Source organism: Lycium ferocissimum, chromosome 8 (genome assembly GCF_029784015.1).
Source record: "Lycium ferocissimum isolate CSIRO_LF1 chromosome 8, AGI_CSIRO_Lferr_CH_V1, whole genome shotgun sequence".
Classification (NCBI taxonomy): Eukaryota; Viridiplantae; Streptophyta; class Magnoliopsida; order Solanales; family Solanaceae; genus Lycium; species Lycium ferocissimum.
In genome coordinates this window covers 44,811,166-44,883,254 of record NC_081349.1, presented here as the reverse complement: position 1 = coordinate 44,883,254, position 72,089 = coordinate 44,811,166, and the positions used below count along the sequence as shown (strand labels likewise).

General features: G+C 36.9%; 2 protein-coding genes and 1 long non-coding RNA gene across 3 annotated transcripts in view; 1 reads left to right on the top strand and 2 right to left on the bottom strand.

Moving 5' to 3' along the window:
- Positions 1-17,767: 17,767 nt before the first annotated feature.
- Positions 17,768-25,948, bottom strand: LOC132068595 (jasmonoyl--L-amino acid synthetase JAR4). Its single transcript, XM_059462227.1, has 6 exons — positions 25,789-25,948; positions 23,073-23,385; positions 20,855-20,956; positions 19,563-20,054; positions 19,029-19,324; positions 17,768-18,412 (listed from the first exon to the last, which is right to left on the bottom strand). Exons 2-6 carry the CDS (start codon positions 23,372-23,374, stop codon positions 17,871-17,873), a joined length of 1,734 nt encoding a protein of 577 aa, XP_059318210.1. The 5' UTR covers positions 23,375-23,385; positions 25,789-25,948; the 3' UTR covers positions 17,768-17,870.
- A 16,068-nt stretch (positions 25,949-42,016) lies between these two features.
- LOC132066408 (uncharacterized) lies at positions 42,017-42,502 on the top strand. Its single transcript, XM_059459726.1, has one exon. The coding sequence runs from the start codon at positions 42,017-42,019 to the stop codon at positions 42,500-42,502; it is 486 nt and encodes a 161-aa protein (XP_059315709.1).
- Positions 42,503-71,404: 28,902 nt separating this feature from the next.
- Positions 71,405-72,089, bottom strand: part of LOC132066999 (uncharacterized) — a 1,301-nt gene continuing 616 nt past the window's right edge. The window contains exons 1-2 of the long non-coding RNA XR_009416982.1: positions 71,783-72,089; positions 71,405-71,707 (exon numbers count right to left, since the gene is read on the bottom strand). The exon at positions 71,783-72,089 is cut by the window's right edge and continues 616 nt beyond it. This is a non-coding gene — a long non-coding RNA (uncharacterized LOC132066999). The remainder of the gene's footprint in view (positions 71,708-71,782) is intronic.

The window sequence follows — 72,089 nt, the reverse complement described above, 5'->3', positions numbered from 1 at the left end:
ACTTCGAAAACACGGACATGAAAACAGCATGAATATATATATATATATATATATATATATATATATATATATATATATATATATATATATATATATGTATATATATATTAAGTAGGAAAGCATTTCATAAACCGACATCATGATATCACTACATAGATACGTGAGTCCGGTACCCGCCGGACAATGAGGCCCCATAACTTGCCGTGGTATAAGGTGTAACGTGCTGATGGATTGAAAAATTAAGGAATCGTCCTAGCGGGCGGAGAGATCATTATCCTATGGTGGCTACGTAGTTTCAGGTTATCTGAGCCTTCTCGGTAGTTTGTGCAACTCTCAAAAATATGAATATGATATAGTTGTCTAAGAAGCCCATGATTTTCGTGAATTAACTTGTAAATGACTTGTAATCATGATTTCACATGGTTTCATATCGAATAGCTTGTAAACTTATATAGTTACATGGTTTGCACGTGAAATAAGTTGTAAGAATGTTCTGAAGTGATATGGGTTTTCATGGACTACGGACAGATTCTCAATAATCATAAAGATGTATCAAGAACACAAATGAAGAATGTATAACAATTTAATACATAATATAACATGGGGCATGGACCTAGGGTTATCATGACATGGTTAAAAACCCTAGTTTACGTAAAGCTTCATACTTTGTAGAAGAAGAAGCGTGGGGAAGAACAATGATGTTTCCACACGTAGATAGCAACCCTACATCCCAGTAATGCTCCAAACTTGAAATAAAAATCTAAACTTGGAAGAAAAATTCAAGGTTTGAGTGTGAGTCCTTTAAATGGGTTTTTTAAAACCTTATGTTAAGAACAATGATTTCATGGTTAGATTATGAGAAAACATGTTAGAATTGCTTTGGAAGGGCTTGGTTTGACTTACCTTGATGTTCTTGGTGTTGGAGGAGAGGAACAGGTTGTTCTAGGGTTTAGAGACTTATAAAAATAAGAATTAGAACTGAAACCAGGTATTTATAGTTTCTGGTACGGACCCAAATACGGCCTGTATTCTGAATTACAGTCCGTATTCCTAGACCGTAATTAAGTATATTTCAAAACAGAAACACTGTAACTCCTCTTTCCTAAATACGACCACCAAATACGGGCCGTATTTCAAAATACAGTCCGTTTTTAACAATATAACTTCCCAAGCCAAATTCCGTAATTGCAGTGATTTAGATGCCAAATTAGGATTTGAAATATCGGCCGTATACTAAAATACGATCCGTATTCTGGGGCATAAATCCCCATGTGACAACTAAAGAGAAATTTTCAATTCTCACATTCTCTATCTGCTTTTCTAAGTCTAGAATCATGGTCAAAGCTTAAGTTAAAGGTACGGGGTGTTACAATATCTCCCCCTTGGGATCATTCGTCCTCGAATGATGGGTCATAGTTAAGAATATGGCTGGACATGGCTTGAATACATGAACGTGAAGGAAACATGACATGAAACATGGAGACTGAATTAAGATGACATGGTTACATGGATACTAACAGATGGAACATGGGCACTGGATACAAGACATGAGTGCGAAACATGAGACATGACATGACATGGGCTATGGAAAGTTACTTTGAGAGTTCTTTGCTTGATCTTCAAACAAAAATAGGTACTTGGATTTCATATCCTCCTCGGCTTCCCATGTTGTTTCCTTAACTTTCTGACTTCTCCATAACACTTTTACTGAGGCCACTTCCTTAGTTCTCAACTTGCGAACCTAACGATTAAGAATGGCTAAGGGAATCTCCTCATAAGTCAAACCATCCTTAACTGTTATAGTATCAGCAGGAGCAACCAACGACGGGTCTTCTACACACTTCCTCAACATGGACATATGAAACACTGGATGTACAGCAGCCAACTCTTATGGCAACTCAAGTTCATAAGCTACTAGACCGACCTTTCACAGAATTCTGTAAGGTCTAATACATCTAGGACTAAGCTTCTCTTTCTTCCCAAATCTCATAATGCCCTTCATGGGTGAGACTTCAAGGAACACCCAATCATCAACTGAAAATTCTAAGTCCCTTCGCCTCACATCTGTGTAAGTCTTCTGGTGAGTCTGAGCCATTTTCAAACGCTCTTGAATTAACGTGACTTTCTCCATAGATTGATAGACCAAATTTGGTCCTAACAATTCTGCTTCACTAACGTCGAACCAACCAATTAGTGATCTACACCTTCGCCTGTACAGGGCTTCAAACGGTGTCATCCCAATGCTAGCATGATAATTGTTATTATAAGAAAACTCAATGAGGGGTAAGTGATTATCTCAATTACCTTTGAAATCTAGGACACATGCTGTTAATATGTCCTCAAGAGTCTAAATAGTACTCTTTGCCTAGCCATTTGTTTGCAGTTGAAAAGCTGTGTCGAGGTTCACCTTGGTACCAATCCTTTCTGAAAGGATTTCCAGAAGTTCGCTGTGAATTGAGCACCACGATCTGACGACACTGGGGTCCCATGCAATCTGACAATTTCCTTAACATATAATTTAGCGTAATCTACCGAATGCGTGATCTCGGTAGCAAAAGTGCGTCGACTTAGTAAGCCGGTCAACGATCACCCAAATAGAGTCATGCCTCCTAGTTGAACGAGGTAAACCTGATACAAAGTCCATATTGATCATTTCCCATTTCCAAATAGGAATATCAATATTCTGAGCCAAGTCACCAGGCCTCTGGTGTTCGGCTTTCACTTGCTGACAATTCGGACACTTGGCTACAAAATCTGCTACATTCTTCTTCATATCATTCCACTAATAAATTTCCTTAAGATCATGGTACATCTTAGTAGAACCTGGGTGAATGGAATTCCTGGAGTTGTGAGCTTCTGACATGATTCGCTCTCTGAGCCCATCTATATCTGGAACACATAACCTGCCTCGGTACCTCAAGGTACCATCATCTCCCCTTTGTTCAAAAGCCATCGTCTTATACCTGTGAATCCCCTCTTTTAGCTGCAACAAGTAGGGATTCTTATATTTCTTCTCCTTAACTTCAACGACTAAGGAGGAAAGAGCTCTATTCTAAACAACCACACCACCATCCTCGGAATCCAAAAGTCGAACTCTAAGACTGGCCAAACGGTGAACTTTCTTGGTCATAACTCTCTTATCTGCATCAATGTAGGCTAAACTTCCCATGGAACGCAGACTAAGAGCATCGGCTACAACATTCGTTTTCCCCGGATGATAGAGAATATCCACATCATAATCCTTAAGCAATTCGAGCCATCTCCTCTGCCTAAGATTCAGCCCTCTTTGTTTGAAGATATCTTTTGCAGGATTTTATGATCTGTGAAAATATCAACATGGAATCCATACAAATAATGACGTCATATCTTAAGTGCAAAAACCACGGTTGCCAACTCTAGATCATGAGTCGGATAGTTCTTTTCGTGAACCTTGAGGCCGACGATGCATAAGCTATAACCTTACTGTCATTAAGACACATCCAAGACCAACTCCCGAAGTATCATAATAAACCACGAACCCTTCAGTTCCTTCTGGTAGCGTCAAAACTGGAGCAGAAATTAGCCTCTTCTTCAACTCTTCAAAGCTTCGCTCACAAGCATCTGACCATTGAAACTTAACTTTTTTGTGAGTCAGCTTAGTCAACGGAGCAGAAATAGAAGAGAATCCTTTTACGAAATGTCTTTAATAGCCTGCCAGACCCAAGAAACTTCTTATATCAGAAACTAATGTGGGTCTGGGCCAACTCTTTACGGCATCAATCTTCTAAGAATCAACTTTAACACACTCACCTGAGATCACATGGGCCTAAGAACGCCACCGACTTAAGCCAAAACTCACACTTTGAGGATTTTGTAAAACATTCGCGATCTTTAAGAGTCTGCAGCACTATTTTGAGATGTTCTGCATGATCAGCCTCACTACGGGAATACATCAAAATATCATCAATGAAGACAATGATAAATATTGGGATAAGGCTTGAAGACCCTGCTCATAAGATCAATGAAAGCAGTTGGCGTATTAGTCAACCCAAATGACATAACAAGAAATTCAAAATGGCTATAACGGGTTACGAAAGCTGATGTCTTGAATATCAACTTCCTTAACCTTTAATTGATGGCGGCCGATCTAAGGTCAATATTGGAATAATATTGGGCACCACGAGGTTGGTCAAATAAGTCATCTATGCAGGAAGAAAGTGCACTGTTCTTAATGGTGACTTTGTTCAACTGGCGATAGTCAATGCATATGCGTAAGGAAACATCCTTCTTTCGGACAAACAAAACTAGCACACCCCAAGGTGAAACACTAGGCCTAGTAAACCCCTTATCAAAAAGATCTTTCAACTGTGCTTTTAACTCTCTTAACTCAGCTGGAGCCATTCTGTACGGCAGAATAGATATTGGCTTAGTGACGGGAAGTAGATCAATTCTAAAGTCAATCTCTCTGTCAGGAGAGACTCCTAGAAGATCTTCAGGAAAGACCTCTGGAAACTCATTTATAACTGGGACGGCCTGGAGAGTTGGAGTCTGGGCATCTAAATCTTTGACTCGAACTAGGTGGTAGATATAACTCTTGGAAATCATTTTCCTAGCTCTTAGGCAAGAAATAAATCTACCCCTGGGTACTATTGAATTATCCTCCCATTCTATAACTGGTTCATTAGGGAACTCGAATCTTACAAATTTGGTTCTACAACATACCGTGGCATAACATAAAGCTAACCAGTCCATACCCATGATCACATAAAAGTCTACCATTTCTAATTCTGCTAAGTCAGCTATGGTCCTGCGGTGGTAAACTAGAACTGGACAACCCTTATAAATATGCCTAGTTATGACTGACTCTCTCACTGGGGTGGACACCTCAAAGGTTCATGCAATTTTTCTGGTTCTATACCAAACTTCTTAGCAACAAATAGGGTTACATAAGATAAAGTGGATCCTGGGTCAATAAGGCCATAAACATAGAATGTGAAGAATATTAATGTACTTGTGACAACATTTGCACAAGCTTCTGTATCCTGACGACCTGTCAACGCATACAAACGGTTTTATCCTCTGCCTGTGTTTCCAGACTTAGCTACATTATGCCTCTGCTGGGCCTGATTATTACGATGAACTGCTGAATTCGTGGACCGCGTCATGTAATCTCGGGTACCCTGTCTAGCTAACGGGCAGTCCTTCTGGAAATTGCCTTTCTGACCACATTTGAAGCATGCATCAATACCCACACGACACTCACCTAAGTGTCTCTTATTACACTTGCCACATATCGGACTGGTATAAGTTGACTGACCCACACTAGCCTGAGAGCAAGAACTTGATGGCCTGAAATTCTACTTCTTATCATTTCGGTACTTCGGGACTGGGGCACTTGTTGTGGATGGAGCAGGTCCTGCTGACCTGTTCTTAAAGAACTTCCTATTGCCATTACCGTTGAACTGCCCAGTAGACTTGTCCCTCTTGTTGAACTCCTTTTCTATCTCTTTCTGCAAGGTTTCCTCCTCTTTCAACCTTGTCTCATTCCCCTGTACAAAATCAACCATCTTAGAGATAGTCATTCCCCCGTTCTGTGCAGCAATATTGGCCCCATCGTACAAATGGGGATCCAGACCACCAACAAACCTCCTCACTCTTGATCTCATGTTCGGCATCATAAGTGGAGCATGCTTAGCGAGTAACAAATTTCAAATAGTAGTCCCGAATCGACTCCGGCCATTCCCGCTTAAGGTTGGGAATTGCTCGGCCTTAGCTTCTCGACTTCTATTGGCATGAAGTGGTCCAGGAATACGCTTGCAAATTCATCCCATGTAGCATCAAGTGCATCCTCACCTCGGAATAATTCTCAAGATTCATACCAAGTGTTAGTAATGCTCTGCAACTGATGAGCTCCAAATTTCTTCGGTTTATGAATCATAACCGAAGATTTTACGCAGCATTAACGTAGTCCCGAGGTCTCGTCTCTCTTCGTCCGTGTGAAAATTGGGGGATTCATCCTGAGAAAGTCCTTAGTCTTAGAAGGCTCTTCATTATTCCCTGAACTTGACCCAGATTCCTGACGCTGGGCCTGAGCTACTACCAGATGTGTGAGCATGTTGATAGCACTCTGATGTGCCATGAAATTATGTCATATTTGATGCTTTTTGGCTATAAGTTTTACTTGTTTTTTAGCAAGTCTTAGTCTTTTTGATGTGTTTGTGATATGTTGCAGGTATTTAACATATTTTGGGAGCAAGTCGTGGAAATGGTTTAAAAAGATGTTCAAGAAAGAAATATAACTGAAGCCTGATTTTATGGAGCAAAATACTTACCATATAATATTTACGGTCCGTCAATTCAACCATTGATTCGTAACAGAAAGGCCTCAGACCTGAAGGAGAAAGTCAAGGCAAAAGTACGGACCGCACATTATTTACGGTCCGTAAATCCCACCGTATATTAGTTCCAGCGAAGTCTCAAAGGGAAGAAGATTGCACGAACCAGTTGCACGGACCGTATAATATTTACAGTCCATAAAATTAGAACGTATATCTGGACGATAGAAGAAGATTTTACGGAGACCATTCACCGATTCCATGGACCGTATAATATTTGCAGTCCGTACATCGATCCGTCGGGGGCAATTTTGTCAAACATATTTTGCACGATTTAGACTCTTATAAATACCTGACGTAAGTTTCTTGTAGGCTACAATTCACCAGATTTCAGTTTTATTTTCCTTAGCATTGAATATTCATAGTTTTTGAAGTCTTTTGGGATTACAAACACTTGTAATTAGTTTCTCTTCAATTCCATTCGGTCATTCGTAAGCATTATGATCTCAATTATTTATTATTGTTCTTCTTCTTCTATGAGTAGCTAAATCTTTTTACTAAGGTTGTGAACCCGATAATGGGTGTGTTGAGATTGGGAATTGTGATTGATAGACACATAATGGATTGTTAATGTTTATTTATTCTTCATTCTTCAACAATAACTAATGGTTGCAAACATTGATTAAAGCCTTAAACCTTGATTTGTTTGGGAAAATAATTAGGGTTGGTAAGAATAAATAACAAGGACTCAAAGCTTTAAACTTTATTTAATAAATTCACTTGGGAATAAGAAAAATTTATTTGGCCTAATTAACCGTTCTTCATTTTTACTTTCTTATATTTGGGAAAATCATAGAAAGAGATAATCTTTATATATTGGGAAATAATAAAGATTCATATAGAGGTTAAGTGCATCCATACAAATGATCCATTAGAAGTATATCGAGAGCAATACCCATGATCATACACTTCATCTAAAGGGGACACAACTTTGGTTTCTTTTACTGCAGATTACAATCCAAAGCAATTAGTTAACCATTAGTCATAAACAACCAACTTTTACAAAAATCATCGGATTAAGGCATTAGACCTAAATTAAGCATTCTACGAGTTTAGTAACCTTTTCACACCATATTCCTTGTGGGATTCGACCCCAACCTTGTTGGGTTACTATATTTGACATCGTCCGCTTTACACTAATTAAAGGTGTAATTTGATAGCACTCCTAACATCCCCATCCGAATCACTAGGAGATGTAACTGTACGAGCGGTTGGGGTTGCTGCCTGAGTCAGAATGCTCTCTTCGTGAACTACATCCGCGGTAGCCTTCTGGCTGTGGTCCTTCTGGTGTATTTTCTTTTCGCATGCATTTTCTGAAAATATGTACACGCACGAATTAGAAAGGCATCCTGAGAGTACTGCTCTAACTGCACGATCTAGATTATGAAAGGTTTTCGAGACAATCCCGAATGTCTTGGCGGTCAACTCGTTTATATGTATAGTGGCCCTCACACATATAAAAGTGACCCCACCGGACACGGTTTCAGACTCCCTAAATACACTTGAACCTAGGCTCTAATACCAAGCTTTGTCATGCCCCGAACCATGGCCTGGGCGAAACACAGCACTCGATGCCATACTGCATGTGACAGAGCGAGCCACATGGCTTGCTGAATCATCATGAGGCATATATGAGCGAAGTATAACATGAGTGTGATGAGATTTTGTAAAATATGTGAACCGTATTCATTAATAAAATACTGATTTAAAAACATGAATACAACAATATCGTAATTGAGCCAAAATGGCTATCTGACTCCGAACATTTGACATGACATGACTGACTAGTCTAGTCTATGAAATCTCTAACATAAGTCTAAACATGAAAACAATACTCACTGGGATAAAGCCCCCAGCATACCTTTAAATACATAACTAATAAAATAAAGGTAACTAACTAAACCCCGGATGAGATAGGTGTAACGACCCGTTTTGTCGTTATCGTGATTATTCAATTTTTGCACTCGTTGACCCATTCCTGAGTCTCGTTAGAACTATTTTGACCCGAGGAGATAGTTGCCATGAGTTCCTAGGCACCGTTGTGGGCCTTAGAATGTTTTCTAGAAAAATTGGGCTTTAAGCGAAAATGAGTTGACTCAAAGTTGACACGGACCTTCTTCGAAAATTCGTCAATTCCGAGAGGTCCGGAAGGTCGTTTAGAACTTGAGTGCATGTTCGTTTTGATCTCCAATGCACTCAGGTGCATTTTGGGACCTAGGTTGGAAAGTTAGCTTTGAGGTTTCGGGGGTGGACTTAGACAAGGATATCTCCGTTGGGAAATCTGAGGCCACGGGTGTGTTTGTAAAGTGTTTTTACATATGTAGGCACATCTCGGTTGTCTGTATCGGGCCTCGAATGATCGTCGAATTTCGGAAGAAAATCATGAAACTTGATTTTTGGGATTCTGGTGTCTGGTGTCCGTTGGGGCGGCACCGCTCAGCAGTGGGATAGCCGCTACAGCAGTAGTGTGTATTTTGACCAGGACCACTATAGCGGTCTGCATAGCCGCTGGGGCGGCCATTTGACCACTGTAGCGATTTTGACTGAGACTGATCCTACTTTATAAGTTAAGGCCCAAAAACCCTACTCATTATTCTATTTTCGTTGGAAAGCTTTGTGGAGGCAAATTTTAGGGTTTCCAAGAGGATTCTTCATGAAAGTAACTCCTCTAACTTGTTATTGATTCTTTAACCTCTCTTAATCTTTAGAATCACCTAGAATCCAATGAGTCTTTAAATGGGTTTCTTGAGTTGAGTTCGAAAATCAATTTAGCTTCCTAGAGTCTTCATACATAGTAATATTAGTGTTGAATATGCTTGAATATGGTAGGAACAAACTAGCTAGATTCATATGTTCCATAAAAAGATTAAGATTAAAATAAGGGTTTCTATAGGTTTTCTCCCTGATGAGTTCTTGGCTTTAGAATGTTGTATTATTGGTTGGGTTAGCTTCATTAAGCATGGATTTGATGATTATAAACTATATAAACATGTTCTTCCATTTTAGTGATAAAATTAAGGGATTAACGTTAGGGTTCTTAGACCAAAATTTGGGGGTTTTCATATTAATAATGATTTTGAGAATTAATTGAGTATTCCTATGATTAAAGTAATGGGTTTTGACCTTTTAGTATTGAATTTGGTAGTTTGATCATAAAACTCCCGTTTTGCCCTTGGGACCCCTTTTTTCTAAATTAAGGGTTGGAATTTGACTCGAATAGAAAATAGCCAATATAGGTATCATTATTCATGGTTTCTTACATAGAATTCATATGTGATAGAGTTTGATTATTTGGAGACGCTTTGAAAGACAAGACAACGCGTGGGTTAGTGGCACCTGTTCGGTTGTCAAGTAGGTTATAGCTTTCCTTCGGTAGACTCTAGTTAGTTTCCCATATTTTTTTATTAGAAGGAACGGAGAATTCATGTGTAGGAAATCGAAGATTTGGGATGGAATCCTAGGGTGGTATTGTTGTGTGACTGGTTTGTTCGGGCTTGTGGCATGTAGATTCCTTAGGTTATTTGATGTGGTTTTTCTTGAATATCGGTGTATTTATGTGACTTGGGAGTAGCAGATGAAACTTATTTTGTGCCTAATAATGAAAATTTCCCATAATATGTGATTACTTGTGATATGCCATTAATAGTGAATCTAGTGGATAAATGGGAGGATAAAATGTACCAACGATTGTGATTGAGTTCTAAACGAGTTGTGACAAAGGATTTTGAGTGTAGGGTGAGATTCGTGTTCTAGGCTAATAGGCTGATACGAGCAAGTGGTAATAATGTGTATCGATTAATTGACCTGTTGTGTATTGGGACTAGCCACCCCGTTGTATTGTGATTGATAGTTTTTATTGTGTTGGCTTGATGCCATGAGGAGTTGATAGAGATTAGACCCTGATATTTATCTTGATGTGGATATATTATTGGCATACCCATTGTGGTATTTGTGGTTCGGATATCTTGTTGGCATACCCACTGTTGGTATTGTGATATAGATACATTGTCGGCATACCCACAGTTGGTATTGTGATATAGATACATTGTTGGCATATCTACTATTGGTATTGTGATATTGATACACTGTTGGCATACCAACTATTGGTATTGTGATATTGATACATTGTTGGTATACCCATTGTTGGTATTGTGATATTGATATATTCTTAGCATACCCGCTGTTGGTATTGTGATATTAATACATTGTTGGCGTACCCCATTGTTGGTACTTGTGATATTGAGCTTGGCTGTTGATGTTAATACACGCATTGCACGCATTCTCATCCATTCATGATGCACGGCCGATACCCGGCGATGATCCGATATCGTTGTGATATTGAGTTGATTGTTGATGTTGATACACGCATTGCACGCATTCTCATCCATTCATGATGCATGGCCGATACCCGGTGATGATTCGGTATCATTGATTGAGTGAAACTGATATTTGATAAAACTCTTTCATAGATATTTGATAAAACTCTTTCACTTGAGTGATGTGAGATGGCTGATGTCCGATGATCAATTTTGGAATCGTTGATTGGGTGAAACTGATATTTGATAAAACTCTTCTACTGGAGTGATTGTGATATGGCCGATGATTAATTCCGGAATCGTTGTTGCATGGCCAATTCTGATGTTATTCCGGAATCGTTGTTAGTGCATGGACTCCGCGGGTCCCCCAGAGTGGTGCTGGTGAGACTCCCCCTGTGAGCAATTAGCCAGGGTCCCGTCTGTCTGTTGGGCAAAGATCCGAGACGGGTGGCACTTAGACTTTGCGAGTCACACTGGGTTGTGCTACCGAGACGTTGATATTTCCTTCCGAAGTACATGTGTACACCTCATTTGCATGGCATTGCATCAGATTCACACATCTTGCATTGCATTGATACATCTTGCATTGCATTGCACTATGGCTTGTTTGAGAAGATTTGGTGTTTACTTGTGATGTTGGATTTGGATTGATTTATTGAGATTTGGCACCATTGGGATTAGATGCCACTTAGGCAATGATGTGTACTTGTCTTCGATTATCCGTGACTTTTACTGGCTGGATTATCTTGTGGTTCGCTCGTTGGATCAGTGGTATGTTTGGCCTCTAAGGGATGTAGACTAAAGATATCATAGTGAAGAGTCGACTCCTAGACTAGAAACGAATGGTATATGATTGTCGTGATATTGTTGTGGATCTGGTTTGTGGTTATTAGTGGGAGGTGAATGAGTTAAGGGTATTGGTGTCACATTGTGCGGTAAATAGATAGTGGTACTTGATTTAGTTGCTGATCATGTTTATTTGTGACTTCTTTTACTGATATGTGCCTCTAACCATTGTCGGCCTATGGTACTTACTCAGTACTCAATGATTGTACTGATACTGCTCTTGCTACACCGTTTCGGGTGTAGAATGTTTCAGGTGATTGTTTGCAATATGTTCAGAGATGCGCGGTGCCTAATATGAAGGCCTCCTCCCACTTCATTCTCGGACTGAGGATTGGGTCTTATAGTGCTGTCGTAATCCCTATCATTTAGTCGCTCTTGTACTAGTCTCGATCAGGTCGTGGGAACTTGAAAAGAGTCTTTATCTATTAACGGTTGTAAATATTTTCAATATTAGATTTTATTAGGCAATTGATTTCCGTTGTTAATTGTACTTAGTTTTTGGAATATTCAAATTGTCTTTACTTGATTAATGTGTTATTGATTGAGGGTTCGCCTACCGAGGAGGGAAAGGTAGGTGCCCGCGCGATCCTAAATTGGGTCGTGACAATGGGGCTCACCAATAGCCTGATACGTGTAGAGTCCTACTAAGCAGATGCGTCATCCTAATCGTGAAATGCAGACCCCCAGGAAAGTAAAAGGGGACGTCAGCATATTGAATGTACTGATATGTAAAGCAACTGAATGAAACAACATAGGACATGAAATAACATGACAATAAGTGAAACTGAAAGCCTGGACATAAGCATGAGCATGAGCATGAATACATATATATATATATATATATATATATATATATATATATATATATATATATATATATATATATATATATATATATATATATATATATATATATATACACATGGAACATAAGTAAAACATATTAAGTAGGGAGAGCATTTCATAAACCGACAACATGATATAACTTTTGTGGGTACGTGGAGTCTGGTACCTCGCCGGACCAGCAGCGCCCCTATACCTTGCCAGGGTATAAGGTGTAACATGCCTGATGGATCCATTCAGTGAAAAATTAAGGAATCTTCCTAACTGGGCGGAGCAATCCTTATCCTACGGTGGCTATGTAGTTTCAGGCTATCTGAGCCTTCTCGGTAATTTGTGCAACTCGCAAAAACATGAACATGATATAGTTGACTAAGAAGCTCATGATTTTCGTGAATTAACTTGTAATTGACTTGTAATCATGATTTCACGAAATAACTTGTAAACATGGTTTCATGAAATAACTTGTAAACATATTCTGAAGTAATATAACATAAACATGGTTTCATATCAAATAGTTTGTAAAAACATGGGTTTGAACAACATAGTTACATAATATACTTGCATGAAAATGTGCAAAAAATGTAGAGTGTTTTCTTGAAAATAACATAATGATTTATAACTTGCATATAGGAACCCATGGAATACAAGATATGGGTTTTCATGGATTACGGACAGATTCTCAATAATTATAAAGATGTATCAAGAACACAAATGAAGAATATATAACAATTTAATACATAATATAACATGGGACATGGACCTAGGGTTATCATGACATGGTTAAAAACCCTAGTTTACGTAAAGCTTCATACTTTGTGGAAGAAGAAGCGTGGGGAAGAATAATGATGTTCCCACACGTAGATAGCAACCCTACATACCTGGTAATGCTTCAAACTTGAAATAAAAATCTAAACTTGGAAGAAGAATTCCAAGGTTTGAGTCTTGAGGCCTTTAAATGGGTTTTCTTGAAAACCCTATGTTAAGAACAATGATTTCATTGTTAGATTATGAGAAAACAAGGTAGAATTGCTTTGGAAGGGCGTGGTTTGACTTACCTTGATGTTCTTGGTGTTGGAGAAGAGGAACAGGTCGTTCTAGGGTTTGGATTGTAAAAATAAGAATCAGAACTAAAATCATGTATTTATAGTTTTTGGTGCGTCGGGGGAAATATGGACCCAAATACGGTCCGTATTCTAAATTACGATCCGTATTCCTGGACCGTAATTAAGCATATTTCAAAACAGAAACACTGTAACTCCTCCTTCCCAAATACGAACACCAAATACTGGCCGTATTTCAAAATACAGTCCGTTTTTAACAATATAACTTCCCAAGCCAAATTCCAGAATGCACAGTGATTTAAATGCCAAATTACGATTTGAAATACGGATCATATACTGAAATATGGTCCGTATTCTGGGGCACAAATCCCCATCTGACAACTGAAGAGAAATTTCTAATTCCCACATTCTCTATCTGCTTTTCTAAGTCTAGAATCGTGGTTAAAGCTTAAGTTAAAGGTACGGGGTATTACAACTTCCTAAAGTGCCCTATAAAATGAATTTTCTGGCATGGAAATCTACTCATAACAAGCTACATACTGACGACAGAATGGCAAGACATGGAATCAATAAAGCCTCTATTTGTTGTTGTTGCTTTGGTACCAATAGCAGACTAATAGGAGAAACAACTGAACATATATTCTACTTTGGTCTTTTGCTCAAGAGATATGGAAACACTATGCTGGAGGGTTGGGTATCAATTATAGGAATTCATCCCTCAGACACACTCTATATGCAGTTTCGAACTTCAAATGCAAAAACTCCATAGCTTCTTTCATTTTGAGAGTTATGCCTCCTATTGTTCTTTGGGAGTTATGGAGAGCTAGATGTGGTGTTAAATATGATGATGAAACTCTCTCAATTTACAGAACCACCACTCTAATAAATCTCAACATCGTCCAAACACAATGCTTCAATTCCCTAATTATCCAATCCCTGATAGTTGGTATGGTTTAGCTCAAATGATGGACTTGAAACAGATGGAGACTACTTCTATTGTAAAGCAAAGATGGCGTAAACCTCAAAGAACCCTTGTCAAACTTAATACAGACGGTTCTTGTATTGAAGGGATCTGTGGAGGAGGTGGTGTGGTGAGGGATAAAGATGGCCAATTTATCATGGCCTTTTGCTTAAAGTCCGGAAACAAAATGACCCTAAAAAACACAGTGAACCAAAATACCCCAAGGAAAAAAATTAGTACCAAAGTACTTTTAACGCAGTATTTTACTGCGTTATTGGACTTAACCATAATGGTGCGGTTAAGTCCTTTAACATAGTAAAATAATGCGCTAAAGATTTTTTTTTTTTGGTATAACGCATTAAAATGCTGCATTATAGCGACCAATTAAAAAAAAAATTGGTTAATTTTTTTTTTTTTTTGGGCAACACTTAGTGTTTTTTTTTCATACTTTGACCAACGATTAGTCGTGTGTCAAAACTCTGAAACGTCATAGAACCTGATATTTTTTTCCTACGTACAATAATGTAGGCTCAATACATCAAGGATACATAGACATTGGATTGTCGTTTTAGGGGTTGAAAAGGTACCCAAAGTAAGTTTTGTTTGAAAACTTTAGGTTTAAGTGTTCTATTTTTGTAAGGTATTTTAGAAAAGTTTATATGTCGAGAAAATTAGTCAGCTTTATTTTCGAAAATTGAAATCACAAAAGTGAAATTGACATTCATAGCTACATTACCCAGGAATTTTTACGTTGAAATCTATTGCGTATCATCATATTATAAGTAAAGAAAACTGAAAATTTCACGCCAATTTGGGGGAAAATTGAAATTGAATGGGATAACTGGTGTTTTTTTAAAAATCGGCTCGGCCAAACCGCCTTGCGGCTATTTGTCCGCATAGATCTCGAAAAATTACGCAAAAAAAAAAATCGAGTAAAACGAACATCCGAGCGCAAAGTTATGACCATCTAAAGTTTGACCACTTTACAACTAGCTTTTCTCCCTATATTTTTTAAATACATTTTTATCTAATTGAGTTAGATTTATATTCAAAATAAAGTTATGTCTTAATTAAAAAATAACACGATTAATCCAGACCTTAAAAAATAAAACACTTAGACCTAAAGTTTCCAAACAAAACTTACTTCCGGTACCTTTTTAACCCCTAAAATGACGATTCGAACGTTTATGTATCATTGACGTATTGAGCTTACATTATAATACGCAGAAAAAAAATGTTAAGTTCTATATAAAATATTGACATTTCGGAATCTTGAGACACGACTAATCGTTAGTCAAAGTATAAAAAAAAAAACACTAAGTGTTGCAGAAAAAAAAAATTATTAAAATAAGATATTGCGATCTTTTTATGGAAAAAAAACACTAAGTGTTCCTTAAGTGTTTTATTTTTTAATGCGTAACTTTATTTCGAATATGTTGCGATCTTTTTAAAATAAGATTTATTATTACAAAATAGATACACAAAAAATATACTTGATATTTACTAAAACATGCACCCGCATAGGTTTGATCCTTGGTGGTTGGGATAAAAAAGAAGTAAAAAGAGATGGCTAAACCACCAAGCCAAGTTTGTGAAAGTGACAATGTAGACATTTTTTATTATTTATAAAGTTCACTAATGCCATCTAATTTGTTTTCATAAATTGAATTTCGAACCTTAAAATTGACATTCAAAACATCACTACCACGGGATTACCATCTTCAAATATATATATTTTTATCACTAGATTTTTACTAAAGATGAATGAAAATTGTGCACCAATTTGGGGTAAAATTCAAATTGGATGGGAAAAAAAATGTTTTTCTAAAAATTGGTCCGGCCACGCGGTTTGCGCGACTAGATCTCCAAAAAATACCCAAAATCAAAAACAAAATAGTGTAAATCAGACGTCCGAGCACATAGGCGGATCCAGAATTTAAATTTTATGGGTTCAATCTATAGATTTTTAGCATTGAACCCATTATATTTTTAAAGTTAGGGGTTCATATCTACTATTTATTGTAATTTTAATAATTTTTTACACATAAATTTAAGCTCCGCGTTCAAAGTTTGGGGTTCAGTTGAACCCCAACCTTATAGGCTACATACGCCTCTGTCCGAGCACAAAGTTATGACTGTTTAAAGTTTTACCAATTTACAACTACTTTTTCTTCCTATACTCATTATTTGATAATTTTATCTTATCAATTTATATAACTACTTGAGTTCATGCCACATCAAACATCACTAATAATCGAGCACTTTTCAACCATGATTGGTTGAGTGCATGGTGCATGTTTTAATAATAAAACTTATTTTAAAAATATCGCAACATATTCAAAATAAAGTTACGCATTAAAATATAACACACTTAAATTTAAACCCTAAAAATAAAAAACTTTAAGCTAATGATAACAAGTTTTCAAACAAAAACTTACTTCGAGCACTTTTCAACCACTAAAACGACGACCCAAAGTTTTGCGTATCCTTGATATATTGAGCTTTCATTATTAATCGCACAAAAAAAAATCGGGTTCTATATAAACTATTGAGGTTCTGGAATCTCGAAGCATGATTCATCTATGGCCAAAGTACAGAAAAAGTGTGACAATTTAAAAAAAAAAAAAAAAAAGACACCCAAATAACGCAATAAAATACTGCGTTATTGGACTTAATTGAGCCGTTACAATTAAGTCCAATAACACAGTAAAACACTGCATTAAAGGTACTTTGGTACTAATTTTTTTCTTGGGGTATTTTGGTTTTTTTTTTTTTTTTTTTTTTTTGGGGTCATTTTGGTTCGGGCTCTTTGTTTACCACTAGGAAGAGGAAACGGTAACCTAGCAGCGGCTGCTGCTTTTTTGTTTGGTCTCAAATGGTGAACTCGAAATGGTTTCAATATGATTACTGGTGAAACCGACTCCCTATTGCTACATAACTGCATACAAGGTAATTAGCAAAGCCCCCGGAGAATTGAAGATATTAATTGTCAACAAGATCAAAGTTTTGATGGAGCACAACCAAGTCACCAACAATCACCGTGACAAGTTAGCATCTTTAAGCCACTCAACTCGAAATACTTGTATCTACATTAACAATAATACCTTACCAAGACAGATCAAAGGTCTTCTTAACACTGATAGATGGCAGCTTCCATCTTTCTGAGTCAGGAGGAGAAAACATGGTGCTATCATATATGATCCACCTTGAAGTAACAACTCTGTTGCCACTCGTATTTACCAATTTTTTGCTCATAGAATTGGCTTGATTATCAATATCTCAATGTACTCAAGAAGCAAGGTCTGGTCCTCCTTCAAATGTATCTTTTGACAGTGGCAATAGAATCATGACTCGGTTGAAAGAAAAAAAAAAAAAAAAAACTGGATCTCAAAATTTTGTACAATTTACGTGTTTATTAAGTTGAAAAATGACCATCTGGCCTACAAGGCTGGGAACATACATATAAAATTCAACTGAATGCAGTACTAAAATAGCTCTCAACAACATTACTAGACAATATTTGCAGCACAGAGAGATTCGTCGGGCCAACACATCTCGGCGTTTTGAACTGGCTAACCGCTGCTCCTAATCCTACAAAATGATCTAAAATCTTGTGAAAAGTCCCCCTCTTCACAATCCGAAGCTCAAGCGCTCCAATAGCATTAACCTTACGAGAGCTAACATAGCCTGCATCGACGAAAGATTTATCCAAACAATTGCAGCATTCTTTCAAGATTTCCTCACTGGCCTCACCATTCAGTTCCCAGAAGATTACGTAGTGCCCTGGATCAGCTGAGGCGTTCACGTAGCTAGAGAAATCAACTACTTCTAACTTTTCGTTTAATAAGAGTTGTGCTGCTGCTTCCACGGCTATTTGTAAATCTTTCTCGGTGTTCTTGTCGATGTTGATGCACAGTAAGAGATTCCTGCGGCAAATAAACTGGAGTTCTGGAGTGTCGTTGTGGAATCCTTTTATCTTGACCACATCACCTAGTCTATAACGATACAAACCTGCATTTACATGTGTATATCGATCAATTTTTGGTGAAAATTTGAAAAAAAAGAAAAAAAAGAAAAAAAAAAAAAGAAGAATAACAAAACTCATAAAGTAAGACAAATTCAACATTATATATACTTGGAAATTACTTTTCATGTTTTTTACTTTATAAAAAAGTTAATTTGTTCTACAGGTAAATCCATAATATAAGTAACAACAACAACAAATGTAGTCCCACAAGTGGGATTTGGGGAGGGTGGGTTGTTAATAGACCTTACCTTTACCATTGTGGGGTAAAGAGATTGCTTTCAGTAGATCCTCAGCTCAGTAAAAATGTCTCTCGAAGTAAAAAAACAGCAATGATTGACAATTTAGAGAGGTAAAATAGGTAGGTATTTGGCCGTTTGAGTAACTTTCTAACTGCTATATGCGTAGTTAAGTGTCTTTTTTTCGAATAAAAGAAAATGATTTTTCATGTAATTTAATATACTTGAGTAACCATTTTAAGCAATGCACTCTTATGGTCGCATTATAAATTCATAATACCAAGAGAGAATGCACTGAATCACTCATATAATTAGTTGTTGCCGAGTAAAGCATTTCCAAGAAAAGAGAAGAAGAAAATCGTACCCGCGAAGTTGGTGACAACAATTTCGTACTCTTCATCGAGTTTAACTTCAGTTAAACCCAATGGCGTAGGCTCCAGGCCATCCAAATTTTCCCTGAGAGGAATGAATTCGAAATAACCAATATTCGGAAGTACTGCATAAGTAACTAGCTCGGGAGGCAATTCGGGATTGACATTTGCTCCGATCCACCCTTCAGAAGATCCATAATCTGCACTTAGTAGAGGTAGCTCCCCCGCATAATGCCTCAGTTTCTTCAAGTAAGGTTCCATTGATCCGGTCATGATACCATATATGTACCTAGTGTTAAGATCGAAATACACAGGTCATACGGACGCTAACAAAGCAAACCTCGAAAGACGATAAATTAGACAATAAAAGAGAAATATACCAAAAGAAACCCAATAATTTAATGTGGTTCGGTCTGTAGACTTACATCCACAGGCGGAAATGAGCAATCCACTACATAAAAGAGAGAGAAAGTACAAAATATTGAGAGAAATAGTGTTACAAAGTTCACTCTGGAAAGGAGGTTCACCTTGTGTTCGGGAAGAGTTCGGGAATCAAGCCGTACGAATTGCTTAACCGGATGCACTTATTATAAATAGTATCAGCCAGTTCCGGATCAGGCTTGAGTAATTTCGACATTGCTGATCTTATAGAAGGGACGGTGACATGGCTAGAAAGGACTCCTTCCCTTATATTGGTAACAAGTTCTTGCCATACTTGTTCGAACTTTCGAAAAGCATGGACGATACTATGGGCGAATGTAGAGGAGACAACTTGAACTTCGTTACGAAAAATGAGGCCACATAAGAGATGACAGTACAAGCATTGGTGGAAATCAGGGCCGAATATCACTTCATCGGGGCTGCAACACGGGGTCTGCATCGCTTTCATTGTCTTCTTGAATTGTGCGTTCCGGTACACATTGGTAGTGGCCGTTCCAGCCGCCAAACCTCCCTTCGTCTTGAACTGCTTGCTTCCGTAAATGAACTGCAAAGCTTTCCCGTTTACGACTGGGAATTCTCTGCAAAATAGCATAAATCTCGACATCAATCATTTGATAAGCCAATGATTTCGACATATTAACTAAATCAATTACGATAAATTGGATTGGATTGGATTGGATTGTATTGCTTTTTTCGCTGCAGTACCTCGACATGACATGAGCACGGAAGGAGTTAAAGAATTAGTTTTCAACTTAAAAAGGGTAAAACACTAATTTTATCCCTTTTACCTCATTGTAGGGTGGATATCGAAATGAAATGCTATGTTGCTCGGACTCTTCAAAAATGTCAACAGGTGTGTGTTGAATCCTCCAAAGTGCGGCACTATTTTTGAAGAGTCTGAACAACATAAGTAAAATGCGACGAACGTTGGATGTTTCCCCACATTTATCGCCGTGTTGACTCTAATACTTCCCTTAAGAAGGTTCCAGTTATTGGTACCAAGAGAAAAAAGTAAAAGATACTCATTAAAAGAAAAGAACAAACTTTTCCACTAAACATGAACGGATGTGGAAATTTTTTCAAAGTAAGGAAATAAACAACTCATGTTGTCTTTCTCAATTGGACAACCTTTTCAACAAATAAAACAAAAACCATTACCCAAACATGCTGGAGAGTTGAAAAAGAGGGCAATGAACAACTGTCTACTAATGATACGTAGTGACTTTCAGAGAAAAACTAACAAAAGGAAGTAAAAAAACAAAATGATTAACTCCCCATTTTTCCAATATCAAAGAGAGACTAGACTGGGTGATAGAAAGCACATAAAACTATAAATAACAGTGTAAAGCATAATAAGGCAGACAGGAGATTATATTACCTGTTCCTAAAGGCAAAAGATGTTTTGAATATCTGCATGGTGGATTCCATCAATTCTTCATTGAAAGGTACAAATTTTGGCTTTCCTTGAGTTGTACCAGAACTGCAATCAACCATTATCATCAATTTTTCTTCTTCAACTTCTAAAAGTAGTACTCCCTCCGTCCCAAAAAGATAGTCCTACTTTCTTTATTAGTTTGTCCCAAAAAGATTGACACATTTTTATATTTAAAAGTAATTTAAATTTATGGGATTTACAACCACTCAAATATCTAAAACTTGTTTTGAACGATTCATTTTAAATATTTTAAAATTCGTGTCAAAGTCAAACTAAGACAACGCCCCACAAATACAACAAATGGAGAAAGGAAAAAAGTCATAGTTCTTTTTAATTTTGTGTTCTCATAATATAAGAAACGACCACAACAACAACTATGCCTCAATTTGAAGTTGAGATCGTCATGAAAGAAGGAAAAGATTTAATTTTGTTATTTTAGGGGTCTGAAAGGCACTCTTGATTGAAAATAGTAAACTTAAATTTTAAGAGTATGATTAATAAGTGTCTAGATTCATTTGTCGCTTTAATTATCCTAAGTGCATGACTTTTATATTATCCAGGACTAAGTGGCCAAGCTCATAGTGCGGGTGGCAAAATTTATTACTCTAGTCTAAAAGTGACTCTTGACACTTATAAAAGCACCCCTTGTAAAGTTGTTATATACTCTCTCCGTCTCAAAATATTTTTCATTCTTATTAAAAATACTTGTCTCAAAATATTTATCGTTTTATTTACTCAAGATAAAATTAAGAATCTTTTTTCCATTTTACCCTTGTATTAATTACATCAATGGAATGATTTTGTGAGTTCTAATAGCATCATTTAAGAGGTTTCATCATTAATGAAGTAAATATTTATTGAGGAGAGAAAACATGATGAAATATGTTAAGGGGATAAAATAGTCATAATGCTACCCTTATAAATACTTTTTTAATAGGCGTGTAAATGAAAAATATGATAAATATTTGAGACGGAGAGAGTAAGAGCAAAGTATTTCATAATAAATATTAGTGGGCTTCGTGTTTATCTCTATGTTCTATCCTCTTTATTCCTTGTGAGATTATGAAGAACCCATTTTATACACCCACACTCTTAGTATGCGTTTGGCCATAGAAATCAAAAACTTTTTCACTTTTTCTAACCCCCGTTTGGCCATAAGAGTTATTCACTTTATTCCGGAATTTTTTTTTCACTTTTTTCCGGAATCAACATTTGGCCATGAGAATTCCGAATACAACTTGAAGTTGTATTCCGGAATACTAAAAACTCAAAAAACTTGTTTTTCAAAAAAAATTCACTTTTTTACAACTATATTTCACCAAAAATTACAATTTTAAAAACTATGGCCAAACACAACTCCAACTCCAACTCCAACTCTAAAATTCCAAAAAAAAAAAAAAAAGTGATTTTTTTTTTGTATCTATGGACAAACAGGGCCTTAGAATTTTGGAGTTTGAGTTGGAGTTGTGTTTAGCCATAGTTTTTGAAATTGTATTTTTTCTTTTATTTGTTGAAACATACTTGTTTTGGTTGTAAAAAAAGTGAAAAACTTAAAAATTAAGTTTTTCAAGTTGTATTTGGAATTTTCATGGCTAAATGTTAATTCCGGAAAAAAGTGAAAAAAAATTCGAAAAAAAGTGAATAATTCTTTTGGCCAAACGGGTCCTTAAAGTGCAAGCCAACACCTTTCTCTTTAGGTCAAACATGCGAAATGAATTGTGTAAAGAATAACAGCGAGACTTGAATCCAGATCCTATGCATATTCTACCATTTTAAAGCATATGAGCACTTTATCTAAAAGCTTAAATAGTTATCAAATAACATATTATTTATTTACTTATTTTACGATATTAAAGAATGCGACCACTTTATCGAAAAGTCTCAATAAAAGTGATAAATTGATTTATTTATTTATTTATTTATTTTAGGTGCAATAGGGGTGACAAAATTAGCCCATGAAATATGACATGTCTAACCCGCTCAAGTTTGAACGTGTTAATGCCCCTCTCATTTAATAACCAAACTCATTTTAACCCGACCAAATTCAGTCTAACTCACCTAAAAAAATTAAAATACCTCAAGGCGATTTTAACCAGTGCAAATGACCGGCTCATTTAATAATTCAGTTCATTTTGACCCGTACAAATTAAGTCAAACGTACCTTAAGGAGATAGTGGTAATGGGCTTTCCAGTAAGAATAGGGGTAAGATCACCCTCAGCAATTCTGTGAATGTAAGGCTCTAAATCCTTGTGAGTGACCAGGGGAACACAATTCTTGAAAGACAATGGGTCTGTTTTCCCATTTAGACCCCATTGCTGCAAATATTCTGTCCCTCCATTTTCTTCCAGAATCTTCTGTAGGGTCTCTTCTTGAATTCTTCCAGCATCTTTGCTCAACAACTCAAATTCTTCAATCACTTCTTGTGGATCAAATTTCTTCTCACTTTCCTCCACCATCTTCATTTACTTTCTTTCTGTAACAAATAGCAACCATAAGTTTAAATTGATCCCTGGAAATCAAAGTCAAGATCTAAAGCTTATGAGTTCAAATTCATAACTCGTTTTAATAACTAGGTTAGCAATTAATTATTTATATATATTTAATGAATTTCTGAATGCAAATACATGTTCTAATCAAAATTATTGGATTAGTCCGAACTCGTAACTAATATTGTAATTTTGCCCCTGCACAGATATAATTTTAGAAAAAGAGAGAAAACGATCAAAAGTACTTATTAACTATTGAAAATAGAATAATTACGTCTCTCGGTTATTTTTTGGCACACCATTACCCTTATCAGTATCCAAGTGGAGTAGGTATGCCCCTGAACTATTGGAAATGGAGCAATAATGCCCTTCATTTGATTTTTTGGCACTTGTCTAATGATAAAGACATTTTTGTGATAAAAAGCAAAAAGTAACTATAATTACTCGATTTCCAATAGTTATTGTATTTTTTGTCATTTTTCCAAAAATAAAAGAAACAAGAGGAAAGAAAAAGCAATATGTCAAGTGGATAGTATCAATGATAGTGCTTACTTGAGACTAATAATGATGGGAGATTAATTAAGTTACTAGAAATAAAGGACAAAAGTTCTTAAAATATTGGATAGAAAAAACAAGGTCAAAATTCCAAGGATATATGAAAGCAGTTCTTTGAATCTACTCTCAAATTCCAACCTCAATTGATGCACCAAAAGCATCTCATCTTTTTCACAGGTCCACTTAGCACATTACATTTTGGCAAAAAGACAAAGAAATAGTAGCACATTAATTTTAATAATTTTTTTTAGATAAAGCAGATTAATTTTTAATTGTTAAAGATCCCATGTAACCCAGCCAGCTGTGCACAAATAGACAGAACAAGATATATACAGAAAAGATACATATGTTAAAGTGAAATATATGATTCAGTGAACCCAAACAAAAGCGAATTAATGGCCACATACTAGTACTGGTACTTAGTTCAGATATAATAGATGTAATTAAAATATCAAGTACAGAAAACACCAACCTACATATGAAGCTATTATCAGCTAGTCCTATAGGAACCGTACAAAGTTACGTAACTACTTTTTCTGTCGCAAAAAAATTATCTTATTTTTCTTATTAATTTATTTTATAAAAAATGATATATTTTTATATTTAAAAATAATTTAACTTTATGAAATAATTTACAATCACATAAATATCTAAAATTTATTCCAGATCACACATTTCAAAAAAATTTCTTTATTTTTTAAATTTCGTGTCAAATCAAATTAGAACAATCTTTTGGGATGGGGCGATTATAAGTTAAAAATGACTTATAAGCGAACCCAAACGGCCTTGTACAATTCCGGAGGAAAAAAAAAGTACTCACTCCGTCCAAAACGTTGTGTTACTTTTCTTATTAATTTATTCCAAAAAGATAGACACATTTCTATATTTTGTCTATCTTTAGAAACAATTTAATTTTATAAAATAATTTACACCTACACAAATATCTAAAACTTATTTTGGACCACATATTTCAAAAAAATTCATTTATTTCTTAAATTTCGTGTCTAGTCAAAGATAATCTTTTTGGGGCGGAGGAAGTAGTTACGTTATAAAAGATTGAAGAGAGAGTCCAACCTTCTAAATTTCCGTCTCAATTTTACATTATTATATTTTTTAACAAAAAATTTAAATAATTAAAAGCTACATATACTCCTACAAATAATACAACTTCATTTTTAAAAATATTCTATAAATATATGAAAAGAGATATTCTAAGCTAGCGTTTGGACTTAAATTTGGTTGAAATTTGAAAAAAAAACAAAGACTTTTTAAAGTTATGTTAAAAAATAATTTTTGGAAGTTGAAGTTGTATTTACACATGCATTTTATTTGAAATAATTGAAGATTTATGAGTGGAAGAAAAATTTTCTCCCAAAAAGTGGCCCAAACCAATTTTCGGAACTAGTTCGCTTAAAAAACTTATCAAATTTCATGAACAAACAATGGTTTCAAATCTTTTTTTTTTTTTTTTTTAAAAGGTAAAAAAATGACCTATGTCCAAATAAGAGCTAATAATAGTGTCACGTAAAATTGAAATAGAATATATGGTAAAAAGACTGCAAGGCGGAGCAAAGATTTTTAGTTTCTGTTGCAGATGTGCCTCCGGCAGGCAAAATTTGTCAAAGGAAAAGTCAAATAAAAGAAGTTCCAGAAAGGAAGGGAAAATGAAAAGGATCCAGAAAAGTGAAATGAACCAGAAAAATTGACGACAAATAATAAAAACAGAGAAGTAGCAAGCTATCAATTTTTTTCCCCCCATGATTAACTCATTAAAGCAAAAGCAATCATACACTATATGATATGAGTAATTTGTATACATGACACTTGTACAGTACCTGTATTGTGAATGGCAGCTAGTTAGAACTGAAGAAGGCAAAACTATGTCAGCCTGGATTTCAGTGTTACTGTTTTTTTATTTATTGCAAGAAATGCATAAATAAAAAAGAGAGAGAGAAGAAAGATTTTGTGCTACGATATGGAAACAATACATACATATATATAGGTGGCTTTGAGTTAGAGGAAACACCGTTCACTGTGGGGCCGCACTATTTGAAAAGAAGCTGGTGAACAGAAGTTACAGAACACCAATGATCACAAGTTTTAGCCAAAAAAAAATGTTTGATTTTGGGAACACACAATTTTGAGAATATTTTCTTCTTTAATGGTTACTCCGATCCCACCGTCTCGAATTATCTCTCGTGATTTTAAAAATATGTATCTCAAATTATTTATCATTTTGGGTGATCAAACATAAACAGAATAAATATTCAATATAGGTAAAATAGTTAAAATCGTTCCTAATAAATATTTTTAAAAGGCAGGTAAAAGAGAATCACAACAAATAATTTAAGATGGAGGGAGTATTGTAGTGTCAGAATTTAGATAATTGAATGAATATCACGTGGTTAAAAAAATCAAAATGAAGGAATAATTTATCTACAATCACTCAATTTGTATTTTATTTTAGGGAAAAGGGTCAAAAAAAACCCTTTATTTAGGAAAAAGGCTAAAAATATCATCCGTTACGAATTTAGGTAAAAAGTACCCCTCCCATCATTAAAATTTATAAATATACCCTTGCCTTAACGAAAATTCCCAAAACAACCGATTTTATTTTTAAATCCATTCCATCATTTAAGACCCAACTAAATAAAAATCCTATTATCCCTCAAAACTGCCTCTTGTTTTAAATCATGACTTGTTTCCTTTGCAGAGTCTGGATTCAAAGATTCACCTTAACAACCTTCTCAACAACATTCTCGCGATGATATTTTTTTCTTCAGAGTTTGATCTATGCAGATTAATGCTTTGAGTATTTACATTCTTATTATATGAGGAAGTCATAATTGTGATCCCGAAATTTATATTGACAGTGCCTCGTTTTATATCTGCTACTAGCAGAGTATCTCACCTTCTGCATTTTAAATACTTTTTATTAAAAAATGATAGCAATTTCACGTTTGGAATCAGATTAATTGGTTATCCAGCTAAAATTTTGTTGTCAGTTGGAAAGCTGGAAGTCCATGAAATATTGTCAGTTGGAAAGATGTAGGTTTTTTGTTTAGTTAGATCGGGTTTAAATAATGGAGCGGGTTTAAAAAATGAAATCGGATTATTTTGGGAATTTGAGGATTTTCGTTAAGTCAGAGGTAGATTTGAAAACTTTAATGATGGGAGGATTATTTTGTATCCAAATGAATATTTTTAACTCGTTTCCCAAAGTAAAGGGGTATTTTTGACGTTTTTCCCTTTATTTTATAACAAGAGAATTATCCAACTTTATCTGAAAAACATAAGTCATTAAGCTGTCTTTTATACTATTCCGTCCGTTCACATTTACTTGTCATGTTTCGCTTATCGAAAGTCAAACTGCATAAAATTAAGCCAACATTTTAAGATGTATTTTTCATCATATTACTATAGAAGTATTATAATTTATAATATTTTTTATATATTTTTTAAACATCTAAATTTAAAATTTAAAAATTGGATTAATCCAATGCAATTTAGCTTCAACTATTAGTCCAATTGACTCTCGTGAAACGAAATATGACAAATAAAAAGGGAACGGTTGGAGTAATTGAATATTCACTTAATTTTTATTTTTTGGTGATAAAAATAATTTAAAAATTTTAGTGAAATAAATTAAAAGTTGAGCTACCGTCCATAAACGAAATACGATACCGTGGAGTGGTGAAATTTGAAAAAACTCTGGTCTATATCAGCTTTTTATTAAAATTATTTTCTTCGTTTGAATTAGTGGGGGGCCTTTACCAGCCAAGAAAGGAACTGGCAAAAAGAATGGACTGGCATGATCAGTCCCGCTCCCAATTCAAATTGATATCAAGCTCTCTTTTTTCTTTTTCTTTTTTTCTCTCTAAAAAGTATTCAATATTCATTTTGATGTTTAGAGTAACTTGGAATTGCGTGGCATAAGTAGCTATTAAAAGAAAAAACACTTTTTATTAGGATCTTTTTTACATTCTCGATGTTCGAATTTCAAACTTCTAATTAAGAGTGAAAAGATTTTATTCATTCCACTTTAACCTATAGTAATTTTCCTTTTGTCTGATGGGAGGGTCAAAAATATTAATTACTCCTAATTAAGCTCTTTAGTACTAATTGGGTATTTGTGATTTTATTTAAGTTTATTTTTATTGAAAAAGTTGAATGAAATATGTCCATGAAAATGAAACAAAAACCAAGAGAAAAAGGAGTGAACTGTAACCCTACACACCAATAATGTGAGAGTGACACTCCCCATGAAAAAAGAAAGAGAAAAAAAGTGAGCAAAATAGCGACAAAAAAGGGGTGAGCCACATAAATAAAAAAGTCCTTTCCAGTGTTTTTTTTTTTTTTTTCCCTTCTAGAAACAATCCCAATCAAAGAATACTGATATGTCACTATTTTATTTCTAAAAAGAAAAATTATATCAAGGGAGCTGCCAATGAGATTTGAATTCTCTACCTATAATATGGAAGATAAGATGCTCATAAATTGAGCCAGCCTTCAAATCTTGAGGTTGCTAACTCAACAGTAGAATACTCGGCTTGAATTTTCAGCAAAAAGAAAAAATGGTAACAGAATAATATGCATTTAAATGAGTACTTGAGCTGCAGTTGAAAAAATAAATACTTCCACTATTTCACTTTATGTGATATTATCGTTATTTGCCGAGTTAAATAAAAAGTATTTATGTTTTTTTTTTTCAAATACTTCTTTTATATTTTGAATTGTTAATTATTGTAACTTATAATATTTTTTATGTAATTTTTGGATATGTGAAATAATTTTATTACAAGAAACTTGAAAATTCTATGTTTAAATTCACACTAAAAGTTAGTCAGTTTAACCCTCGTACTCCGGTCTGTATAACTAAGGGGAGCGATGGGAGTTCCAATTTGATTAAAAATAAATTGTGAAATTTGAGATACACAACCAAACAAATGTTTCAGTAGAAGCTTTAAGTTCAGATACTAAAGTTCAGTATTTATAAATACTTATGGTCAAACTAATATTTTTAAATGTTGATAGATGAATGGAACATTTGTGGAACTCTATTTTCAGCTTGTAATTAGGTCATTGTCTTCCTAGTCTTCATTGGAATTGAGTGAACTGACCTTTCACTCGATCGATCCTAATGAATATGCCTTGGAAAAACTTTACTGTCAAAAGTTTCAGATAATATTTTTATTCTATCTTTTTCTATATAAGGTAAAACTTTACTTTCAAAAGTTTCAGATAATATTTTTATTCGACCTTTTTCTATATAAGGTGCCCCATAGTATCCGCCTACTTTATTTCCACCACAACTGCCGACATGGTTTTTTTTTTCTCTTCATGCGACTCTATTTGTGTATGAAGCTTAATTTGATATAATAACGTACTCAAATCTCAATTGGTTAGAACTTCTAAGTAATCATATCCCTTGGTATAGGAAATAAACCAAGAGTAGGAAACCTAAGTTGTTTAGGATTTAATTTATTTAATTCATATCTAGTTAGGATTTATTTATCAAATCCATATTGGAATAGGTTTTTAGTCTGGTATTTTGATTTCTAGTATTATAAATAGGGATGCTATGTCACATATTTTCGTTGTAGTGAGATTCAAAGTTTTGAGTTATTAAGAAAGCCTCCTACCTTCTCTCTTTAGTTTAATAAATTTCTTCTATATAGCCATTGTTGAGTCTTTCACGTGTGCTTATATTATTCCTTTAAGTATTTTTATTTCCTTCAAATTGGTATCAGAGCCTGTGTGAGATCCGACCAAAGCCTCGTGTGAGATCCGACACATATAAAAGAATATGGATATTCCATATTTACCAAATTGTCCTGTTTTGGTGTTTGATGGCAAAAATAATTTTGAGAGTTGGTATCGACGAGATGAAGAATTTTTCAATGTTGTTGATGGTCCATTATTGATACGAGGTTCGCAAAACCCCGCATGTACAATATTGACCGTTGAAGCAGCTAAAGATTTGGAGAAAAATAGACCATTGGATTATAAGACACATTTCTACGTTAACAGCAACGTCGAATTGCATGTATACAATAAATTTTTACATGCAAAGTCGGCAAAGGAGGCTTGAAAATTTTTGGTGAATTCACATCGAGGTTCTACCAACGTAAGAAAGTCAAATTGCAAGAACTTAGAAGACAGAACGAGTTAGCCCAAATGAAACCTACGAAGTCGTCAAAGAATTCTTCACAAGAGTTATTGATATTATCAACGATATGACCACTAATGGAAGCATTAGACCAAGTTAAAGTTCTTGAAAAAAATATTTTATGTCCTTGAGTATAAAATTTCACACTAAGAAGACGGTTCTCGAGGCAACCAAATATCTTAGCACTTTGACACTGATGATTTAGAAGGTGGTGGTGACATGTGAGATGTCCCTGAATCAACAACCAACTGAAACAGTTGATGAGGCATTGCAAGCAAAGGTGAATCAACCTAAAGAAAAAGAAGAAACATCAAATCAGGCTGAAACAAATCAAAAAGGTCACAATTTCAGAGGTAGAGGACGAGGTGGTAGAGGTGATTATCGAGGCCGTGATAAAGGTAATTTTTCCTACCAACAGAGAAATGATAATAATATCAGAGGGAACAACAGAGTAATCAAAATTTTCAAAGACGTGATAAATCAAATATTCAGTATTATAATTGTGGAAAATATGGACATTATCAACGTGATTGTTGGTAATGACAATGACTTATCCGACGAAGATATTGTGAATTTTGCTCTATTTGCAGACTGTGATCCAGTTACTTTTGAGGAAGCTGCGAAAGATGACTGTTGGATACATGTAATGAATGAAGAAATTCATGCTATTGAGAAAAATAACACATGGGAATTGGGACTACTTTACCACCTTCGAAAAGGCCAATTGGATCAAAGTGGGTATCTACAAGACCAAATACAAATCAACTGGAGAAGTTGATCGCTTTAAGGCAAGATTAGTTGTTAAAGGATACAAGCAGAAAGCAGGTATTGATTATTTTGAGGTATTTGCACCTATTGCAAGACTTGATACAATTCGTATGATTATTTCTCTTGCTGCTAATAATTGTTGGAAAATTTATCAAATGGATGTGAAATCTGCTTTCTTGAGTGGTGTTCTTGAGGAAGAAAGTGTCTTGAGTAACTATGAGGTATGTCAAAAAGGGTCAAGAAAATAAAGTTTACAAGTTGAAGAACGCGTTATATTGGTTGAAACAAGCTCTAGAGCTTGATATACTCGTATTGATTCTTATTTTATTGGACTTGATTTTATATATGTCCTATGAGCATACACTATACATCAAATTCAATTCGTGGAGACATTCTGCGTGTGTTTATACTTGGATGACTTAATATTTCGGCAATAATCCCAAACTAATTTCTGAATTTAGGGAGGCCATGATTAGACAGTTTGAGATGACTGATTTGGGACTAATGTCTTATTTCCTCGGCATTGAAGTTTCTCAATTGGAAGGTGGAATTTTTATCTCTCAGAAAAAATATGCTAGTGATATTTTGAAGAGATTTAATATGGACAAAGCCAAGCCAATTCTGGCCCCTGATGAAGAAAAATTGAAGTTGACTAAAAATGGAACTGGTGATTTTATTGGTGCAACATATTTTAGAAAATTGGTAGGGAGTCTAAGGTACTTGACTTCTACAAGACCTGACATTACTTATGGAGTTGGATTAATTAGCAGATTTATAGAGTCGCCTCGTCAATCACACTTGCAAGCAGCTAAGAGAATTTTGAGATATATTCAAGGTACGCAATCTGATGGCATATTTTATTCAAAGACTAATGATGGTAGTCTTGTTGGATTTACAGACAATGATTGGGCTAGTGATATGATGCAAAGAAAAAGTACTTCTGGATATACATTTTATTTGGGGTCTGGTGTATTTTCTTGGTCTTCAAAAAAGCAACAAGTTGTTGCTTTGTCACTTACCGAAGCAGAATACATGGTCAGTAACAAGTAGTGCTACACAAGCATTATGGTTGAGAAGGATGCTTGGATTTCTTCAACACAAGCAAGATAGTCCTACAAAAATATTTTGTGATAGCAAGTCGATCGAGTTAACAAAGAATTCAAGTTTTTCATGGCCGCGACAAACTTATTGACATTAAATATCACTTCATTCGTGATTTGGTTCAAGATAAGGAGATAGTTGTTGATTATTGCAAAGACCTAAGAACAAGTTGCCGATGTTTTCACAAAGCCACTAAAATTGAGTTGTTCATAAAGTTGAAGATGATGCTAGGCATGGTCAAGTTTGAAGATCTTGGTTTAAGGGAAGCTATGTAGGAAATAAACCAAGAGTTGGAAACCTCGTTCGTTTAGGATTTAGGTTTATTTAATTCATGTCTAGTTAGGATTTATTTATCAAATCCATATTGGAATAGGTCTTTCTAGTCTTAGTCTATTTTGGTTTCTAGTATTATAAATAGGGATGATATGTCACACATTTTCATTGTAGTGAGATTCAAGAGTTTTGAGTTATTAAGTAAAGTCTCCTACCTTCCCTCTTTAATTTGATAAATTTCTTCTATATAACCATTGTTGAGTTTTTCACGTTTGCTTATATTATTCCTTTGAGTATTTTTGTTTCCTTCACTTGGGTCGTTTGGTGGGTTGGTTACAGTTATGCAAGTAATAATAACGCGGAGATTAGTTATGCATGCATTAGTAATATAGGAATTAGGTATGTAGAGTTTAGTTATTCATGTATATATTAGTTATTTCAAATTTTACACTGCATAAAGTAATGTATAAATTCTCTCATAACTTATGCATGTATTATTTATGCGAAAAGAAAAATATGAACCAAAAATTACTCCCTCTGTCCACTTTTAATTGTACGTTTCGCTTCTCCACATACCAAACTGCATAAACTTTGACAAATATTTTAAGATGTATTTTGTCATCACATGAATATGAGAAGAATGGCAACGCAATTGTAGTATTTTTCGTACAGTTTCCAAACATGTAAATTTTAGTTTTGAAATATTGAATTAATCTTATTTAATTTAATTCCTAAGATTAATTAAATTAACTCTCGAGAAGCGAAACGTGACAAGTAAAAGATGGACGGAGGGAGTATATTAGTGATGCTATATTTTACGTGGAAAAGAAAAAGCAGACAATCAAAAATTGTATAACTTATGCTAGATCCTATGCGGAGATTATTTTCCCCCATTTTTGTAACCAAATGATGTACAAAATTATACTAATTAATGCATGTATAATTCTTCTCTATCCGGTAACGAATTGTCCCCTTAATTTCATGGTGAAAGTTATTAATTTAATTTGATTGAGTTTATTCTTTTTTTTTGTTTTTTTTTTTTTTTTTTTTTTTTTTTGAGAAAAAGAAAAGCAACGAAATTAATTCTGATCGATAGAGTTACTTTTCTTTCACAGAATTAACAGATGATGAGGAAAATTAAACACAATTGTAGTAGTAATTGTTTGAGGGATATTGAACTGGAACTCATGATATTGTAGTTTGAATAGTGATCAGATTCTCTGCTTCATCTGAGAGTATTCAAATCATAACTCGAAATTTATGAGGCCACGGTTAATTGGGGAAAACAAATAAAAAAAATGACCCCGGCCCTTAAATTTGAGTTAGGTACTATTGTGCGGTTTTGATCTTTAAATTTTGTTAAAAGTGAGTATTTCTTATTTTTGTATTTAACAAACTCTATTTATTGGATTTGATGAAAATTGTGAAAAAAGAAAGAATTTAGTGAGAAAAGAATTCATAGTTGGAGGTGCAATTTTTGCAGTTTTTACTATTTCTAGAGCGTAGAGCAGCTTTTTAAGGTGTAACTTCTACTATTTTTGATCTATGTTGTATTTCTAGTATATTTTTTTTGTGTCGTAGTTTCTAAGATTTGATGAAACTTTTTAGTGGTGTTTCTTACCAAAATCCTTCTTAATAATTCTTGAATTCTAACATACAGAGTATGTTAAAATATTCGACAGAAATTTAAAGTGTTCATATTTTTATAAACTTAAAGAAAAGTTGCTCAGAAGTATATTTCAGAGACTACTTTGCCTGCCTCCAAACATAAGATAGACACACGCGTTAATACAAAATAAAACATCTATATTATTTGTTACAGGGTTCATCTTTATGTTCACTAGGCGAGGACTCACTGGGATAGTTTTGACTAATTCTGGGCTTGGGCTAGATTGTCTATGTGCCGGTAAACCCCACGAAAATTAAAAATTCGTTAATTTAATCATTTAATTTGTTATCTAAGTCTTGTATCCTTCAGGAAATGATATATTAATATTATAAGTACAAAGTATATATAAAAAGGATGATAATTAAGTCAGTGTATGGGTTGTTTTAATCTCACGCGTAATGATATGAGTTTTTTTAATCTTATGGGTCGAGTTTCAGGTCTAGGTAATTTATTTGAGTAATTCAGATTTTATTTAGTTTAAAATATTTTTTTCAATGAGATGGGGTGATCTCTGACCAACTTCACCAATTTTTGGCAAAAAAGATAGTTTAAGCAAGGGTCAACTACGTATATATACATCATAAGGAGAAATATTTATGAAACGTGACGATAGTTTATATTTACAAAACATAACATTACAAACCCTACAAAACATGTTTTTTTTTTTAAAAAAATATATTTTTTTATTTTTTTATTTTTTAAAAAATTATTTTTTTATTTTTTAAAAAATTATTTTTTATTTTTTAAAAAATTATTTTTTTTATTTTTTTAAAAAAATATTTGTTAATTTTTTTTATTTTTTTAGCTCAAAAATTTATGTATGAAATGTGTATATCTCGCTCAAGGCTTAAAAGTTCGCTCAAAATTTAGTGTATGAAAACGGTATGGAAAATGTATGAAATGTGTATATCTCGTTCAAGGCTTAAAAAATACGCTCAAAATTATGTGTATGAAAACGATGTAAATTTGTATCTCGCTCAAGTCTTAAAATTTCGCTCATATTTTCTTATATAATGTTCATGTTAGATTTACGTAAAATTAATACAACTACAACATTGTATACAACTTTGATACAACATTCAAGACTTAAAATAATCGCTCAAATTTTTGTGTATGAAATGTGTATATCTTGCTCAAGGCTTAAAAAGTTCGCTCAAATTTTATGTATGAAGAACGTATGAAATGTGTATATCTCGATCAAGGCTTAAACATTACGCTCAAAATTTTATGCATGAGAATGGTGTGAAATGCGTATATCTCGCTCAAGACTTAGAATTTCATTCACATTTTTCGTATATGAAGTTCATATTAGATTTCTGAAAAATTAATACAACTACAACAATATTGTAACAATTTTCATACAATATTCAAGGCTTAAAGTTTTCGCTCACAATTTTGTGTATTAAAATTATATTAAAAATTTCGCTCACATATACATGTTTCATACACAAAAAATTAATTTTTTTTATTTTTCTTAAAAATATATATTTTATGGAAAAAATAAAAAAACAAAAAATATATGAAAATCCGTCATGTTTCGTAATATATCATTATGTTTTGTAAATAAGAAAAATTATAGTCTCGTTTCGTAAATATTTCTCCTTAACATGTATATATATATAGTTTTCCCTTTTTAATTTAGGTGGGGATAACAAACATTGAAAGTGAGCTGAATTAGTGCAGTTATAAGTCTCTTTCCCCTTTTCATTCCCACAAATTTCACCAATTTACTTGTGTACTAAGCAAAGACATTGGACACTCTTTTAAAAATTGCGTTTGGAGATGTTTCTTGAAAGACTAAACGTGTCTACATTGTTGGTTTAATTTATTTCTAATTAGGCCACAAAACAGAATCAAGCAAATATCTGTATTACTATCAGCAGACATTTCAAAAAAATAAAACAAGCAATCTCAAAGTAAATGAAACAAATGCATAGTGAAAAAGGCGAAAAAGTGAGTCCTGAGTGACTCTTTACCTTTGAATGTCACCAAATAATCAAATATCTAGGGGCAAATGAACATGAGATCGTGTAGTAATATTACACACTAATAAAAAGTTAGATTTCTCAGAAGGTCACTCAACTATCGTAATTGTAACATAAAAGTCACTTAACTTTGTTATGTAACTGGAAAGTCACTCAACTTTCATCTTTGTAACACAAAGTCACAGTTAACTTTACTCTGTAACTAGAAAGTCACTCAACTTTCATCTTTGTAACACAAAAGTCATTCAACTCATTTTAGTCAACTTTTGCTAACGTGCCATTTTTTTAAAAGTTAAATCCTTATTTAATATAAACTCACCCATTTTTACCATTTATGATCCGCCCCACTAAACCAACCCGCCATCCAAGTTTTTATAACAAATCACTAAGGACTGAAATTTTATTAGTAATTTTTTACTGGTAACGTGGCTGGATTCTCCTCCCTACTCAAGCCTTAAAATTTTGCATCAAGTCCATTTGGTTACTATGACACTACTGCTAAGCTATTTGCAAGTAGAAACGGTTCTTCAAGGAAATTTATATATTCTATTCACAAAATATTACGCAAATCAACTGAGTCTAGTTGTACCTTTGTTCTTCTTTTCATCTATGATGTATCAAAAAGCAATTCCCTTGAGCACTCAGCTTGAATTTTACAAAGAATATCATAAGAAGTTAGTAGTGATTGCGGTGAAAGTAAATGTTACATCGACAATCAATGTTTCAATTCAATTAGTTAATGCAGGAGAGAGGAGGTAGTGATTTTGTTCAAAATTAATATATTGATCCCCTGCTCTACAAAATTTACACTACTGATCAGTTCTCAGACATCTTCATCAAGTCCTACACTAAATTCATTGGATAGCGGGTCAGATTAGTGAGACGGGTCACTAAATGGTAAAAATGGGTGAGTTTATATTAAATAAGGATTTAACTTTTAAACAATGCCACGTCAGCAAAAGTTAACTAAAATGAGCGGAATGACTTTTGTGTTACAAAGATGAAACTTGAGTGACTTTCCAGCTACAAAACAAAGTTAAGTTACTTTTGTATTACAAAAATGAAAGTTGAGTGACTTTCCCGTTACAAAATAAAGTTAAGTGACTTTTATGTTACAGTTGCGATAGTTGAGCGACCTGAGAAATCAACTCACCCCTAATAAAAGTAGGAGCACACATGATATTAGACACAAAATAAATTTATATTATAAAAACATGAATCATATCGTGAATTGATTAAGAATTAGATAATTTCTATTACTGTTTCAATTTTCATAATGTGACGATATTAATGAGACAATTACCACACACAACGTTGACATGAAATAACCTTGATCCTATGTTTATATAAGGATTAGAGAAGGGACCTAGCTAGCTATAATTAGTGAAATCCTAATGCGCCCTCGCATTACAAGCATCATTGGATTAAGCCTATACTCACTGCCACACTAGATCCACCAATCACATAAAGTGCATGGCCGATAATCAATTATCACACTTATGATCAAACCTACATTTATGTATGAACTAACATCAAATTTGAAATTCTTATAATTGTATAAGGTGAAAACCGAAGCAATTTGTATTCGGTAAGAACCGGAGTAAATATTATAGCTGTCCGATATGAGATCGAAGAAGAATGAGGTCCTTGGCCATCGAAAGGAACGAGGACCGAGGGGTCGTGAGTTGATTCAACTGAGTGTCAAAACTGAGGGTATGTTGATAAGCAAAGAAAACCCGAGCCTGAAGCAAACACACTCAACATAGGCTCGGAGTATCCGTTATGGACTAGGCCACGTGTCACCTGCCCGTTCCACCATTTACGCTAACAACAGTACAGGTGTCAGAATGACCGTACGGAAGTGGACTTTCTTAGGGTTATCTTTTCATTATTCTTATCACTTGTAATCTGAAAAGGGGGAAGTGGACTTTCTTAAGTAATTGTCTCGGGATTAAGAAGCAATCTCCAGAACCGGACCAGTTCTCAGAGCTTGCTAATTTCGTTTCTTAAACTTTATTTACTATTATTCATCAATAAAAATTTACCATTTACTAACTATTATTATATGTAACCTATTAATCAAACCACATATCCTATAAACCACTTACATATTTAATTGTTATCCATTTTTGAGGTAAACAGTTTGGCGCCCACCGTGGGGCCTAGGATAATAGTGGTGATTAATTTACAACTCCCTTTTTCACTTGTTCTTTGAAAGTTTGTGTTTCAGATACATTCAAGATGGTAAGCAGTGGTCAATCCGAGCACGTGAACAACAACGAGATAGTCGCTGAAAACATCAACAACACAAAGCTACCAAACCCGAACGCACCCCCTGCTGACCTAGCCAACCCAAATGTTGTCAACTCGACTGAAGGCCTTAACCAGAATACCGTCAACTAGGACAATGCCGCCCTTCCGGCCACAAATTCTTTAAATAGCAACAATTCAGCTACTTTGCTTCGGGCACAAGCCCGAAAGACACCAGATGTCGCGGATGAAATTAGCTTACGTTTGATATTTGAAATGTTGCAGGAACAATAGGAGGCTATAGCTCAGCTTCAAAAGAAAGATAACGGAACAGCATCAGCAGGACCAAATCGGGCTACCGAGCTAAGCCGAAAGGAAACCCGAGTAGCTGATAACGATAACGGATCGGAGTTAGGTGCATCTACCGAGGTACTAAAAATGCTCGAAACATTGGCTAAACGGGTCGAATCTGTCACGACCCGCCTAGGGGGCCGTGACGGGTACTCGGAGCTAGCTACCGAGCACCACACATCATACTACTATCGTCATAACCTGTACACATATATGCTCCATAAAACATGTACACATATCCACATATATATATAAGCCCTCACGACAGCAAAAGAATAATATGCGAAATATGCATCAAGAGTCACATGACCTCCGTTACCCACATACAAGTATCTACGAGCCTCTAACTGAAGCTTGAGATCATGAAGATGGGACAGGAACCCATCATATCAAAATATATACACAAAAGAATATACTCGAGACAGCACCTCCGGTCTATGGAAGTGCTCCGGGGCTGATCGACTCTAGGAAGCTGGGTCGTCTCCCTGTCTACCTGTGGGCATGAACATAGCATCCAAAAGAAAAGGATGTCAGTACGAACAATGTACTGAGTATGTAAGGCATACATCATAAAGTAACAGGAGAACAAGAAGATAAAATAAAGATGAAAAGATAGCTGGTGACTGCTTGCCTCTTAAGGCGGAGCCATGCATGCATACGCGTAAATATCGTATCATATATTGCTGCGGAACGTGCAGCCCGATCCATATATCAATATATTACCGTGGAACGTACGGCCCGATCCATCACCCATATAGCCCGCGTCCGGGATGATATCATAATATGCCAGCTGATCAGGTGGCTATGCGTCTATAGCGCCTCACCTTTCCCCATATCCCCTATATACATATACATATCATATATACATATAATATACGTAGCATGCATGAGAGCTTAAATAAACGTATACGTTTTCTCGGAGTGACGTAAGGTCGTAACCCTCCGAGTACATTATGGCGTCATCATCATCATTAGTCGTGTCCGAGGTGATCCATGACATAAACTGAGGCCATATGTTATATAGCTCGCACGTAGTCGAAGCCATATGCTTTATAGCCTGGGACCATATGTTATATAGCTCGCTCGGACACAAGCTGAAGACATATGCTTTATAGCCCACTCAGTCACGTCATGAAATCATTTAGAGTTTTAGGTTGGAAAATCTTTTGGATTGGAGTCTTCACAAGATTCTTCAAAAACTATAGACATTTTGGCATTTCTAGGAGTAGAAATATGATGAATGGCACGTATGGAATCAAAATATAAGGATCATGCCTTTGAGAGAAAAGGGAATAACCTTACATACCTTTGTATCTCCTTAACAACGTCGACTAAAAGCTTTCCTTCCGACTTATGATTCTACATATAAAGGAATTCGTACGAAGGTTAGATTATTGAAGGTATGCTTAAGCCTAAACTAAGGCGGCTAAGGCTAACGAAAATTGGGCAGCATTTCGCTTGTTTCGACAACTTTCCTTCATATAACAAAACAGCTTCCAAACAATACAACGACATCCATAATATCGTAATACGCAAATTCCCTCAAGTTAAATGTTATTCAATTCCCAAACTCATTTTCGGAATTCCCCATAACCATAATTATAATACAACTTCATGCTTATCACTCACATAATACTCCCTTAACATCATTAATACCATGAAATAATCGTAAAACTCACCTTGTTCACGTAAGAATGATCTTTGGATGAGAATACTTCACTTGAGAAGGACTCCACTTCAATACCAATGAGATTCTCAACTTCTATCAATCTTTTGGAAGCATTCATACCCTTGATTCTACCAACTTTTGGTGTTTGATCCTTGATTTCCCCTTCTTGGATATGTATTAATGTGATATGGAGAGGTTTCTAGAGGTTTTAGGAAGTTTGGAGAAGTGAGAAGTGAGAAAAAGAAGATGAAACCGTGCATATATAAAAATTGAGTTCGGACCCGACCCGAAATATACGGTTCAATATACGGACCGTACAATTTATACGGTCCGTATGTTGGACCGTATGTTTCTTCCAGAAACTCCAGAAAAATCACCCTTCACTGGAAGGGTTCTACGGCCAGATCTACGGTCCGTATATACGGCCGTATAATCCCCAGTTTTTTCGATTTCGTTCTCATCGCTACGTTTGATCTCGAATCCTTATGGAACCTTCTTGGTACTCGTGCGACACCTCCTTAATGATCTAACGAACATTATAACTCGTCATCAAGACCTTACTAAATGTTCGTTAATTCACCACCTATGAAATCTTTCCCAAACGTAACGTATACTCCACTTCCTTTTGACGAATCTAGTTTCACCAAATCCTATGTCGCAAAATCTTATCGTATATACGTTAAGGCTTCCAATCGCCCTCTTGTAGTCATGAGGGCCTCGTGTCCGACTTAACTAATGTTAGTCTATTCGCGACGCAAAGACATGAAATTGTCGAGGCGTAACAGAATCCACTGAGAAAAGGGTGGAAACGTACAACTCCCGAGTGGATCGGATCCCGGAGGTACCCCCGATCTTGAAAGGACCGGACTCAAAGAGGTACATCCAAAGGGATTTCCCTCCGAGTGCGGCCCCGAAGTTGATCCCAAAAAGGTTCAAGATGCGTATATCCCAAAATATGATGGGACAACGGACTCGCAAAAATATGTGACCTTGTATACTTATGTCGTAAAGGGCAATGATGTTAAAGAGGATGAGATCGAATCAGTTTTATTAAAAAAGTTAAGTGAAACACTATCCAAAAGGGCACTGACCTAGTACAACCATCTGCCGAGCATTCCATCACTTCTTTTGAGATACTCGCAGATGCATTTTTCAAAGCCTATGACAGAGCCAAGAAGGTGCAGGCAAGAAAAGCGGACATTTTTAGAATTACCCAAAGAGATAATGAGTTGCTTCGAGAGTTCGTGAATAGGTTCTACAGGGAACGAATGGAACTCCCCCCGATCCCGGAAGAATGGGCAGCTCAAGCCTTTACAAAGGGTCTCAATCCTCGAAGCTCAACTGCCTCGTTCAAATTAAAGGAAAATTTGTTGGAATACGAGGTACTAACTTGGGCCGATGTCCATAACAGGTACGAATCCAAGCTTCGGGTAGAAGATGATCAGCTTGAACTTCCCCCGGGTCCGATAAGCAGAGGTAAGAATTCTGTAAGATCGAAGAGGAATTTTGAACCGGAGATAAAGCCATCGAAGGATAGGTACCGACCGTATGCTCAACCGGAGAAATCCAGATTTAGGTCGAATAAAGGAAGAAGCATCCCAGTCATCTTTCGAGTAGAAGTGACAGGTGATCTGATCGCGGATCAAGCAGTCGAGGTTTGTTATTTAGAGATGATCTTGGGTGGGTCAGCAACAATAGGGACAACCCGAGGTTATCAGAGTACAACTTCAACATTAACACCATAGATCTTGTCTCGGCCATTGGCCATATCAAGGATGCCAGGTGGCCGAGACCATTAAGATCCGATCCAGCTCAAAGACCGAGCGTGATGTGTGAGTATCATGGGACTCATGGCCATAAGACCGAAGACTGTTACCAATTGAGAAAGGAGGTGGCTCGGTTGTTGAAAAATGGTCACCTTCGTGAATTCTTGAGTGACCGAGCCAAAGGACACTATAAAGGCAGAGAAAATCACAAACATATCAAGCTCGTGGAGCCGCAACACGTGATCAATATGATAATCGGAGGACCAGATATACCACGAGGACCAATGATGAAGAGGACAAAGGTTTCAATTGTTCGAGAGAAGCGGACTAGGGATTATATGCCCAAAGGATCTATTTCCTTCAACGATGAGGATGCCGAAGGCATCATTCAGCCACATAATGATGCGTTGGTAATTTCTATCCTTATTTTTAAATCTCAAGTTAAATGTATTTTTATTGATCCAAGTAGCTCGGCCAATATTATCCGATGGAGTGGTAGAACAACTGGAGCTGTTGGACCAAATTGTGCTGATAGCTCGTGTTATTAGCAGATTCAAAATGGCAAGCGAAACTACTAAAGGAGAAATCTCTTTGCCGGTCAACATCGCCGGGACTATTCAACAAATGGTGTTCTATGTCATCGAGGGTGAGATGAAGTATAATGCGTTGCTTGGCAGACCGTGGATTCATTGCATCAAATGTTAAAAAATTTATCATCGGAAGCGATAAAAACGGTCCGTGGTGAGCAACCTGCGGCAAGGGAGATATTCGCGGTCGAAGAAGCACTCTTCATTCGAAAGGAACCTTTCCAAAAAGCTATTGAATCAACCAAAGGTAAAGATGCTAAATAGCAATTAAAGAAGGGAGGTGCGGTCAGCTCGAGTGAAGAAAAGAAAGAGACGAGCCTGAGCTTTGAAGAAGATGATTTCGGTGTGCCCAGATTGTTCGTGCAACCGAATGATTCGGACGCAACCAAATCTACCATAGAGAAGCTAGAACAGATTATCCTGTTTGTGCACTTGTCGGACAAAAAGGTATACCTGGGCACGGGGTTAACCTCAGAGCTTAAGCGTAAGTTAATTAAATTTCTTCAAGCTAACGCCGATTGTTTTGCATGGTCCTATTTAGACATGACAGGTGCGCCACCGGAAGTGATGACGCATAAGTTAAGCCTCGATAAAAAGTTTTCACCTGTGAAACAGAAAAGAAGGGTGATGGTTGAAGTAAAGCATGCCTTCGTCAAAGAAGAGGTAACAAAGCTTTTAAAAATAGGTTCCATCCAGGAGGTTAAATACCCGGACTGGTAATGTCGTTGTCGTGCCGAAGAAATGTAATAAATTTAGAATATGTGTTGATTATAAGGATTTGAACAAAGCATGCCCGAAGGATTTATTCCCTATGCCTCACATTGATATGCGACGGCCGGGCATGAGATGTTAATTTTTATCGATGCCTACTCCGGGTACAAACAGATTAGGATGGACCTAGAGGATCAAGAGAAAACTTCTTTTATAACTCGATATGGGACTTATTGCTATAATGTGATGCCATTCGGATTAAAAAACGCCGGTGCAACTTACCAACGCCTAGTTAACCGAATGTTCGAACAATAAATAGGTAAAACGATGGAGGTTTATATTGATGACATGCTAATTAAGTCCCTGAAAACAGAGGACCATTTAAAGCATTTGCAGGAAACCTTCGACATACTTTGCAAATACAACATGAAGCTAAACCCAGAGAAATGCGCCTTCGACATTAGATCATGGAAGTTCTTGGGCTTCATGGTGTCAAACCGAGGGATTGAAATCAATCCGGACAAAATTAAGGCCATTGAAGACATCGAAGTGGTTAACAATGTGAAGGCAGTGCAACGATTAACCGAAAGAATAGCAACTTTAAGTCGATTCATTTCAAGGTCTTCGAATAAAAGTCGCCATTTCTTTTCATTGCTAAGGAAGAAGAATGACTTTGTGTGGACACCGGAATGTCAAAGAGCTTTGGAAGATTTGAAACGGTACTTGTCAAGTCCACCTTTGTTGCACACACCGAAGGCAGATGAACAACTGTTCTTATATCTGGCAGTATCCGAGGTTACGGTAAGTGGCATTTTGGTCCGAGAAGAAAAGGTACGCAATTCCCTATCTATTATGTAAGTAGAACATTAGGGGATGCAGAGACTCGTTATCCTCACCTCAAAAAATTAGCGTTAGCTTTGGTGAGTGCTTTTAGGAAACTGAAACCTTATTTTCAATGCTACCCCATCTGTGTAGTGACTATTTACCCGTTAAAAAAATTATGCATAAACCGGAGTTGTCAGGAAGGTTGATAAAATGGGCTATAGAAATAAGCGACTATGATATCGAATATAAACCTAGGAGCTATAAAATCCCAAATCTTGGTCGACTTTATAACAGATTTTACTCCGGCAATGGTTCCTGAGGTAGAAAAAGAGCTTTTGCTAACTTCGGGGAAAACTGCAGGAATCTAGACCCTGTACATGGATGGAGCATCGAACGAGAAAGGGTCCGGATTGGGGATTTTTTGTAAGGCTCCCGCAGGTGATAATATTCGACAATCAATCAGAACTTTAAAATTAACTAACAATGAAGCCGAGTATGAGGCTATAATTGTAGCTTTGGAATTGGCTCGAAGTTTAGGGGTTGAAGTCATCGAAGTAAAGTGTGACTCCCTCCTGGTCGTGAACCAAGTCAATGGTGTCTTTGCAGTCAAAGACGAATGAATGCAGAGGTACTTAGAAAAAATTCAAGTAGTCCTACACCGGTTTAAAGAATGGACTATGCAACATGTGCCGAAGGAGCAAAACAATGAAGCAGATGCATTGGCCAACTTAGGTTCATCGGTCGGAGCGGAGGAATTCAATTCTGGTACGGTAGTTTAGTTAATGAACTCGGCAGTAGAAAATGGCCACGCTGACATAAATACGATGAGCTTGACATGGGATTGGCATAATAAATACATTGACTACTTGCGAGAAGGGCAGCTCCCAACACACCCTAAGGAATCGAGGTCCCTTCAAGCCAAAGCTGCAAGATTCTGCTTGGTCGATGACTAGTTGTATCGCCGATCTTTCTACGGACCTTTGGCTAAATGCTTGGGGCCCGGGGAAACAGATTATTCGGGAGATCCACAAAAGAACCTGTAGCAATCATTCGGGAGCTGAAGCTTTGGTCCGAAAGATAATCAGAGCAGTGTATTTCTGGAATCGAATGAAGGAGGACGCAAAAAATTTTGTCTGAAAATGCGATGGGTGCCAAAGGCACGCACCAATGATACACCAACCGGGGGAGTTGCTTCATCCTGTCCTATCCCCTTAGCCATTCATGAAATGGGGAATGGACATTGTCGGTCCTTCGCCATGGGCTCCAGGTAAGGCTCGATTTATTTTGTTTATAACTGACTACTTTTCCGAATGGGTAGAAGCGCAAGCCTTTAAGAAAGTCAGAGAGAAGGAGGTCATTAACTTCATTTGGGACTATATCGTTTGTCAGTTCGGCATTCCTGCCGAGATAACTTGCGACAATAGTAGACAATTCATTGGCAATAAGGTTAATGATTTCCTCGAAGGATTGAAGATCAAGAAGATTTTGTCAACGCCGTATCATCCGAGCACGTCGACGAATAAGACCATAATTCAAAATATAAGAAAGCGACTGGAGTCGTTAAAACACAAGTGGAAGGAAGTTTTACCGGAGGTACTATGGGCCTACAGAACAACGTCAAAGTCAAGTACTGGAGAAACATTATTTTATCTAGTTTATGGGGCCGAGGCTTTAATTCCTGTAGAAATCGGGGAACCGACTCTAAGGTTCCGGTATGCAACGAACCAATTGGATGAAGAGGACTTAGACGAACTACGCGAGAATGCACTGGTCCGTTTAGCAGCCCGAAAATAATGAATGGGGAGATATTACAATTGAAGAACGAACCTTCAACATTTTCAAGTTGGGGACTTAGTGCTTCGGAAAATTACCTTACACACTAAGAATTCCGATAATGGAAAACTGGGCCCGAACTGGGAAGGACCGTATAAGATAATCGAAATAACTGGCAAAGGATCATATCAATTGGAAACCGGAGACGGCCAACAGCTGCACAACAACTAGAATGTAGCACACTTGAAGAAATATTATTGCTAAGGTACGAGCCACTAACCCTTTGTGAATTTCAAAAAATTTCACCTTTTTCTTTGCAGGGTCAAATCGGAGTAAAATTCGAAGATAGTATAATTAGGTTTGAAAGCACGTGTTGCACTATTTTCCTTAGCTCGGTTTTATCCTGAAGTGGGTTTTCCGGCAAGGTTTTTAACGAGGCAACAATATACAATGTGTTACTTTAAAATGCAAAAACCAGGCTAAGTGCCGGGGACTCGAAGACCAGCAGAACATTAGGATTGGGGATTCAACAACCTCATTTTCCATAGTGTTTCTCCGCTCCTACTTCGTACACAAACACTAGGGGACTATAATACCCTCACCAGGAATGACAAGATCGAAGAAAGCTCAAAGAAGCGAAGAGGAGAAGTCAAAGTCGAATCACTTTTTATTTTTTATTAATCGAGCCTTCTGCATTAGGTCCCATTGTAAGGGCCAAACAATCGAATGAATCATGCCCAGATAGTATTACTACAGCAAAGGTAAAAAAGGCCGGATGAAGTCATTAGTTTCTTGTATGAGACAAATATTTGAAATATGAAGAAAAACACTTCGGTAAAAGTACGCTTCAAATGTGCCCTTTTATGAATGTACCCAAGAATAACGTTATGTTTATTAAAAATCCGTCGGGCCACCCTAGACTGGGGACTGCCGTTACAAAATAGACAAAGGCACTAAGGTTATAATTAACCGGTCCCAACTTATAAAGAATTCAAACAGTTGAAAGAAGCTTGAAGTATTTAAAGACCTCGACTTAAATGCCCGAAGTGGTTCAGAGACGTTCGAATTCACAAAGCATAAAAGGCTTTCACAGATAAGCCCTCGATAATATTGGTTGAGCCGGATCGGTTAAATTAAAGCCCAAAACTCAAAAGGTAAGTTGGCTCATTTTACTAAGACAAAAATTGTTAAGGGCTTAAGGTTGAACCTCAGCCATTTTTTATGCAACAATATTTATACGAAACACTATCATAAATTCTATCCAACTTAAAGATCTTCTCGAAATCTCACATGACTAAGTATAAAAAATGATCGAAAGAAATATTGGCAAAAGAAAAAGCCCATACAAATTTTATATATCATGAAGGACCGAAAGCTTACACTTGTGAAAATTACAAAGATAAAAAAACAAAATTCAAAGGTCCTACGAGCCTATCTACTCTATCGAAGAAGAGTCCGAGTCATCATAACCGAACCCTTCAGGATCTTCCTCGGAGCTATCTTCGAGCGCTTTCTTAGCTTTATCCTCAATTTTCTTTGCCTCGGCAATCCGAGCAGGGATATCTTTAATGCCACATTGATCCATCTCGAGCGTAGACCTTCGAGACTTTCGCTTCTTATATTTCTCTAAAAGGGTGGATCGAGCCTCGGTAGCCTGAATTTCTTCATGGGCTTCCTCCAGGTCGGACTGACCTTTTTTAAATTTTCTTCCAACTCGGACCTCATATCACTCATAGTAATTCGAACCTCATTAGAAGCTACCAGCTCGGCCTGAATTCCATCATTGTCTCGAATAGCAGCCTCAAGCTCACTCTTGAGTTTCTCATTGGCCTGGGCTCGGGTCTCGGCCTTCTCTTGGGCAACCTTTAAGGTTTCCTTCTCAGTGGCCCTTTCGGATTTGAGCTACACAACTTTCTCCTTCATCTTTTCAGCCTCAACTTTAACAGAATCAAGCCCCTGCCTCAATTGGGTGATAGTGGCCTCTAAATCACCAAGCTTAGTGGTGTATTCGGAGTTCGCTTGATGGACCTGTTTATTGTCCTCTTCCAGGACTTTGTTCCTTTCACCTATTTCATCGAGCTCATTTTTCAACCAAAGGTTCTCTTCTTGGCTGCTTCAAGCTCAGCTCGGAGGGTCGAAGGAGCAACGACTTGATTCAGTTGATTTTCTTTTTATTGGAAGAGAAGTTTGAACTTCTCAGTCTTTCAGCCCTGAGCATCTAACTGGGCTCATAAATTATCAATCTCATGCTGAGCTCGAAGAAAAGCTTTGTTCAAAAGCACGACAGCCTGCAAGAGTAAAATCAACAAAGGTTAGATATCGGCAGACAGTGAAAGTTATACCAAATAAATTAAAACTTATTGGAAGGAGGGAGAAAAAGTGCTCACCTGGTTGCCAGCATGTATACCCTCATTGAGAAGGTGATATTTGGCACAAATATCATGTTTTGTGTCATTTTACATCCTACTCTTATGACTTTTATCGCTTAATTCGTGATCCAATCGTCGTATTTGAACTTATGTCGTCATATTTCATGTGTATAGGTACGAAGATGACAAATGATGGAAAACTGTGATGAAAGCGAGTGATTTTGGAGCATATGACGATTAGATGAGGTGACGAGTCGAAGACCATAAGCGATGAACAAAAAAGATTTGGTTTCCTTAAAAACTATATAAGCGTTTTTTATTTGAGAACCGTGTGCTGGGATTATTTCAAAGACTTGGCCACCGTTTCGCTTTTTCTCTCGCATCGCGTGAATTCTTTTATCTAATCGAATCATGAGTAGCTAAAAACCAGGTTGTGGCGAAGACTTGAAAGTTGGTTTGATGACAATTATTATCTATTGATTTTCCATATTTTGGGTTGCTTATTTATTCTTGATCTTAATTGTTTGATTATCGGGCCAATAGTTAGACACTATCTGGTGCGCGGTTGGACTTGAGAAAGGGAATTCACGTACGTAATAAGAATAAATAGAGATTTATCGTTTCCCTACGAGGATAGAGCCCTACTTAGTTGAATACGGAGAAATAAATGCGTTCTTGTTACCTTTGATGACCATAGAGATATAGGTGTTCTAGTAACATCTACAGGCTTGTGAGTAGTTCGAGAGAATATCACAAAGTACAATTAACCCGTTAACTAGTAACCCAAGAAATAAAATAGGTGGAATTGTCTGAAGATCAACTGGATTGTCGAAAGCCATGACCCTAGATCTTTCTATCGTCTGATAATTTTTACAATCTTTGTCAAGATATTCCCAGTCACAAAAACACCCATCACAAATTGTTTACTTTTCAGTTTTTAGTTTAGTACAATAAACATCTTGGTTTTTACTTTCTTGAATAGTTTCATCCGAATTTGAATTAGCTTAACAGTAGAATCTAAGTCTCTGTGGGATCGATATACGGACTTAACGGTCTATATTACTTGTACGATCACGTATACTTGCGCGTGCGTTTGGGAGCAACAAGTTTTTGGCGTCACGGGGACTTAGAAAAATTTACTATTTTTCTAATTTGAGTTTGTTTTTCTATTCAAGTCTTTACTTTTTCGTTGTTCTACTTGTGTCACTTCAGGCTTCTCTGGTTTATGCCAAGCACTCGAAGTTCAGGAAAACCGTTAGTTGATCTTGATCACGAAATCGAAAGAACTTTTCACCGACAAAGAAAAATGGCTAACGAAGCAACAAGACTTGCTCTTGAACAGGCAGAAAGGGATAGAGCCAGAGACGGCGATGAACAGGGTGCAAGGGCACAAGAACAATGGATTCTTTTATCCAGTTATGTAAGCCTAGTCTGGCAACTATTGTTAGGCCTGAAATTACTGAATATTTTGAGCTAAAAGAAGGAACAGTGCGGATGGTGCAACATACGTGGCAGTATATGGGTAAATCTAGTGAAGACCCACATAAGCACTTGATGCAGTTCGTGGAGTTGAGCGAGAATTTCCAATATAAAGATGTTCCCGATGATTATGTGAAGCTGTCCTTATTTCCGTTCTCACTGATTGGCGAAGCGAGGGAATGGTTGATGAATCTACACCGAGGTTCTATCACTTCTTGGGAGATATTATCCAATAAGTTTATCGACAGTTCTTCTCACCCAAGAAAACAAAGGAGGCTGCGAGGAAGAATTGCTAACTTCGCTCGAGAGAGATTCCGAATCTCTACCACACGCTTGGGAGAGGTATAAGGGCTATCCGCGAGATTACCCCCATCACATGCGCCAAAGGAGATCATTGGCAACTATTCGTAGAAGGTCTTAACCATGAATCAAGGGCCCTGTTGAATGCTTCGGCTCGAGGAGCGGATCTTAAACAAAACATATGAAGAGATGGAAGATCTCCTTGAGATGATGTCGAGGTCGTCATGAATATCACGAGACTAGCCGGGGGTTACCACAAAAAGCTGCTAGGGTTCTTAAAGTTGATGATGTTGTAGCTATTCGGGCTGATATAGGTACTCTTACTAACGTGATGTTGAGGGTGTTTTCTCAAGCTCGGCCATTGACCGATTCAACATATTCAGCAGGCAGCATGTGTAGGTTGTGGTGAGCCTCATGATTATAACAATTGTCCATTGAATCCAGAGTCCGTTTATTTTGTGGGACAGCAGAATCGTGGTATCAAAAATCGGGGAAACTATTATGGAAATAATTACAACACTCCATTTGGGGAAGAGAATTTTCACAAGCCGAACAATTATCGGCAACCTCAAGCTCGACAACGAGCAATTTAGAGGGGATGATGAAGCGACTCATTGCTCGAATCAAGTGACGCGAAAGCAAAATCAGAAAATTCAGAGTGAGATGCAGAAATCTATTCACGAGCTTGAGCGTCAGATGAGGCAGATGGCTCTTATGCAGAATGTCAGACCTCCGGGTGCTCTTCCTAGTGATACCGAAAAGAATCTAAAAGAATGCAAGGCAGTCACCTTGAGGAATGGTAGGGAGCTAGAAGAAGTGCCGCCGAAAAAGAAGAACATAGCAGAGGCAGAACTGATCCCTGCTAAGCGAGCTGAACCAAAGCAAACAGTCACAGAGCAACATGTAGAGGAAGTGGTGCGACCACCCCCTCCCTTTCCACAGCGACTTCAGAAACAGAAAGCAGATTCGACTTGCAAGAAATTTCTTGAACTCTTAAAACAGGTACACATCAACATACCTTTGGTGGAGCTTTTGCAAGAATTCCCAAAATATGCTATATATATTAAAGATGTGGTTGAGAACAAACGGCGTTGGACATAGTTTGAGACTGTTGCACTTACTGAGGAGTGCAATTCTAGAGTGAGGAGTAAAATTCCTCCAAAGTTGAAAGATCCGGGCAGCTTCACGATTTCGATTACGATTGGAAACATTGAAGTTGGCTAGCATTGTGTGATTTAGGTGCTAGTATTAATCTGATGCCCACTTCTGTGTTCCAAACATTGGGTTTGGGAGAGCCTAGGCCAACCACTATTACATTGCAGTTCGCTGATCGATCTCTTGCTTATCCTGATGCATTATTGAGGATGTTCTTGTGAAGGTAGGCCCATTTATCTTGCCAGTTGATTTTGTAATACTTGATTATGAGGCAGATAAGAGTGTTCCTCTCATCATGGGGAGAGGATTCTTGGCTACTGTTGATGCTGTGATCCGAGTGAAAGATGGGAAGATGTCCATGACATTTAATGGACAAGAGGTGACTTTTGATGTGGTTAAAGTGACCAAGCTTCTAGCCCATTATAAGGAGTTGAAGATGATTTCCGTGGTGGAGCCCGAGCTCACTAATGCCGAGTTAGATCACTTTCTAGCTTCGCGAGATTCGTTGGAGACAGCGTTAGTATATGGGAAAGATCTGACAATTAATGCAAAAGTGGAGAAGTGTCTTAGCATTCTTGACACTTCATGTGCTTATCTACGAGCACGTACACCGGTTGAGGAGCTAGATAGACCAGAGTCATGGAAGAAGCCGAAACCATCTATTGAAGAGGCTCCTACTCTTGAGTTGAAACCATTACCTCCTCACCTTCGCTACACTTTCTTGGATAGTGGAGACACATTTCCCGTAATCCTCTCTGCTTATTTGACTGATGTGCAGGTTGAACGTGTGTTACGAGTGCTAAGAGTTCGAGTCCGAGCCCTTGGGTGGTCGATAGCTGATATTTGAGGTATTAGTAGCTCGTTTTGCATGCACAAAATATTATTGGAGGAAGACAAACAAACCTAGTATTGAGGGCCGAGGCGGTGAACCGGTCATGAAGGAGGTGGTGAAGAAAGAGGTAATCAGTGGCTTGACAATACCGCATTATTTATCCCATCTACGACAAAGCAATTGGGTGAGTCCTGTACAATGTGTCCCGAAAAAAAGGGGCATGACTGTGGTGGAAAATGAGAAGAATGAATTAGTGCCTCAACGAACTGTCACGGGTTGGAGGATATGTATTGACTATCGCAAGTTGAACAACGCCACCAGAAAAGATCACTTTCTTTTGCCCTTCATGGATCAGATGCTTGACAGATTGGCTGGGCACGATTATTATTGCTTTTTGGATGGTTATTCGGGTTACAACCAGATCATGATTGCACGTGAGGATCAAGAGAAAACCACATTCACATGTCCATATGGCACGTTCGCATTCCGGAGGATGCCCTTCGGTTTGTGCAATGCTCCAGGTACTTTCCAGCGATGCATGATGGCTATTTTCACCGATATGGTGGAAAATTACGTGGAGGTATTTATGGATGACTTCTCTGTTTTTGGAGATTCTTTTTATGACTGCTTGAATCATCTTGATGCCGTATTAGCTCGTTGTGAAGAAACGAACTTAGTACTTAACTGGGAAAATGCCATTTCATGGTTCGAGAGGGAATCGTTCTTGGGCACAAGATATCGAGCAAGGGAATGGAAGTTGACAAGGCGAATATTGAAGCAATTGAAAAATTACCACCACCCGTTTCAGTTCGGGGAGTGCGCAGTTTTCTTGGGCATACAGGATTCTATCGACGGTTCATCAAAGACTTCTCTAAAGTTTCTAATCCAATGTGCAAGCTTTTAGAGAAAGATGTGAGTTTGTGTTTAATGAAGCCGTCGACGGCTTTGATGCCGAAATGAAGGTTAGTGTCGGCTCCTATTATCATCGCACCCGATTGGTCTCTCGCCGTTTATTTTGATATGTGATGCAAGTGATTTTCTTTGGGAGCCGTCCTTGGTCGAAAAGGGACAAGATTTTTCATCCTATCTACTATGCAAGAAGAATTTGATGCAGCCCAAATGAACTATACATCACGGCAGAAGGAGTTATTGGCGGTTGTCTACGTCTTTTACAAATTTCGATCATATCTTGTGGGCACGAAGGCGATTGTGTACAGTCGATCACACCGATTCGTTATCTGTTTGCAAAGAAAGATGCAAAGCCGAGGCTTATTCGTTGGGTATTCTTCTTTGCAAGAATTTGACATCGAGATTCTTGATCGAAAGGGCACAGAAAATCAGGTAGCAGATCACTTATCGGGATTAGAAGATCGGGAACATGTGGATGAAGCAGTGGCGATTAAGGAGACTTTTCCTGACGAATAACTTTTTGCTCTTCAATCAGCTGAGGTGCCAGGGTATGCAGACATGGTGAACTTTATAGTAAGTGAGATTTACCCCCCGGTGCTAATCACGAGAAGAAGAAGCGGATTTTGCATGACAGTCGTTTCTATGTGTGGGATGAGCCCTATCTCTACCGGGTTGGCACAGATCAGCTGATCAGAAGGTGTGTTCCAGAGGAAGAGGTCCCTGCGATTCTCGAGAAGTGTCACTCATCACCCTATGGGGGGACATCATCGGTGACGAACATCCGCAAAGGTACTTCGTCCGGTTCTCTTGGCCAACTTTGTTCAAAGATGCTCATGAATTTGTGCGAGCATGTGATAGCTGCCAGAGAACCGAAAATATCTCCAAGCGTCATGAAATGCCTTTGAAGGGCATCTTAGAAATCGAGCTGTTTGATGTGTGGGGTATTGACTTCATGGGTCCTTTCATACCATCCAAGGGGAATAAGTACATATTGGTTCTTTGTAGACTATGTCTCGAAGTGGGTGGAAGCCATTGCACTTCCCACCAATGATGCTAGTGTGGTGGCACGATTTCTGAAAAAGAACATTTTTACAAGGTTTGGAACCCCTCGGGCCATCATCAGTGATCAAGGTACGCACTTTTGTAATCGGCTCTTTGATAAATTGCTGCTCAAGTATGGGGTGAAATACAAAATAGCGACTGCTTATCATCCTCAGACGAGTGGTCAAGTGGAGGTATCGAACAGAGAAATCAAGAGGATTTTGGAGAAGACTGTGAGCGTAAGTAGGAAAGATTGGTCATTAAAGCTTGATGATGCTCTGTGGGCATACAGAACAGCTTACAAAACTCCGATTGGCACATCTCCCTATAAGCTCATCTTTGGTAAGGCATGTCATCTACCAGTTGAGCTTGAGCATAGAGCATATTGGGCGATCAAGAAGCTGAATCTAGACATGGTTCAAGCTGGAGAAAAGAGACTGTTGCAGCTGCACGAGTTGGAGGAATTTCGCTATCATGCTTATGAAAACGCGAAAATGTATAAGGAGCGAACTAAGAGAATTCATGACAGGCGCATCCAATCTCGTGACTTTGAGCCTAGGCAGTTAGTCTTGCTGTATAACTCTAGGCTGAAGATTTTCGGTGGAAAGTTGAAGAGTAAGTGGTCTGGGCCATTCGAGGTAGTTCGTGTGACTGCACATGGAGCAGTTGAGCTAAAGAACCCAACTCAGATGAGACATTCTCGGTGAACGGACAAAGAGTGAAGCATTACTACGGGGAGGCCACTGACCGGGCGAGGTCCTCAATCGATCTAGAAGAGGCTTGAGGAAAGCCTACGTCGTGTCGCGACGTTAAATCGAGCGCTTCTCGGGAGGCAACCCGTGTGAAAAAGGAAAATGAGAAAAATACAAAAAGTGTCGTGCCACGACCTTAACTAAGGCGCTTGTTGGGAGGCAACCCAATTTTCGTATGATATAGGTCCCGTTTGTTCATGTTGCAGGAATTGGGCGGAAAGAAGAAAAAAAATGAAGTGCCGAGTGATTTGCGCATCGGTTTCGCGATGCGGACCAATCGCGCGTGAAAAAATCAAAAGTGCCCAGTGATTTGCGCATCGATCCCGCGATGCGGACCGATCGCTCAAACTTCTGCAGCTTCCCGCGATCCTTCCGCGATGCTGACGGATCACGCGGGTCGACCCGATTTGTAATTTTTTTCCTTACTTATGTTAAAACCGTGCCCTTCACCCCTATTCCCTCACAAAAACGTTCCCTCTCTCAAAAACATTCCCTCTCACCCGAAAATTCCCCATCCCCATTCCCTCTCTAACAAACACAAAATCAAGTTGTTCAAATCCATCCTCCATTAACTTCACAAGGTAAGTGGTTTCACCCTCTATTTTTTTCTTTTCCCCTTTTCCCCTTGTTATTGATGTTTGTAATTGTAAAGTAGGGATATGGGTATGGGCGAATTTTGGGCGGGGATTGGTATTGCTTGTGTGGTATGAGTGAGTATGGCTAGAATGTGACTCTCATTGCACAAGGGAGGGTTTCCAAACCCACCATTGTTGTCAAAAGTTAAGGGATGATTTTATGCCCACAAGGTGTTCGATAAAAGTCCTAAACCAAGTTTGTGTGGAAATTGTGAAGTCTTGAGTAGCAATGAAACATTCACCAAGCATAGGAACCCTTGTGCATCTCTTCTCACCATAAAATTCGAAATTGTGATGGAGAATTGGAGAATTGTGATTTTTCATCCCAAGCCCTACAACATGAAATAGCTTACTTAGTTTTTGTTTTCTTTGTCATGTAGGAGTAGTTAACTTCTTTGATTTTGATTTTCGTGATGTAGTTTGAAGTAAGTGTGGGGTGAGTTCCCCATATTAAAAAAAAAAAAAAGATTCTGTTTGCTCAAGGTCGAGGTCCGAAAAAATTGACAGGGGCCCCGTATTCTAGACTTAAGTACATGTAATATGACTAAGTGTGGGGTTGTGCCACGACTCCCTTTTGTTACTAACCTGTGCTTCTCGTTTAGTAATGCGTTGTTTTGTAGGCAAGATGGTTCACGCTAAGTCCAAGGGCAAATCTGTCGCCTCCTCCTCCCAAGGCACAAAAAGGGGACGAGCACAAAACCCGTCCAAAGCGACAAAAGGGCAAACGTCCGGAAAGGGCAAGCATCCCGCGGTTGTCATTCCTCAGGCGTCTAAAAGGACACCCCACCCCCATCTCTCCGGGGACGGGGAAGAGTGGTATGCGGGGTTTGACACCCGGCGGATACTATCGCGAGCGGGCGATCGGGCCGAGTCCCGCTGAAGAAAAATTTTCGGGATATCTACAACTGCATCGTCGCCATGGGATGGACGTCGATGTTTGAACAACTGGGGCCCGTGAACATTGATTGGGTCAGAACTTAACGCTAGCATGCCAAACCGCGGGAATCCCGATTCTGTATTCGTTCGAAAAAATTGGGTGCCGTCGACGGCTTCGACTTTGTGCGGGGCAATTGGAGTCCCGAATGTGCCTATTGAACCATTGCTAGAATTCATCAAAAGGCCCGATTATAAAGCTATCCGGGAAACTCTTTGTGGGGCCAACTCCAGAGCTCAATGGGCACGATACTCAGGGCCTCTTCGGAAGCATCGGAGCATGAGCATGAGCAATTTTTGTAGAGAAGCTCGAGTTTGGTTGCGCCTTCTAAATGCCAGAATCATGCCACTCGATCACTTCTCCGAAGTCCAAAAGGAGAGAGTGTGCATAGTATATTTCTTGATGACAGGGCAGCCGGTGAACAATGGGTATTGGATGATGTAAGAAATTCGAAGAGTGTGGGCTGGCAAGTCGAAAAGGCTGAGTTATGAAAACACTTTCACTTCCTACTTAACGAGGCTCGACGAGAGTTGGCATATCTTGCGACCGAGTACTTCGAGGCGCCCACCGACTCACTCGACATCTCAAATGTCATGGCCCCGCCGAGCGCATCCGCACATCATTTGACTCCGCAGAGAGGAGAGATCCGCCCAATCCACAAACTAGCCCAGCTGTACTCGAGGATGATGATTGCGAGTGAGCATTTTAACGTTGATCTTTCCAGGGTCTTTATTCAGAACCCCCACACCCCACATTCTCGGGCACTTATGGGTGAGGTGTCTCAGTTACCTGCGGATGAGGACGAAAAGTCAGTTGATCGAGTGATGTTTGCATTCGAAGAGGGGGAGGAGGTAGAGTCGCTTATGCAAGACGACGACAATGAAGAAGAAGAGGACGCCGAGCCAGATGATGGCGAGGCTGATGATGAAGACTACTGCGACGAGGACGACTAGGCCCTAGTGGGCCCCAGGGAGTATTTCTTACCTTACTTACGCTTTGTTTGTTTTCACATATATATGCATTGAGGGCATTGCATAATTTTAAGTGTGGGGTGGGAAAATACGTCCCTGGTTTGTAACAACATATTTTGAGGTTGCGGATGATGATTAGTATGCCTTAGGATTAGGGTTTTTTTTAGTAGTTTTGCATCTTAGTGTCGAAAAGAAAAAAAAATAGAAAAATTTGAAAAATAAAATTCAAAAAGATTTTATTTTCCTTATTTTTCTTTGATAACTTCTTAAGTCCCTCATTAGTAGGCATTCATCATCCACCCCCTTTGGTTTTCTTATGGCCTCGGTTCTTTCCCGAGGGGGGCCTTTGAACCGGGCGTAGGTAGATTTTTCTTTTTCTTTAGTCATAGAAAGGGCTTTTCCCGATGACGGGTGGACGACAAACTCGCTTTCGAGGGAAAATTAGTCCTTAGGATAGGTGTATTCAAATACTAGTGCACGGTTAGGTGAAGTATTGGCATATGAGTGATCTTGAAGTTTTTTTGTGAAAACATGCCGTGAAATTGTATCACTTTTCTTGCAAGCACTTGAAAATGATTTTTGTTTGACTCGTATGACCCACTTGGCATTGTTGATTTTCATTGTTGTTTGAATCGAGGGACAACCGGATCCCTCTTGCGTTGATTGTGTGCCATGTGTGAGTAAGGTTTTGCATTTGAATCCATGTTTGGTATTGACGTCTAGAACTTGCCCTGTGTGTTCACAAAGTGAAATGAAGTTCGGTTGAGCCTAGAAAATGATAGAGACGTTTCTTTGATTAGTCACTAAAAAGCCTAAAAAGTTATCCCACCAACTTGCAAATAGCACCCTAGTTAACCCTTTTGAGCCTTTAGCCTTTTCTTTGATAGCAGTTAATTAGCCTTTATCCCTTCGTTCTATAAAACTTGATTTTTGATCCAAATACTCTATGAGCACTTTAATAATTTACATGTATAATGGGAGTTGGGATGTGAAATAAAGAAGGGAAATGGTTGTTAATTGTAATCTAGGAAGACAATGGGAGCACCGAATGAAAAGAACTAATTCACTTGTTAGTTGGGAATTGAAAGAAAAAAAAAATCTGAAAAAGACAGAAAAAAAGATATAGGCGAAAAAGTTTCCCTTCTAACTTGTGTGAATTTTAAAAAGAGTGGTGCTTAAAAAGAAAATGGGTGAATTGGAAGAAATTTAAAGGTTGGTTGGTGTTGAATAAGGGCTAATGAAGAAATTGTGCAAGAATGATAAAAGTATATGTATTAAAGTGCTTAAGGAGGTTAGTCACTATTATCCAAATAATTCCTACCCGTCCCTTAGCCTACATTACAACCCTCGAAGTCCTACTTGATTCTAGGTTCGTCTTACTTATATTAGTGGAGTGGTTACACTACGGGCAAGCCTATGGTATGTCGTATTTTACATGTGATATTCTTTGTGAGAGTGAGCGTACTTAATGATTTTATGTCCATTGATTTAAACATAGGTGATTCTTGAGAGATATGGACTACTTTATTTTGGTGAGGGCACATAATTAGCAATAGAGTGGTGAAGTGTTGATTTCTTGATCATAAGGTTGCTTACATGCTTTAAAGTGGTGTCGTTAAGTCAATTGGTTTTAAAATTGAAGTGTTTTTAGGAAGGTGGTCATTGGTGCTGAAAATGAGGTTTTAAATCTTTGGCATGGCTTTCGCAACTTGGCTTGTTGTTTTGGTTTTGAAAATTTTCTTTTGAGATAGTCATACTAGCCGAATCCCGTTGCAGAACTGCTTGAATGAGTTGAGCTAGAAGTGTAGTTTGGTGTTGGTTTGTGTTTGCTTGAGGGCGAGCAAGGTCTAAGCGGGGGGTGGTGATATTTGGCACAAATATCATGTTTTGTGTCATTTTACATCCTACTCTTATGACTTTTATCGCTTAATTCGTGATGCAATCGTCGTATTTGAACTTATGCCGTCATATTTCATATGTATAGGTACGAAGATGACAAACGATGAAAAATTGTGATGAAAGCGAGTGATTTTGGAGCATATGACGATTAGACGAGGTGACGAGTCGAAGACCACAAGCGATGAACAAAAAGAGAAAAAAAAAACTGAACTGAAGGCCCGCTTTTCATCCGCATCGCGTGAAGAAAGCGGACAAAAACCAGCCCAGCGCTATCACGCGATCCTTCCGCATCGCGGAAGGAAAGCGGGAAGCTGCAGAACATTGCGCGATCCTTCTGCGATGCGGAAGGAAAGCGGGGTTCTGCGCAGCTTTCCCGGTTCGACTAGGATTTGGTTTCCTTATTTTTTATTTTTACCCTAGACTATATATAGACGTTTTATTAGCTGAGAACGGTGTGCTGGGATTATTTCAAAGACTTGTAAGCCACCGTTCTCTTTTCTCTCTCTAGGATTATTTTATTTTTCATCTTTTTTCAACCCCAGGTTATTCATGAATTCTTTTGTCTATGATCGAATCATGAGTAGCTAAACTTCTTAATTCTAGGGTTGTGACGAAAGATTTGAAAGTTGGTTTGATGACAATTATTATCTATTGATTTTCCATATTTTGGGTTGCTTATTTATTCTTGATCTTAATTGTTTGATTATCTGGCCAATAGTTAGACACTATCTGTGGTGCGCGAATTGGACTTGAGAAAGGGAATTCACGTACGTAATAAGAATAAATAGAGTTTGTTCGATTTAATCGTTTCGCTACTGAGGATAGAGATATACCCTTTAGCCCTATTTAGTTGAATACGGAGAAATAAATGCGTTCTTGTTAGCTCTGATGACCATAGAGATATAGGCGTTATAGCAACATCTACAGGCTTGTGAGTAGTTCGAGAGAATATCACAAAGTACAATTAACCCGTCAACTAGTAACCCAGGAAATAAAATAGGTAGAATTGTCTGAAGATCAACTGGATTGTCGAAAGCCATGACCCTAGATCTTTCTCTTATCTGATAATTTTTACAATCTTTGTCAAGATATTCCGATCCACAAAAACACCCATCACAAATTGTTTACTTTTCAGTTTTTAGTTTAGTACAATAAACATCTTGATTTTCACTTTCTTGAATAGTTTCATCCGAATTTGAATTAGTTTAACAGTAGAATATAAGTCCCTGTGGGATCGATATCTGGACTTAACAGTCTATATTACTTGTACGACCACGTATACTTGCGTGTGCGTTTGGGAGCAACAGAAGGCATTGCTACGAAAGCCCGTCCATCTTCTCTTTGTCGGACTCCAACACAAGAGGTCGTAGATAACTGGCCACCCCCACGGGGCGAGACAAAAAATTACAATCTTCAGGAACGGTGACCATGGTCGAACTGGTCCTCCTCGGCTCTGCACTTGGAGCCAGAAAAATATCTACAAGTCTGGACCTCGAACCTGACTCAGTGGACCGAGAAGGCCTCCTTGATGCTTGCGGAATAGGGAGGTGCCCAAACCCTAAGGCTTCCGCCAGAGCAGGAGGATTATCGGCAAACATGTCATCAAAATTCTCCTGCTCCGAGGATGGAGCAGGAGGAGGAGTTGAAGTTGTTTTGGCCTTTGAAGGTGGTTTGGCCCTGGAAGGCTTTTCATCCCTTAAAGTTGTTTCGGCCCTTCTGACCCTTTTCAACAAAGGCGCCGCCTCGGGTGAAGTGTCACACGTTACATCGATCAGCTCAACAGCCCTTATCGGAATCGGGGCTTGGAGATACTCGATTATCGGGGGAAAATGGGTCTCAGCCTCTCCACCTGGGGCTTAGCTCAGCAAATCAACTGTGGCACTCCCCTTTGGGACCTCCACTGAGGTTGTCTCAGCCCCGGTGGCAGCAGCAACAGAAGGGTCCGGCCCGATACTCGCAATCCAAATATCGTCATCGGGGTTATCCCTCATACCTTGAGCTTCGGATACACCTGCGGCATCCTTCGAGCCCTTATTTATTTTCTGACCCCTAGACTTGGGTTTCTTCTTTTTCTTTTCAGCTTCGGCAATGAGCCGTGCTGATCTCGAAATATCAAAATTTGAACTCGGTGTGGTGGGTTCCTCCTCTGGTGCGGGCCGTAGGGTCGAAAAACGTCTGCCCAAACCTGAATATTTAAGGATTAAATCGGAGAAAGTTGAATGAAAGAAAATAATAAAGGCTAAGGCGAGAAAAGGATACCATGATTTTGTGCTATCCACCGATCATGGGACAGATATTTCCATGTCCGCTCTTCGTACGGATGTTGGTTGATAATATTTTCGATCCACCTAGCAAATCCGGGGATCGCATCCAGAAGCCATCCGTCAGCTGAAACATCGAGAATAGTTAGAAGAAATGCTCAAAGGCATGTAAAAGGGAGATAGGCCCTATGACACTTGCGTTTGTCGTTCCACCTTTCGGGGAAAGGCATGTACTCCTCCGGTATAATGTCCGCGGTCCTAACTCGGACAAAACTCTCGTACCAACCCCGGTCCCTATTCCCATCAATGCAGGAAAGAATAGAGTTCCTCCCTCATTTGGCGAGCTTTATAACTCCGCCACGAAAGATCCTCGGGCAATATAACCGAATCAGATGGTGCACGGTGGAGTCAATTTTGGCATTATCGGCCAAAAGACGGAGGCAGGCCACGATCCTCCAAACGTTCGCGCCTATTTGAGGGAGGCATACTTTATATGTCCGACACATCTTAAGGATAACCGGATCTATTGGAGGGTTAAGCGTGAAGGTGAAAAGGTATGTATAAACATATAAAAACCCCTCCTTAAAGTCGGTGATTGATTCATCATCACCGGGAATAATAATCTCTACGCGGGGAGGGTTATCCCAACCACATTCTGTTCGGACTCGGGAAGGTGCTCCTATTTGATCGAGGATGGGTAACGTCTCACGTCGAAACCCCGGTCAGATTTCTTTGTGGCCATTTCGACGGCAAATTCGTGGTTGAAGTTGTATCTCGAGGGGATTATGTCTTTGGCCATAGGTTTGAAGGAACTGGGTTGAGCTTTGTCTCCGGGGCTGGCGATGGGTTTGGCAGTTGGAGAAGAAACCAAAGGAATATTTTGGGAAGTAGAGTCGGTGTTTGTTGCCATTTCTTAAATTTGGACGATGAAAGTATGAAGATATGAAGATTTGAAGATCTGGAGATGAAGATATAAAGGGTTGAAGGCTAAAAATATGAAGATATGAAGATTTGTAGATGAACAGATGAAGTTAAGAAGGATTTTCCAGAAAATGGAGAAGATTTTAAGACCACGGATGAATTTTCTCAACGAATTTTCAAAGACACAGAATTTCGGAACAAAGAGCAAGAACATAACAAGGTAAAATGAGATGATCAAGAGGTGAGGAGTGAAAAAAGAAAGTAGAAGTGAAAGGTGAAAAGTGAAAAATGAAACCACTGTAACGCCTTATATAGAGAAAAATTTTGAGGCGGTTACCGAAGTCGTCCAACCAAAAGGAGACATGTGTCCGAAGTTAGAGAGACGTGAAATGAAAGGGCGCTTCATTTCCCGCCTATTCTCAAAGAAGAGGCTTACTAAGGAAGTTACCGAGGTAATCGTTCCACTTCCCGTCAGTTCGATGAAACTTTGATCCGAGAAGTGTGGGGACTATCTGTATATGGTAAAAACCGAAGCAATTCGTATTCGGTAAGAACCGGAGTAAATATTATAGCTGTCCGATACGAGATCGAAGAAGAATGAGGTCGTTGGCCATCGAAGGGAATGAGGACCGAGGGGTCGTGAGTTCATTCAGCTGAGTGTCAAAACCGAGGGTATGTTGATCAAGCGAACACACTCAACATAGGCTCGGAGTATCCGTTATGGGCTAGGCCACGCGTCACCTAATCGTTCCGCTATTTGCGCTGACAACAGTACGGGTGTCAGAATGACCGGACGGACGCCGCCTTATCTATTTTAGGGTTTTCTTAGAAAAGCCTTTTTTAGATTGTACTAAGGCCCATCTATTTGTAACTATAAATAGGGGTGTACCCCCTTCATTTTAGGGTTAGCTTTTCATCATTCTTCTCACTTGTAATCTGAAAAGGGCGCAGTGGACTTTCTTAAGTAATTGGCTCGGGATTAAGAAGCAATCTCCAGAACCGGACCAGTTCTCAAAGCTTGCTAATTTCGTTTCTTAAACTTTATTTACTATTATTCATCAATACACATTTACCATTTACTAACTATTATTATACGTAACCTATTAATTAAAGGAATTTTTACTCATTGTAGCTTCTTTTAAGATCTAATTATTAATATTAACTATCCTTTTATTTAATTATATTTAGTAGCTAATTAACTTTTCTAAATTACAAATGGTAGCTATATCAAAAAATACATACCCAAACACATATATCTTTCTTTTTTTCTCAATCACCCATTTCATATTTTTATTTCTCAAAAACCTTAAAAAATCTCTCTTCCTTCTCTCAACCACCACCACCATGGCCGCACCGCCCTCTCTCTCTCCCCCTTCATGTTCACCCTCTCTCTCTCCGGCCCATCTCTCTCTCTTTTCATCACCCCTCTCTCTCTCTTTTCACGAGATCTGGCCGTGTGCATTGTTGATGGCGGCGGTGATGGATTGATTTTGAGATGGTGGCGGAGCGTAGAGGTGGAGAGATTAGGGTTTTGTTGGTGATGGAAAGATTAGGGTTTTTTTGTGGTGATGGTGTCTCAGATTTGGGTTTTTGGTGGAGGTGGTGTCTCAGATTAGAATTTTGGTAGTGTTGGAGAGATTAGGGTTTTTTTGTGGTGGTAGAATCTTGCCATGTGTATTTGTTAAAAGCCAAATACAAATACATTAAAAAAATCTACATCTCACAAATACACTGTTTTTTAATGTATTTGTCTTTGCATTTTTTAGTGTATTTTATTAATAGCCAAACACATTATTTTGTTTAATGTATTTGTCATGTATTTGAATTTTTTGATCTTGTATCTGAATGTATATGTTGAAATCCATTCAAATACACGAAAATTTGAATATATTTTGCTAATGGAATGTACACAATGTATTTGAAATACATCAAAAAGCCTTTGAAATTAAAAAAAAATCAGTAAAATACATTAAAAAATACTATTATTTCAAAAAAAAAAAAAAATCATTCAATACATCAAAAAAAAAAAATCACTTACCAAAAAAATATATATTAATATCTAATTTAATAGCTAAGGCTAAAATCAAGGATATGTTTTTTTTTTTTTTTTTTTTACCTTGTTCTCATGTATTTGTTGGCGTATTACTAATTATTAATGGTAACCACATATCCTATAAACCACTTACAAATTTAATTGTTATCCATTTTCGAGGTAAACAATAATATAAATAATAAACTATACGAATATTCATTAATGTAAGCTTATTGTGTATGAAGTGCCGAGATGCTGTCTTTCCATGGGACTCTCTTTGTGTATGAAGCTCAATTTGATATGATAACATACCCTCCAAATTTAAATTGGCTATACCTTCAATGGTTATCATACCCCCTGGTTTTACAGCCACATATATTAATTTATTTGACATTACAGTATTACCAATTAGTGTTATTAAAGAGAGGAAATATCTATAATTTCTTCCTCAATGTTGCCAGTCTTGGTACTAAAGTCCTGATCAATATCATCATTCAAAACTTATAGTCTATCTCTTTGAAGATCGAATTAAATCCTGACTTTGATAAAAATTTAATTTACTTTTATTTTTTAGTTGAAATTGTTAAAATAATATTATTGGGAAGGGTCCACCTATAAGGAGATTAGTTAGATCACAGCTCATTAATTGATTTTCCACCTAAAACCCTATTGCTAGCCTATATAAACAACGTATAAATGAGTGTAGAAAGCTACACTCTTTTCGTAACAAGAAAAATGGAGTGCGCTTTTAGAAACAAAGATTAATCTATGCATCTAAGAGATCTTTAGACTGTGGAAAAAGATAATTTGTCCATAATATGAGAGGATTCCTGCCGACTAGTGCAAGCTGTGGAACAAGGAAATTTGTGGGTAACCTGAGGATTCCTGACTATCGGTGCAGATCTGCTTTCGCTAAGTAGAAATTCATAAATCTCTCAAACTACTAATATTTAGGGTTAGAATGCTTCAAACAGACTCCAATATACTTCTATCTTCAAAAATATATCCAAAGGACAAATCCATCTCTTCTTTACTTTATTATTACTATTATTTAATTTGGGTTTTTACGTTACTCAGACAATCATTAACATGGATATTGATAAATGATCCATATACATCGTACATACATCTTAGTTACCATTAGTCAATCTTAAGATTCTCTGAACTAAAACCCAAAAGGGCTAGAAAGTGATTGGTTTCCTTTCTATGGGGACAACAAATATTGAAAATGAGTCGATTAGTCCACTTATAAGTCTTTTCCCAATTTCATTCCCACTATATTCATAATTTTACTCGTGTATTAAGCAAAGACAAATTGAGTATTCTTTCAAAGATGTGTTTTAGAGATGTTACCTTGAATGGACAAAACGTGTCCAAATTCATCGTTTAATTTTGCCTTAGTTCAACAAAGAGAATCAAATGAATATGTATATTAAAATCAGCAGACATTTCAAAAGAAAAAAGAAACAAAGTTAAATTTGGTATATATCCACAAAATACAGTATATGACCTATACACCCGATATAGTTTTCCGGCGAAGGGTGTTCATCTAACTATCCTTGCTATAGGGTGGCTTCGCCCCTGCCAGGCTAGACTGTCTATGTGCTGGTAAACTCCACGAAAATTCAAAATTCATTAATTTAATCGTTTAATTTGTGATCTAAGTCTTGTATGCTTCAGGAAATGATGTATTAATAGTAAGTACAAAGTATCTATAGAAAGGATGATAATTAAGTTAGTGTATGAGTTGTTGTAGTCTCACGCGTAATGATTTGAGTTTTTTCAATCTTATGGGTTGAGTTTCAGGTCTAGGTAATTTATTTGAGTAATTAAGATTTCACGCGTAATGATTTGAGTTTTTTCAATCTTGAGCTTCAGGTCTAGGTAATTTATTTGAGTAATTAAGATTTTATTTAATTTTTTTTTTCAATGAGATGGGGTGATCTCTGACCAGCTTCACCAATTTTTGGCAAAAAAGATGGATTAAGAAACTAAGTAAAAGTTGAGTGATTTTATAATCACAAAAATAAAAGTAATAGTTCTACTATAATTAAATTGACTGACCTTTTATGCAACATCTTTAATTTTCCTCAACCTTGTCAGTCATGGTACAAAAGTTTTCACAATATCGTTACTCAAAACTTACAAAGTTATCTCTTTGAAGATCTCGAATAAATTTCAGAAATTATTTGTTGTCGGAGTATCATTGAAAATCCTAAATTTCTGATTGATTATTGGCGATTTTGGGCGTCAAAAGTTGACCAATTTCATGTAGTGATATTTGAAATTGTAAACTTCTTTTTAAGTCTTTTATTTAACCATTTGAGTTGGATTAAATTGATCATACTTCTTATAAGTTAATCTAATAATTTAAGCTTATAATATCCATCTCCGCTTTGTCATTTATAATTTTACGACTTAACGCTTCATCATTTAAGACAAGCTTTAGGAGACGGATGACGGAGACAAGTAGTGAAAATGTCGGACTGAATAGCTGCCATGGATATGATTCAAATGACTAAGCAGTCGATGCCTTTGGTAACGTTGAAACTCTGAGATTTAGGAGATCACACTTAATTTCATTTAGAACCTGTGATCTCTGCACGAATAACAACTGAAATGTGTGTAGGATTAGAGAAGTAAGTTAATGTAATCTACCCTATAAGATTCTCATCATTCCCCAATTGTATCTCATCTAATTTTTCTCCCGAATACTGAAAAATCTCTCTGTTTTGCTCTGTAAAACGCAATTGTCCAGGACTTTCCTTCAGCAATCTTCGTCACCGATCTCAAGAGACTGAATAATTTTTTTCTCTTTTTGTTACTCAGTTCGTCGATTATTTTTTATTAATTCGTCCATTATTTTGCTTATCATTTTGTTTACAGCTTCCTGTTTCAGTCACATAGTCAAGGATTTTATACTATTTGGATTTATTACGTTGCTATAGACCACTTTCAAACAAATTTAACTGGTTTTCCTAACTAATGAATTTTAAGCTAAATAATACTTTATAATTAGTAAAATTTTTGGTTTTTTACTTTTATATTTAAAGTAAGCCATCATTCAAATGCAGATTGTTAATTGATCCCATATTCATCGCGCAGACGTCCTAGTTACTATCAATCAATTTTTAAAAGCTTCTCAAGTTAAAAGTCAAAAGGACTAAAAATAAGATGGTTTTTAATTTCGGTGGGGATAACAAACATTGAAAGTGAGCTGAATTAGTCCAGTTATAAGTCTCTTTCCCCTTTTCATTTCCCACAAATTGCATAAATTTACTTGTGAACTACGCAAAGACATTGGAGACATTGGACATTCTTTTAAAATTGCGTTTGGAGATGTTTCTTGAAAGACTAAACGAGTCTATATTGTTGGTTTAATTTATTTCTAATTAGGTCACAAAACAGAATCAAACAAATATCTGTCTTACAATCAGCAGACATTTCAGAAAAAAAGAAAAACATTCAATCTCAAAGTAAATAAAGCAAATGCATAGTGAAAAAGGCGAAAAAGTGAGTCATGAGTGGCTCTTTACCTTTGAATGTCACCAAATATCTAGGGGCAAATGAACATGAGATCGTGCGGTAAGAATATTACATAATAAAAGTAGGAGCAAACATGATATTAGACAAAAAAATAAATTTATATTATAAAAACATGAATCATATAGCGAATTGATTAAGAATTATTCTATAATATGACGGTATTAATGAGACAATTACCACACACAACCGTTGACATGAAATAACCTTGATCGTGTGTTTATATATATAAGGATTAGAGAAGGGACCTAGCTAGTTATAATTAGTGAAATCTTAATGTGCCCTCGCATTACAAGCATCATCAGATTAAGCCTATACTCACTGCCACACTAGATCCACCAATCACATAAAGTGCACAGTCCAATAATATATTATCATACTTATAATCAAACTTACGTTTATGAAATAACATCATATTTGAAATGCACAGAATATAAATAAAATATACTCATTAATGTAAGCTTTATTGTGTATGAAGTACCCAGATGCTTTATTTCTATGCGACTCTCTTTGTGTATGAAGCTCAATTTGATACTCCATTCGTTTCTAAATAAATGGCGTTTTAGGCTTTCATTTTATTTCAAAATAAGTGATGCTTTAGGATTTCAAGAAGAAACTAATCTTATTCTTTCAAAATTACCCTTATTTACATAATCAAGAACCATTAAGTAGTTTTTCCAGGAAAGAGATAACTTAGAAAGAGGTAAAATTTGATTAGGGGTAAGTTAGTAAAAATATTTCTAATTTTCTAAGAGTGAGCAATTTTCTAAGGGTGTGTATAAGCTAAAAACACCACTTATTATGAAATGGAATGAGTATGATAAGTTGGAGTATACTGGGTATGATAAGTCGGAGTATACTGGGTATGATGTTGTTGTTTCTACCCTACCAATTTAAATTGGTTATAACTTCAATGGTTTATTTGTTTGACATTATTTCAACCAATTAGTGGTATTGTTAAAGAGAGGAAATATCTATAATTTCTCCCTCAATGTTGCCAGTCTTGGTACTAAAGTCTTGATCAATGTCATCATTCAAAACTTAAAAAATTTCTCTTTGAAGCTCGAATAAATTCCTGACTTTGATAAAAATTTAATTTATTTTTATCTTTTTAGCTGAAATTGTTAAAATAATATTATTTGGTGGGGTCCACCAATAGCGAGATTAATTAGATCATAGCTCATTAATGGATTCTCCACCTAAAACTCTATTGCTGGCCCATGTAAACAGTGTCGAAAACTACGTTCTTTTTAGTAACAAGAAAAATGGCTCGGGCTTTTAGCAATTATTCTCTGCATCTAAGAAATCTTAGGCTGTGGAAAAACAAAATTTGTCCATAACATGAGAGGATTCCTGACGACCAGTGCAAGCTGTGGAACAAGGAAATTTGTTGGTAACATGAGTATTTCTGACTATCCGTGCAGATCTGCTTCCGCTAAGTAGAAATCCATAAATCTCCTAATTTATATGCTAATATTTAGGGTTAGAATGATTCAAACATAGACTCCAATATACTTTTATCTCCAAAATATATCCAAAGGACAAATCCATCTCTTTTCTACTTTATTATTACTCCCTCCGTCCCAAAAAGATTGTCTTATTTTGACTTGGCTTAAAATTTAAGAAATAAAGAAAGACTTTTGATATGTGTGGTCCAAAAAAGTTCTTTAGATATTTGTGTATACTGTAAATCATCTCATAAAAGTTAAATTGTTTAAATATATAGGGAACAATCTTTTTGACGTACTAAAAAAAGAAAAAAGGACAATCATTTTGAGATAGAGGGAGTACTATTTTTTATTTTTACGTTACTCAGACAATCATTAACATGGAGACTGATAAATGATCCATATACATCGTACAGACATCTTAGTGACTAGTAGTCAATCTTAAGATTCTCTAAAGTGAAACCCAAAAGGACTAGAAAGTGATTGGTTTACTTTCGAAGGGGACAACAAATATTGAAAATGAGCCGATTAGTCCACTTATAAGTCTTTTCCCATTTTTCATTCCTACTATATTCATAATTTTACTCGTGTATTAAGCAAAAGACAAGTTGAGTATTCTTTTAAATATGTGTTTTAGAGATTACCTTGAATGAGCAAAACGTGTCTATATATCGTTTATTTTGGCCTTTGGTCACTAAAGAGAATCAAAGGAATATGTATATTAAAATCAGCAGAAATTTCAAAAGAAAAAAAAAACACAATTAAATTTGGTTAATTAGGACCTTGAGCCGCCTGACATAAAGAGTAAAAATTCCTAAAATATATTTTCCCAAAACAAATGTTTTAACAACAAACCGTGAGCTTTGATGATCCGAATATCAGTTCGAAACGAAGGACAACTAAAGTAAATTGCAAAGATTTTTTTTTACTTTAATTATTTTATATGCAACAAGAACTCTTTGTCATTTTCACTTTGCTATTTGGTGACATTCAAAGGTTAATAGCCGATCATGACTATATCTCTTACGACTATGAAGATGATCTTCTACGGCGTGAGATACATCTCTTACGATACATGGGCAGGGGTGAAGCCAGGACTTTTGACAAAGGGATTCAAAGACAAAAAAAAATGTCTCTAGCGAGACTGGAGCCCAGGAGATTCAGAACTTAATATTTGTTCATAAATCAATAAATTGACCTTATATAAACAATTATAATTTTTCTGAGGGAAGATTTCAATTGAGCACCCCCCCCCACCCCTTGCACCCCGTAGTTACGCCTAAACCTGTTCACCGGTTTGAACCGGACCGGACCGGTAACCGGTTAACAAACAGGCCGGTTTTTGGTTAAAAAACCGGAACCGGCCACCGGTTCCGGTTTACCGGTTAAAAACCCGAAACCGGAACCGGTCCGGTTCAAACACGTCCAAAACCTCTTTTTTTTGTTTTTTGTATAGTATATATATATTATAGTATTTATTAGTATATTGTAGGTATATTTACATATGTTATATAAGTTTATAAGTAAAGTTTATATAGTTTATATACGTGTGTGTGTGTGTGTGTATATATATATATATATATATATATATATATATAGATTAAGTTATATGCTTAAGTTATACTTCATATACCTAAAATATAGTGAATGTGTATACTTAGGTTATATATATATATATATATATATATATATATATATATATATATATATATATATATATATATATAGTTTAAGTTATATGTATACTATATAAGTTATACTTATATATTATAACATATACCTAAATTCGTATATATGTATATATATATATATATATATATATATATATATATATATATATCGTATATATGTATATATATATATATATATATATATATATATATATATATACATATATGTTTAAGTTATATGTATACTATATATTATAAGTATATTCTTAGTATATTTTAGTTATTTTTCAAGTATATAACTTTCTAGTTTTTAATTTAAGTAGATGTATATTATAAGTATATTCTTAGTAGATTTTAGGTATATTCCTAACTTAATATAAGTAAAAATATGAACACAAGTAAATAGAAGAAATCTCAATGAGCCATATATTTTATTCATTCTTGGATAACATTTATTTGCAAGTTGTATTTTTTTTAACTTGCAAATAATACATGAGTTACAAAGAAATAGTATAATAATAAAATCACTAATTCTCAATCATTTGGTTAATTTCCCCCATATCATATTCGGCCATGGAGATATCTTCAAAGTATTCCATTTGGTCCGGTCCACTTGCTATCAAATCTTCAATCTCTTCCTCTTCGCCTTCATCCGCTTCTAAGTTTTGGTTGCGTCACTTCGATCTAATCCAATCGCGAATGCACACTAGTACTTGCAAGCTAAAGTCGGATAATGAGTGTCTATGGTCTCCAATTTGTTGTCTTCCTTGGCTAAATGCACTCTCCGAAGCCACGGTTGATACTTGAACCGTAAGGATATCTCGAGCCATTCTTGAGAGTATCGGATGACTTGCCTTGTATTTCTTCCACCATGCTAAGACGTCCAACTCATCTAGTTCCTTGATATCTACATTTGGCTGCATCAAATAAAAGTTATATTCATCAAAGTTTGCATTACAAGAAGGAGTTGGCTGTGAATGTAAAACTTTTAAATGCGACAAACCCGACAAGCCCTTTTTGCTACTTTGAGAAGTAGTAGGGCGTGGAGCAACGGGTGTAGCATGTTCTTCTAAATAAGAATAATGAGT

Bases quoted from the DNA above. Each gene is read 5' to 3' on its own strand.
- LOC132068595 (XM_059462227.1), bottom strand. From the start codon at position 23,374: ATGAAGATGGTGGAGGAAAGTGAGAAGAAATTTGATCCACAAGAAGTG. The intron at 20,957-23,072 runs GTACGTTTGACT...GGTTGATTGCAG, and splicing joins ATTACCACTATCTCCTTAAG to TTCTGGTACAACTCAAGGAA. The intron at 20,055-20,854 runs GTAATATAATCT...GCTATTTTGCAG, and splicing joins TCTTTTGCCTTTAGGAACAG to AGAATTCCCAGTCGTAAACG.
- LOC132066408 (XM_059459726.1), top strand. From the start codon at position 42,017: ATGTGTGAGTATCATGGGACTCATGGCCATAAGACCGAAGACTGTTAC.